At 42.2% G+C, this 72,089-nt stretch overlaps 1 protein-coding gene across 1 annotated transcript; it reads right to left on the bottom strand.

Annotated features, from left to right (window-relative positions):
* Positions 1-21,496: 21,496 nt before the first annotated feature.
* LOC124596498 (mucin-12-like) lies at positions 21,497-39,268 on the bottom strand. The gene has a single exon (XM_047135660.1). It carries the CDS (start codon positions 39,266-39,268, stop codon positions 21,497-21,499), a length of 17,772 nt encoding a protein of 5,923 aa, XP_046991616.1.
* Between the last annotated feature and the right edge of the window lie 32,821 nt (positions 39,269-72,089).

The following is a 72,089-nucleotide window of genomic DNA, read 5'->3' as shown; positions in this document are numbered from 1 at the left end:
TATTAAGCGAGGAAGCAGTGATCATCTTCCGCAAGCTTCAACAACTTTCGTGAACTGTATTCGCGCTGTATTTCGCAGTGCACACCACGGGGATAGGCCACGTGCCTGCAGGGCTCTAATACAGGATTTCTCAAACTGTGTTCCCCAGAACATTGGTAGCTTGCGGGAAGTGAATAAGTGCTCCACGGAACGCTGCAAATAATGTGGCAATTTTTTTAAATTTTTGAAGGCCTAATCACTTTTAAAAGATTTTATTATGATTTCTGTGTTATTAGTTACGATTTAAAATTGAAGTAATCACCGAATAAAACAAATTTCTCTCATTTTTAGAAAAAATTATTAAGCTTCAAATTACCAGAGGTGTTCCATCCGAGTACTAGGATTCACAAAGTGTTCTGTCACAAAAAAAAGCATGGGAATTCCTGCTCTAGTGTGTGATCACCATGGATGACAGGACACATTCTTCCATGTCCTCCAATGCTGGCCGCAAGGTTGGCAAGGAGTTCCATTCCTCCAGCAGTGCTGTTGGCAACTGATGGATGATCTTTGTTGCGTGTGGACGTGCTGCATATTTCTCCCCAAAGCTTACTACACATGCTCGATGGGATTTATGTTGGTTGACCGGTAGGTGTACAGTGATCAAAGATTTGGAGTTCAGACACCCACGCAACATTACGCCTCCTCTCACCATAAAAGCTGGACCACCAAAACGACCATTTTCGACAGTGTTCCTGGGTGAGTTACGCGTTCCCATCTTACACCATATGAGGGTATGTCGAGACTCGCTATTCAGATTGAATCTGCTGTCATCTGCGAAGAGCACGCGCACCATTCCTCGTCGGTCTTGGCATCATTGCAAATAGCATCGCCGATGTACGAGTGTCAACGGAAAACGACTGCTCGTCGGGCAAAAAGATCACATCCAAGTAGTCACCGGATACTGGGGGGCGGTCCTGTAAATGTGGTTGCAATTGCACGCGCTGTTTGACGTGGGTCCCTTCTTGCCCATTGCACAACGTGGCGGTAACCTGTTGCTGTACTTCACCGTGGTCCACTACCTCCTCTCATTCCGGCAGCAATGCCTGTGGTTCGTAATGCTTCCCATGCACTTGAAACAACGCCGTGAGCAATTCCAAACTCCTGGGCCACAATAGCCACACTTCGACCATTTTCATTTTCGCGAAGATTCTGGCACATGTGGAGTCATCCAAGTAATGTCTACAAACCATGTTGTAATGAAGATCACTAACACAGTGCACCGTAACTGCTTGCTGATTGACACACACTGTCTTTTCTCGTTCCTTCAGCCGCCTCGTGTTGCATGGACATTGCCATTTGTCGCTGTAATCACGTTGACTTTACGCCGAGGACGACGAGAGAGACAGGCTGTGGCGCAAACGTCGCGGAGGTAGGCCTGAACCCGCTCGCTGGCTCAGCTCAGCAGACAAAATACGTCTCTAAACCTGTTAACACGCGGCTGAGCGTGTACGTACTAACGAGAATTGCATTTTCTTCTGGAATCTGCTATTATGAAGTGTTACTGATTAACAGTGCTACAACAGAACTTAAGATCAATACTCGATGTAAGTAGTATAACGGCTTGTTTATAGCATTTACTCTCTTCTTGTTAACAGTCTTCATTTCATACAAGGAGTGATGCTTTACGCAACTGGTTATCATTTTGATATGATTTTACTTTATTGTACTACAGTACAGCCGTAACAAATTTTAATTAGGCTTATAGACTTCCGATCACTGTAGCACTAGTAACATCAATACTCCATAATAGTGGTTTCCAGTAGAAGATGCAATTCTCGTTTGTACTTACACACCCAGTTACGAATTAACAGTCGTAGAAACGTTTGTCTGCTGAGAGGAGCGAGCGGGCGAGCTCAGGCCTACCCTCGAGACGTATGCCCCGCGACCTGTCTTTCTTGCAGGCCTCGCTTTACGTCATATGACGTACAACGTTCTGTGTTAGACTGGGAGACCTCTGGCAATATGCTCCCGTACTTTCATACACATCCACCGAGTGGCTAGTAGGTAACGTCCGTAAGTTTTACAGAGTAGATTAATAATAGGTGTGGAAGGATGATCCTATAAGATTCGTATGTATCTAAGACCATCTGGAAATGGTCAGAAATTAAGAGTACTCAGCAGTTTAAAAATAAAAAAGGCAATATATGTATGAAAAATGAAGAAATTCACAGATGTACAACTAACACTACATTTCATCGTAGCCACCTGTGTTTTCATTGCGCTTTTCGAGCCGAGGAATAAGATTTATGATATCTTTGTCGAAAAATTCCCTCGCCATCTCTTTGGCCCCATTGTTTGACGGCACTCTAGCCCTTACCGTCAATATAAAATCTTTTTCCAGTCATAAAAACTCAGAAAGGTGATAACATGAAATTCTTATGATGGCAAATCAGGGCTGTGAATCCAACAGTGTCGTTGGCTGCGACGGTGCGTGCACTGTCATGCAACAAAAATACTCCCTTCGCTAACACTTCCTTTCTTTTGTTCTGTACCGCCCCCCCCCCCCCTCCACCTTCACCGTATTTTTCTTAGGGTTTCACAATACCGTGCACCATTAACTGTTTCCGCCTGGGGAAAAATTGAATGAGGAATCCGTTAAAGATCCCAAAGGGCTAAGGATATGATTTTACGGGCCGAAACAACAGTTCCGTATTTTTCCGCTGATGATGAGAGGGGATGCCGTCACTGTATTGTCGTCTTTTCATCCCAGGGATGTGGTGGCCACCAACCTTTCGTCCCTGTCACAACAGAGTCAAGGGATTGTCCACCTTCCATTTCGAAACTATGTGGCGTGAAGTAGTGACTCTATTGACTTCGTGTAGATGTGTAAGCGGTTTTGTTACCCACACCGCTCTCAGTTCTCAAGAACTAATCGTTTCAGCATTTATTTGATGCAGAAGAGGTCTGGAAGCATTGAGTTCATCTCATTAAAAGTCAGTCGATGGTCGCTACAAACAGTTCCTTCGATTTTGTTCATCATTACACCAACCGCGATAAAGGGACGCCAATTTCTTTGTTCATGACGGCTGCCAACTTTAAACTCCTGACACCATTTGTGCATTGCGCATTTCCGTCTACATGAAAAAAAACCAGAGTGCTCCCTTCACCTAACATCTGGCGGCATACGGAATAGAGGCACTCATTTCAAAATGGCACTACAACAAGTGTTTTCAGCCAGCTGAGACAAACCACCGGCCGTTCAATGGCCTTGTCCTTGAATGCAGCACTGCCTGTCTTGTCGACGGCAAATTCCTTTCAGCGTCAGAGACTCATTACTCTGATTTTATGGACATGCTTCGTATCTGACTATAAAGTACTGATAACAGAAATTCTACCCTCAACTACAACTACTCCAGACAGGGATTTCGGAAAGTGGGAAAGATGGATTTCAGTTTTAAGGGGAAAAGAAAAAATATGGTGAAGTCAGTTGCTTTTCTTGCAAGAAAATTATTTAGAAGTTGGCATTACGTAGAAGTGGATCAACACTAAAATATTTTTATATAACGTTTTTTACACGTATACTCCTTCTTTTTAATATGAGTTCAAGCGGTCGCAAGGTGCCGTGTACAGCGGGAAAGGGCGCGGGTAGTGGTCCTTGACGAGTCATCCTCACCCCCCCCCCCCCCCCCCACACCGCAGTCCTACACAAGCTCACTCGACTACGCAACATAACAAAGTGTACTGTCACTGTTAACAAGCAAAAACCGAGCTTTTTCAATAAAGATCTATAGTTTTCAGATAAATTTGGTTTTTAATTACTTTGTGTATTCAGTCAGTCTAAATAACTTTCAAATAAGTGTAAATAAATCGGTGAAAAGTTTAAGTGTCAAAAGTGTTCATTAGTTTTTCTTTTTCGTCTTTATAATGCTCCGAATTTTTCTTTTGTTTCTTTTACTGCTTGCTCAATATACAGATTGAATAACATCAGGGGGAGGCTACAACACTGTCTCACTCCCTTCCCTACCACTGCTTCCCTTTCACGCCCCTCGACTCGTATAACTGCCATCTGGTTTCTGTACAAATTGTAAACAGCCTTTCGCACGCTGTATTTTACCCCTGCAACCTTTAGAATTTGAACGAGAGTATTCCAGTCAACATTGTCAAAAGCTTTCTGTAAGTCTACAAATGCTAGAAACGTCGGTTTGCCTTTCCTTAATCTTTTTTCTAAGATAAGTGGTAAGGTCAGTATTGTCTCATAGGTTCCAACATTTCTACGGAATCCAAACTGACCTTCCCCGAGGTCGGCTTCTGCGAGTTTTTCCATTCGTGTGTAAAGAATTTGCGTTAGTATTTTGCAGTTGTGACTCATTAATCTGATAGTTCCGTAATTTTCAAATCTGTCGATACCTGCTGTCTTTGGGATTGGAATTATTATATTCTTCTTGAAGTCTGAGGGTATTTCGCCTGTCTTATACATCTTCCTCACCAGATGGTAGAGTTTTGCCAGGACTGGCTCTCTGAAGGCCGTCAGTAGTTCTAATGGAATGTTGTCTACTCCCGGGGCCTTGTTTCGATTCAGCTCTGTCAATGCTCTGTCAAACTCTTCACGCAGTATCGTTTCTTCCATTTCATCTTCATCTACATCGTCTTCCATTTCCACAATACTGTCCTCAAGTACGTCGCCCTTGTATACACCCTTTTATACTCCTTCCACCTTTCTGCTTTCCCTTCTTTGCTCAAAACTGGGTTTCCATCTGAGCTCTTGATATTAATACAAGTGGCTCTCTTTTCTCCAAAGGTCTCTTTAGTTTTCCTGTAGGCAGTATGTATCTTACCCCTCGAGAGATAAGCCTCTACATCCTTACATTTGTCCTCTAACCATCCCTGCTTAGCCATGTGGCACTTCCTGCCGAACTCACTTTTGAGACGTTTGTATTCCTTTTTGCCTGCTTCATTTACTGCATTTTTATATCTTCTGCTTTCAGCAATTAAATTCAATATGTCTTCTGTTATCCAAGGATTTCTACTAGCCCTCGTCTTTTTACCTACTTGATCCTCTGCTGCCTTCACTACTTCATCCCTCAGAGCTACCCATTTTTCTTCTACTGTATTTCTTTCCCCTATTCCTGTCAGTTGTTCCCTTATGCTCTCCCTGAAACCCTGTACAACCTCTGGTTTAGTCAGTTTATCGAAGTCCCATCTCCTTAAATTGCCGCCTTTTTGCAGTTTATTCAGTTTTAATCTACAGTTCATAATCAATAGATTGTGGTTAGAATCGACATCTGCCCCTGGAAATGTCTTAGAATTTAAAACCTCGTTCCTAAATCTCTGTCTTACCATTATATAATCTATCTGATACCTTCTAGTTATCGCCAGGATTCTTCCATGTATACAACCTTCTTTCATGATTCTTGAACCAAGTGTTAGCTATGATTAAGTTGTGCTCTGCGCAAAATTCTACCAGGCGGCTTCCTCTTTCATTTCTTAGCCCCAATCCATATTCACCTACTACGTTTCCTTCTCTCCCTTTTCCTATTACTGAATTCCAGTCACCCATGACTATTAAATTTTCGGCTCCCTTCACTATCTCAATATCGTTCCTAAATCTCTGTCTTACCATTATATAATCTATCTGATACCTTCTAGTTATCTCCAGGATTCTTCCATGTATACAACCTTCTTTCATGATTCTTGAACCAAGTGTTAGCTATGATTAAGTTGTGCTCTGCGCAAAATTCTACCAGGCGGCTTCCTCTTTCATTTCTTAGCCCCAATCCATATTCACCTACTACGTTTCCTTCTCTCCCTTTTCCTATTACTGAATTCCAGTCACCCATGACTATTAAATTTTCGGCTCCCTTCACTATCTCAATATCGTTCCTAAATCTCTGTCTTACCATTATATAATCTATCTGATACCTTCTAGTTATCGCCAGGATTCTTCCATGTATACAACCTTCTTTCATGATTCTTGAACAAAGTGTTCGCTATGATTAAGTTGTGCTCTGCGCAAAATTCTACCAGGCGGCTTCCTCTTTCATTTGTTAGCCCCAATCCATATTCACCTACTATGTTTCCTTCTCTCCCTTTTCCTACTACTGAATTCCAGTCACCCATGACTATTAAATTTTCGGCTTCCTTCACTATCTGAATAATTTCTTTTATTTCGTCATACATTTCTTCAATTTCTTCGTCATCTGCAGAGCTAGTTGGCATATAAACTTGTACTACTGTAGTAGGCGTGGGCTTCGTGTCTATCTTGGCCACAATAATGCGTTCACTGTGCTGTTGGTAGTAGATTACCCGCATTCCTATTTTTTTTATTCATTATTAAACCTACTCCTGCATTACCCCTATTTGACTTTGTATTTATAACGCTGTATTCGCCTGACCAAAAGCCTTGTTCCTCCTGCCACCGAACTTCACTAATTCCCACTATATCTAACTTCAACCTATCCGTTTCCCTTTTTAAATTTTCTAACCTACCTGCCCGATTAAGGGATCTGACATTCCACGCACCGATCCGTAGAACGCCAGTTTTCTTTCTCCTGATAACCACGTGCTCTTGAGTAGGCCCCGCCCGGAGATCCGACTGGGGGACTATTTTACCTCCAGAATATTTTACTCAAGAGTACGCCATCATTATTTAACCAACAGTAAAGCTGTTGCCCTCGGGAAAAATTACGGCTGTAGTTTCCCTTTGCTCTCAGCCGTTCGCAGGACCAGCACAGCAAGGCCGTTTTGGTTAGTGTTACAAGGCCAGATCAGTCAATCATCCAGACTGTTGCCCCTGCAACTACTGAAAAGGCTGCTGCCCCTCTTCAGGGACCACACGTTGGTAAGCCTCTCAACAGATACCCCTCCGTTGTGGTTGCACCTACGGTACGGCCATCTGTATCGTTGAGGCACCCAAGCCTCCCCACCAACGGCAAGGTCCATGGTTCATAGGGAAGGGGAGGTGGGCTTTTAGGCCTACTACAGGCAAAATGTTTTATTTTAGGAAACAGTATCACATTTCATTCATATGCTCCAGTTTCTCAAGCATGAGATCGAAATTTGTATATATATTTGGAATCGTCATATTCTTCCATACAATTTATGCGATGTCCCTGTTTCTTCTCCTTCCTCGTTCTAACAAACTATCTTGTCATCACTATTTCTGTAACTATTCCTGTCATTGTCAAAACTTATTCTCCTGTTAACTTCGCTAATCCTCGCAGAATCACCGGTTCAGTTATCCCGCGTTAATTCCCCTGTTAGGCATTATTACGTGTTCGTACAAAGCCTTTTCCGCGCTATTCCGAGACCAGAGCTTAAGCGGCTGCTAACCACGGACTGTACAACAGCCCTTAGTAGTGTAGAGTTCTGGTAAAAATTTTTTGTCATAATTTCGTTTTCTTGGATACACCGAGAAGATAATATGTAACCTGACTTACTTGTTATTCCTGTTAGTCGTTTGTTTCCATTCTGGTAGTTTGAATCTATGGATTTCGTCAATAATTACAACCCTTATCATTCACACACCCAATCAACCACATATGAGATCTGTTCAAAAAATTCAGGAACTCTGTCCACAAAATTTTTCTATCCTTACCTTTTACTTATTGTGGATGGTCTCCGCCGAAATACTCTCCTCCAAATTGATTTACTCCACTCCCAACGCCGTTTCGCATTCTTGGTACGCTTCTTGCTGGGTCGCGCTAAGCACCGTCTGCGAATATTCTTTTATCTCGTCTACCGTTGCAAGTCTTCGTCCTTTCAACAGGGTTTTCAATTTTGGAAATAAAAAAAAAGTCCGCAGGGGCCAGGTGTGGAGTGTAGTATAGTGATCCCGTTATTTGTACAATAGTCACGCACCAACGAGGATGAATGTGCGGGTGCGGCGGTATCGTGATGCAAGAGCCATGAATTGTCTCGGCACATTTCAGGCCGTTTCCTTCTCAAATCTTCTCTGAGGCGTCGCAACACGTCCCGATAGTACCGTCGATTAACAGCTTGTCTCTGTGGCACAATTTCGTTGACGTTTCTGACATGAGCGTCGTTGGTAGACGTCGAAGGACGTTCTGAACAAGGGTCATCCTTAACTTACGTCCGGCCATTTTTACACCGTGTGAACCATTCGTAATACCGAATACGGCTTAAGCATCCATCACCGTAGGCTTCCTATATCATTTGGTGTGGCTCTGTAAAGGTTTTCTCGAGTTTCATGCAAAATTTAATGCAGACGAGTTACTCCTCCAACTCTGTCATCTCGAAATTCGCAAACTGTGGGACACAACATTCTACTCAATACAGCACTAAACAATAACTAACAATCATGCAACTTAAGGCAGCTGCACATTAAACAAAAGCGTGTGCAGGGATGTCAAATGCATTTCGCTCCAATACACCACTGGCGCGAAGTTACAAATGTTCCGGCATTTTTTGAACAGACCTCGTAAATAACAGCGTTTGGCATCATCCGTTCGGGTTTATTCCGCTCAGCTCGTATAGCCCTGTCCCTTTTGTCTGCGGGCAAGTTTTTAGTTTTTTATTTCTAGATGCGAGGGGATTCTCCTGGCAGAACCATCACGTATGCTATGATCGCATTCAAAACTCAAAGCCCGCCGATGTGGTCGAGCGGTTCTAGGCGCTTCAGTCTGGAACCGCGCGATCGCTGCGGTCGCAGGTTCGAATCCTTCCTCGGGCATGGATGTGTGTGATGTCCTTAGGTTAGTTAGGTTTGAGTAGTTCTAAGTTCTAGGGGACTGATGACCTCAGATGTTAAGTCCCATAGTGCTCAGAGCCAGTTGAACCATTCAAAACTCAACTTATGATTCGTTCAGAAATCAACTTAAAATGTGTTAAAAATGTTCGAAAACCAAGAGGGATGCGTGTCAAAATCATACCTATATCCGAGCCTCAGAGATCCTATTAAGATGATTAGTTTTAAATATTGTCAAGTTCAGTTCCCTTGTATATATTTCAGAGATGGGTATCACAAAAGTCTTTCGACTAAAAGGTGTTCCTGCTACACAGAAAGAGAAACTCCCTGATTCAAGTTCTTTCAACACAAGCTTGTAACTTCGCTTTATCTATTTGGGCCGACTTTCTACCATTGCCAGTCATCAGAAGTCCGTTGCCACGTGTTCATTCATCAGTAGTAGTGAGTCTGTTGATATCATTACACCTGGCGCTACTTAATGGGATGAAAGCAATCCTTCAACTGTAGTTTCTACTGGCGGTAAGCTGGAGGAACTAAGTACATTCATTAGCAGTTAATCGAGGTTGTGATGTAGGCGAATCCATAAACTACCATGTCAGACGAAGTCAAGTATCAGTTCCTAACAAACCTAATTGTTCTAAATTCGTCTCGCGATTTCAAAAGGCCACTGATGACAAAAATATATAAAATTATCCGTGACTCATCCAAAAAACTTGGCCAGAAAACTACTAAAGGTTAGTATACTTTCCTAATTTGAAGGGAGAACTTTTTAAGTTTTAAAAAGAGGAATGTTTGGTGCTTTTGTGATAAGGCCGACAAAGATTACGAGCACATTCATGAGGATGCTTGAGCCCATGAGAAGAGCAGTTCGCATCTAGAATCTCACAAGTAAAGCCAAAAGTTTTTTTTGAGTCCTTAGAAATGAGAAAGAAACATTGGACGGTTAACCAGTGGAATCACAGAGTTTGTAAATACTAATAAAAGAACTGAAATCACTTCTTGCTACTTCGATATTTTGTGGCATTCTTAACATTTGAGGAAATAATTCAAATGAGGGAAATTTTCAAGATTTAAATTTGTTTAGAGTAGGTGGCGGCAGAATGTTGGGGGATCATTTAAAAAACCATAGCGGAAAAGTAAAATAAACATCACACAGAATTCAAAATTATTTAATAGGAACATGTGGTTCCGTGTTACAACACGAGATTGTTCATGAGATAGACAGATCGCCAACGTTTTCATTAATGACTGACGAAACGACTGGTATTAGAAGGAAAGAATCACTGTCGGTGCAAGTATGGTTTGTAGACGAGTAACAGAACTTTAGAGTAAACGAAGAATTTTTAGGGTTTGCAGAACTAACAACATTGGAGGAAACTGGTTCATTTCTTTTCAAATTTGTTGAAAATTTGAGTCTTTTTATGGTAAGTTGGTTGGTTGGTTGATTTGGGGGTGGGCACCAAACAGTGAGGTCATCGATCCCATCGGATAGTGGAAGGATGGGGAAGGAAGCCAGCAGTGCCCTTTCATAGGAACCATCCCGGTATTTGCCTAGAACGATTTAGTGAAATCACGCAAAACATAGATCAGGATGGCTGGTCGCCGGTCTTAACCGTCGCCTCCCGAATGTCCAGTGTGGTAACCACTGTGCCACCTCGCTCGGTATGAATAAGTTGATTGGCTTGAGTTTTGATGGTTGTTCGAAACTGACAGGTCATGAAATTGGAGTGCGGAATAGAATTAGAGAAAAGCATCCTTCAGCTGTTAATTTCCACTGTGCATAGCACAGACTTAGTTGTCAATGACCTTGTAGAGTCACCATGTTGTGCAACACCGTTGACAATGGCTCTTGCTCCACAACGGACTATCTTTGGTGTTGACTGTGTGTACAGTTAGTACGCTCTGTGTCTAGAATCATGCAGACTCTCTTTGCTGTTGTGAACCATTTCAGCAAATAAATAGTATTCTTCCACATCAAATCGTGTTGTGTCTTATCCGCACCATACCTTACCGTACGATCTACGAGAATAATGGTGATCCGCGACGACCGCGGATTACATCGAATACTCACCAAACCAGATACTACGCATCAGCAATGCACCTATTCTGTAAGCATTGTGCGTTACAGTTCGCGAATTACACAGACGAGCCCATGAGAAGAGCAGTTGACATCTCGAATCTCACAAGTAAAGCCAAAAGTTTTTTGTGAGTCCTTAGAAATGAGAAAGAAACAGTGGACGGTTAAACAGTGTAATCACAGAGTTTGTAAATACTAAACACCAAGTGCCCTCCGCCACACACCGTTGGGTGGCTTGCGGAGTATAAATGAAGATGTAGGTGTAGATGCAGTGCCGGAGTTAGTGACTCGACACAGAGTCTGCGACAGGGTGTACTGTTTAAAAGTAGCAGTAAAACAGTGACACTCGGCAGTGCAGTCAGTCGACAACTGTCGATAATGCCGAACAGTGGCATTCTGCAGTTGTTATGGTCTTCAGTCCGAAGACTGGTTTGATACAGCTCTCCATGCCATCCTATTATGTGCAAGCCTCTTCTTCTCTGAGTAACTGCGGCAACCTACATCTTTCTGAGTATCCTTACTGTATTCATCAGATGGTCTACCTCTACGATTGTTATTTCTCACACTTACCTCAAATACTAAACTGGTGATCCCTTAATGTCTCAGAATGTGTACTGTAAACCGATCCCTTCTTTTAGACAAGTTGTGCCACAAATTTCTTGTCTCCCCAATTCTATTCAGTATATCCTCATCAGTTACGCGATATGCCATCCTAATCTTCAGCATTCTTCTGCAGCATCACATTTCAGAAACCTCTGTTCTCTTCTTCTCTAAGCTGTTTGTCGTCCACGTTTTACTGCTATACATGTCTGCACTTCTGACACCTTGAGAAATGATTTCTTAACGCTTAAATCTATATTTGATATTAATAAATTTCTCTTCTTAGGAAACTCTTTTCTCTTCATTGCCAGTCTACATTATATATTCTCTCTACTTCTGCCATCGTCAGTTATGTTCCTGCCCAAATAGCAAAACTCATATGCTACTTTTAGTGATCCGTTTCCTAATCTAATTTCCTCAGCTTCACATGTTTTAATTCTGCTACTTCCATTCCGTTCAACTGCTCTTACTAACCTTTTGCTGTCTCTGACTGAATTACAAAGTCATCTGCAAATTTCAAAGTTCCTATTTCTTCTCCCTGAACTTTAATCCCTACTCCAAAGTTTTTATTGATTTCCTTTACTGCATTCTCAGTGTACAGATTTAATAAAGTTGGGGATAGCCCACAACCGTGTCTCACTCCCTTCTGAACCACTGCTTCCCTTTTATGCTCTTCGATTCTTGTAGCTGCCGCCCGGTTTCTGTACAAGTAATACATAGTCTTTCGCCCCCTGTATTTTACCACTGCTATCTTCAGAATTTCAAAGAGAGTATTCTAGTCAACACCGATAAAAGCTTTCTCTAAGTCTACAAATGCTATAAATGCGGGTTTGCATTTCCTTAACCTATCTTCTAAGAGAAGTTGTATGGTCAGTATTGTCTCTCAAGACATTTCTCCGGAATCCAAACTGATATTCCCTGAGGTCCGATTTTCCTGTCTTCTGTAAAGACCTCCTGTTAGGCTTTTGCAACCATGACTTGTTAAACTGATTGTTCGGTAATATTCACATCCGTTAGCATCTGCTTTCTCTGAAATTGGAATTATTATAGTCTTCTTCAAGTCTGAGGCTAGTTCGTCTATCTCATATACCTTGCACACCACATGGAATGGTTTTGTCATGGCTGGCTCTCCAAAGGCTGTCAGTAGTTCTGACGGAATGTCGTCTACTTCAGGGGCTTTCATTGCTCTTTCAAATTCTTCTCCCAGTGTCATTTGTTTTCTGTGTTATAGTATGAAGACTTTGCTCCTGCATTTGTGTTGCTAAATATTCAAAGGTCTTAATAAATTAATTAACATATCATTCTTTTTTATAGAGTATGAGAAGCGTGGCCTAGTAAAAAGACTAAGTTCTAACGGGGTCGAAACTGGGACGTTTTTACGGCTTCTTACAAGTCTCCATTCGTCTTCAGAAATACTAAAAATACATCGTACATCTAGCTCTAGCCCCTGCCCCCTCACCATAATCCATCGTATGGTACAGTCTAAAAGCAGGGGAATACAGGCTTGGTAGTAACGTAGAAAGAAGGCCCTTACGCTGGGACTGCTATAACGTTTTTGCGTACAAGTCAAATGATATCATTCAGCTATTATACACCGACAACAAAATTTCTACCCGGTCCAGCAATTTAGATTGATATAGATTGTGTAAAGGTGTGTGAAGTGATATATCAACTGACCATCAAAATGTAAGCAGACACATGGATACTAACGAAAAAAGCCCCCCCCCCCTACTGTCGCAGTAAGTAAAAAACCAAATTTACATCCATAGACAGATTGACAATAGTTATGGCGATACATTAAAGCGTGTACCACCTTCTTGTCACAGAGCCAGCACCCAGCATTATGCTAAAAATAATAATGTAACCTCCAGAAACCATCTGAAGAGGTTCGAAAACCGGTTCATGGAATAAAACATAATTATTCAAAAAGTAACTGGTTGCAGTTTATGTAACTTACTTACATTCAATTAACAGTCACAGGGTAATGGATAAGCTTAATCATTATGAATTACCTGAAAGATAATGATTTGATGACAACTAGCCATCATGGAGCCAGAAATTGTCTTTCTTGTCAAACACACCTAACTTTTTATTCGCGTTTGTAAAGAACGCTATCGACGGGGGATCTTAGATTGATCCCATATTTTCAGATTTCCAGAAGCCTTTTCATACCGTTTCTCACGAACTTGTAATCGAATGGTGTGCCTACGGAGTATAATCTGAGATGTGCGACTGGATTCGTGATTTTCTCTCAGAAACGTCACAGTTCGTAGTAAACGACGGAAAGTTATCGAGAAAAACAGAAACGATATCTGGCTATCTCCAGGGAAGTGCTACAGGCCCTCTGCTGTTCCTGATCTGTGTAAATAATCTGGTTGACAATACGAGCAGCCCTCTCAGACTGTTTGCATATGATGCTGTCATTTTCGGTCTCCTGAGGTCATAAGATGATCAAAACAAATTGCAGAATGATTTAGACAAGATATCTGTACGGTGCGAAAAGCGGCAGTTGTCTCTAAATAAGGAAAAGTGTGAGGTCATCCACATGAGCACTAAAAGAACCCTACTAAATTGTGGTTACATGATAAGTCACACAAGTCTAAAGGCTGTGAATTCAACTAAATACTTACAGACTACAATTACGAATAATTCAAACCGGAACGATCGCACAGATAATGTCGTGGGGAAGGAAAATCAGAGACTGCGATTTATTGGAGAAACACATGCTACATGCAAGAGGTCTATTAAAGAGACTGCATACATTCTGCTTGTATGTCCTCTTCTGGAATACTGCTTGTCGATGTGGGATCCGCATCAGATATGACTGACTGATAGCATCGAAAAAGTTCAAAGGGTAGCTCGTTTTGTATTATCACGCAACAGGAGAGAGGGTGCCACACATGATACGCGGAATGGGGTGGAAATCATTAAAATAAGGGCGTTTCTTGTTGCAGCTGGATCTTCACGTGAAATTTCAACCAGCAACTTTCTCCTTCCATTGCAAAACTATTCTGTTAACACCCACCTACATAAGGAGAAATGGTCATTGTAATAAAATAAGAGAAACTGTAGCTCGCACAGGAAGATTGAAGTGTTCGTTTTCTCGCGCGATCTTCTAAGAGTGGACGGCAGAGAAATAGTTTGAAGGTGGTTCTGAATGCGAAAATATTTTGTTGAGCCCAACCTACATAGGTAGGTGTTCGTTTTTCCCGCGAGCTTTTCGGGAGTGGAATGGTAGGGAGATAATATGATTGTGGTTCGATGAACCCTCTGCCAAGCACTTATATGTGAATTGTACAGTAATCATGTAGATGTAGATGGTTCGAAGAACCCTCTGCCAGGCACTTCATCGTGAATTGCAGAGTAGTCATGCATATGTAGTGGTCCACCAAAACTACAGAGGGTGGACAAAAATACGGAAACACTAAAGACCTAACACATTACCATGACTAATACGGTGCAGATAAACGTCGGCATTCAAAAGAGTTTCCAGTCGTCACGGAATGGGGAAGTAGAGGATCCATCTGATTTTCAAGTTCTAGGCGCTTCAGTCTGGAACCGTGAAACCGCTACGGTCGCAGGTTCGAATCTTGCCTCGGGGATGGATGTGTGTGATGTCCTTAGGTTAGTTAGGTATAAGTCGTTCTTAGTTCTAGGGGGCTGATGACGTCAGAAGTTAAGTACCATAGTGCTCAGAGCCATTTGCACCATTTTTTGATTTTCAAGTGAATCCCAAACCAGCCTTCTTTCAAAAGAGTGGCAAGTTCACGTCACGACGATGGAGGTGGTCTTCTCTGCAAACTAGACCACAAAAGTTCAATAAGGTTGGGATCGGGTGGCCATGGTGGCCAGGGGACATGCGACAGTTCACGCTTGTGCACACAAAACTTGTCCTAAACGATGCAGTTTGTGTCAGTAGTGGCCCTGTCGTCTTGGAACAGACCATCGCCATTGAGCAACAAACATTTAACCATGGGATGGACCTGATCAGCCGGAATGGTTACATAATTATTGATGCTAACACAACCTTGCAGAATAACCGTGGTGCCCATGGAATACCGCTATATGGCTGACCAAATCTTAAATCATCAAATCGTGTTTCACTCTTGGGACGTCAATTCTGCCGAAGTTGGAAACGGGATGAAACAAGACTCATCCGACCAAATGTCCTTCGTTTATTGCTCCGTAGTCCAGGTCTTATAGCTTCGGCACAGGTAAGGATATTTGTGCACTGATGAACGTTTTGGTATTCCTGCAATTCCCTGCTTATGCAGCTCCCTTCGTGTTGTTTTGTTGCTGAAAGGGCTTGCGAGTGCGACAGTCCGTTCTTCAGTGACTTACAGCTGTCGTCCTTTTATTTTTCACTGCAATGCTCTTCAATGACCATCTGTCACGATCTCTGAAAACATATTTTCGTCCACGGTGTGACTCAGCGGGTGATGTTAAAAAAATGTTCAAATGTGTGTGAAATCTTATGGGACTTAGCTGTTAAGGTCATCAATCCCTAAGCTTACACACTACTTAATCTAAATTATCCTAAGGACAAACACACACGCCCATGCCCGAGGGAGGACTCGAACCTCCGCCGGGGCAAGCCGTACAGTCCATGACTCCAGCGCCTGAGACCGCTCGGCTAATCCCGCGCGGCAGCGGGTGATGTTTTCTGCGCTTTTCCTGCATGCGACGTAAGTCTTCGATACGTTTCCTCTGGAAACATCAAACACTTCACCTTCCTACAATATCGAAGCACTCATCATTCGATCACAAGCAATTTGCCAACGTTAGAATTCACTTTCATCCGACATAAAGCACTCTCAACAGCAGGAAACACTGTTCTAACCACTGCTCACTCTTGCAACGTACTGAGAGCATTGCACAGGTACCGTTCTTGGTCAAATACAGTGGTGCAACCTGCAGTCTTGCCTAGCTTCTGTATTTGTGTTCCAGCATGCATTTCCCGCTGTGTTCCCGTATTTTTGTCCAAACCCTGCATTGTCTTATGGGTACTATGAGCTGCACGTATAACATTATTTGTTTTTGGTTCATTTAAATTTTTATAATTTTTTTCTTTAAAATTTTCGCATATTGGTTCTATATTTTCTGTAGATGTAAAGTAAAGTTATTTCTAATTGTTTATTACGTTAAACAACTTTCTGGTGACATTTTGTATTTTAAAATATTTTTGTGTATAAATTGTTCATGTTGATGTAAATATGACAATTTAAGAAATAGTCACGCTTAGGAATAATGTAAGAAATAGGTGTTATGTAAAAAGCCAGTGTACTTTTGTTTAAAACGGAATTGGCTCTGGGGAGTGGAAAAGGTGACAAATGCGAATTGGCGGGCTACCTAGAGCAATTGCGACAAGTAAGTCACACAGTCTGTAGACAGCAGTGATTGAGGCAACACCTTTGTGGAGCTGGAGGAGCTTTGCCTGCAAATTTGCACAAAAATGCGTCGCATGGAGACTGCAAACGGCTTACGACACAGCTGCAAGTTCTTGGTCTACTGTATGTAGAAATGAATGACGCAAAGAAGAGAAATTGAGCCCATACAGCAAGAGACTAGCAGCCCGTACTGTGGGTAGTGTATCCGCTATAATTGTTCGCCACACCCAAGCCTACAGCCACCAGATAAGATTTATTTGTACTTTACTTTTGTACAGCGTGAACCATTAATTTAAATTGTGTTTTAATAATCATTCTTGAATCTTAAAGAAACTGATTCACCCTTTTATTTCGTCTTAATCATACACTTATATAGGTTTCATTCCTGGTGTTTGATTAATCCGAGTATCCTGCTTTGCAGACTTATGAAGTGCAAAGATAATATAAAGAGGCACCATTTAAATTGTTTTTGTGTTTTCTTGACTATTGCAAAGTGTTTTAGTAAAAGTTTGCTTAAGTAAAATTCAGTCAGAGTGTGGACAAGTTACTAGAATCTGTTAAATGACTATACAGAGTTAGTTCAAAGAATAATAGCTTTTGAAAGTACATTCCAGTAAGAAAGAGGTTTTCTTGAAGTGAAATGTTCAGTATAGTTTAGTATCCAAGTATTTTAGTATTTAAGTTTGTTTGTTACAAAAATTGCTTTTCTAAAGGTCCCCCATGGCCAAAGTTTTTAGCTTCCTTAAAGTTATCTGCTGGGCTTTTCCTCTTTTAAAAACTAAATGTTTAATGGTGTGGTCCAATATGGTTCACGTGGAGTAATATTTATTTGAGGAAGCAACGTAAACAGTAGCAAGAAAGTAGGCAAAATTCGTACTTCTGCTTTTCAAATCCTTCACTGTTTCATTGCCTGGATACGCTGGCTACCATTAGTACATGTTTTAACCCACTAAATGAACTTGGAACTGAGTTGTTCTAGCTTCAGTATAACATTATTCGTATTGCGTTTCTATTTAACCGCTGGGTAAGATCTTAGGAAAAAAATGTAATAGTCTGATTTACCTTTACGTTAGACACAACACACGGTCAAATACTGTAAAAAGGATAACTCTATTGATTAGCTTTTCCTAGTAACTGGACTCCTATAGTGCACTTTACTTGGAAACTAAACTAAACTTCAGTAAGAGGGTTATACGTGGCTTTTCTCGTGACAGGACTGTTGGGGTATATTATACGTAGCAACATTGAGACGGGGTTTTCTGTTATTTAGGTAAAATCATACTAAATTGCAATAGTAGTGGTAGGGTTATACACTGTGTGATCGTCTGGATTCGACATTGTAATACACTCTGGCTTCACCTACTGTAGCTTTTTCCTACAGTTCTTGTGATTTCTTGTGTTTACTAAAATATGTGATACTAACAAACAAGTAGCAGATAGGGAAGTAACACCAGCAGCGGACTTCAGTTGTACATAGAACCTGTAAGCTTCAAAACTCCCTCTTTTGTGTAATTCCTTAGTAACGCTCCGCTGCTGACAGCCACTAGCGACCATTCTTGTACAATTATGTAACTGAAGAGGAGGAAGATGAGAAGAAACTGCGCTGTCCAGCACAAGGAAGCTTTATAGAAGAGCTAATTGTTTTAGACAATAATTCATACAATCACCGAAACGCGCTTCTGTTAACTGTGTATGAACGATGGTTGTCCAGATACGTATTCAGTACACTGCAAGAATACCAGCGTAAATATTTCCGAGGACTAGGATTTCGTTCTTTATCCTGCCTCCTGACAATAAGATTCAGTATGATCCAGAAGGAAGACTCGTCAATGTCGAGCTAGTTGAAGACGGAACACCAGTTTAGCAGGAGAAGCGTGAGTGAAGTGAACGCCAGTGGTCGTTCGTAAAGCAGCATATCAACATTCATTTTATTTCTTGATTTCATTTTGACCAGTGTTTATTAACATTTCGTTATATGTCAAAGATCAAAATCGCAACTGTGTCCAACATTTAACTATCTTTTATCTCAGTCAGATACGATGACTGAAACAAAATATGTGACGTTATTGCTGCTTACGATTAAATCTTAGCATGCAGACATTTTTGATAGGCATTTCTTACATTTGTTATAATGTACCTCGCAGCTATGAATAACACTCACAAATACCTACCTAAAAACCTGAAGCTTCCAGTTCCCCCGAAAGCATCGTGTCATGCCATAAACTCAATGAGACCCTGAAATCAGTGAGAACCATTCTGATCCATGATTATTCAAGGCACGTCCGTAAGTCAAAGTCGTAGAGGCTGATCTAAGATGTATGCAAAGTGCGCAAATCTTGCTCCACGGTTTCCTGCATTTAGTGAGTTGGTCTGAGGTCCGTAGACTCAGTTATTAGTAAATTAATACTGTGGTGGCCAACTTTATTTTGAACGCACTTACGAAACTTGCATTACTGCAACACACTGAAGTGCTTCGTCGTCTTACGCGAATACACTTTATTTATCAAATATTTACCCTTTCGCTATCTTTAAAATTATTAAACTTTACAGTTTAAATAAGACTTTAGGTTAGTTTGCAAGGTATTTTTGGTAAGGAAATGTTTTTAACACTACACATGTAAATAATTCACAGTCACAATTATCAAACTTTTCATTTAATGAAGATTGTTACACTTTAAAGCAGGTACTGCTGCCACAAAATTGATAATTTACAAGATCTGAATCGTTGCACATCAAGTCTTCCTTTATCTCTGATATTAAACGTCGAAGTACGACTTCAGCGTTACTCTCCCACACGACGACGACGACACGAGTTACCAGGATCTTCTTGCAAGTATACCATGGTGATCCATGCAGGACGCACTCTCGACGCCGTGGAAAATCTTGTGTTTCCAAGAAGCAGAACTGAAAGCTCATAGGACACTCCACCAGTAATAATGTATTCGCTACTGCATACCGTATGGCTACGAACATGACGGTTGATCAAGCGCATGTCTTGATGGCAGTTCAACAAACAAATTTCCCCAAGTTCGTATTCAGTTTCTGGCAGCTGGCACTCAATAAGTAAGAAAATATAACAGAATTATCACAGCATTTCGTAACAAATCTAACTATGGTTTTACCATTACATGTCTGTATGAAATCTCAAGGATAAGTAAGTTTCTACATTGTATCATACATATTCTATAGCGTTCATAATAGTAGTTCAAAGTACAAGATCCATACTAAGAAATCGATGGCATCGAGGACCAGACGAGCTTTTCGAGGAATGGTGACTTCTACGGGGAAGCAGGATTTTGAAAATTCTCTATAGTGGAAAAGACACATGTTGGCTGGGTAACCTAACGTTATCGAAGGTCCGTAATCATACTAAGAATTACATTTATGATAGATTCTGAGGTCGCATATTACAGCGTTTTTTCTTTGGTTCATAGTGTCAACAGTGAATACACACAAAGTTTTCAGAACGTCGTCGGATTTAGACTCATGATTGGGATTGTTGACGGACATTATTCGATGTCATTCGGCACGCCACCATGCCTACGACACTCAAAAAATGTCCTTGAACCGGCTTTAGCTGAAGTTTGTGAAAGGACGATGGGACAAAATATTCCTCTTTTCCGAACGCCTTGACATCATACCAGAATAGTCTTACACATTAATCATAGACTCTTTTTAAAAAGCTAAACCGCATAAATATATAACAGCTCATAGACTGAGATTCAGACAAAATCATTAACATTACGTCTTTGCGTAACACTCTTTTCCATAGACGCGTAACATTAACAAAAAAACACAGTACATTTCTTCAACAGTAAACAATGTTTGTTTCGTATGCATTTAACATAGCAACTGTCAAAGAAAGTAATCAGAAATAACAATAAACGACGCATTACCTAGCCAAAAAGCAAAAGAAATTAAAAATTTATACATAAGATAACATCAATACCACTGTTAATTTTATCACCAGATTTACGCAAGCTTAAGAAAAAAATTAAGACCAAATTACTCCATAAATTTCTGATTACTGTTACACGCCTAAAATCAAAATATTATGCATGATTTCAAACGTTTTGTACTGTCGTGTATTCTTCCTGCCTACTATGCAAGTCTTGCATGATTCCAAAGTACTTTATAAGCAAAAAATTACAAAAACAATATTTCAGGTACAAAATTCCTTTGCCGCTCTCCATCGTGTGACTTGGAGTGGACAATTAAACGACAATACTAAAAGACCAGAATCATATTGTAAACGATAAGCTTGTTACTAAAATAGCAAAGTATAAGTTAAGTCATATAAGATCTGGCACATTAAATGTAACGTTAACTTGAAGTTTATAAAACTGTGTATCTTTTTATCTTTGTATCTTTCTCTTTTTTTTATCTTTGTATCCTTTTATATACATGGTATAGTTGCTTCATAGATGAAACTTTAAGTTCCAAACTACTTGACTTTGTAGAGGTTCGAGACCATCATTCACAAATCTGGCATTTAACTTACTTTTCCAGACTTCATCTGTGGGCAACAATCTCCAGTTACCATTTCGATGTGGTACTAATATCTGTCACAATGCACTCCTCAGTCTACAGAGACCAGTAAGATAGTTACTTAAATAAAAGCGCCCCGATGTTCATAGAGAAGCCGGCGGGATTGTGTCCACTCTTAATGCTATGATCTCTTACCGCAGTTATCACAATTATTCTTCTTGATGATATTTCATCACTACACAGATAATAACTTTATTGACTCTATAGGCTAACTTCCTTCAAAGAATTTAAAGCTATGGGACACTGTTGAGAAAATAACCTTAGTAATTTGTTTATAATACCAAAATTATGTCGCACGAAGGACACTTCCTTTTGTGATAAAGCGCCACCAACCGTAACTCCACCAGAACCACCGTAACTGAAGCTACTTGTAGTATCTGTTTCAGCATGTGCATTTGCTAAACTGTGTATGTATTGACTTGGTACACTACCTGTACTCAAGGGAAACGGTTGTAATGCAGAGGAAACTTCAGCATCTGTATTCACTGCACTAAGTGCATTCTGACTTGGTACACTGCCTGTAGTCAAGGGAGATGATGATATTGCAGAGGACGTGTCAGAATGACCCTTTCCCAAACTGTGGGCGTTTTGAATCGATACACTTAATGTAGTCCAGGGAGATGGTGGTAAAGCAGAGGAAGCTACAGCATGTGCATTTGCCAAACTGTGTGTGTTCTGACTTGGTGCACTTCCTGTAGTCAAGGGGTATGGTATTACTGCAAAAGACGTTTCGGCATGTGTATTTGCTAAAGAGTTTATATTCTGACTTGATTCAGTTCTAGAGGTCCACGGTGGTGGTGCCACTGCAGAGTATGTTTCAGCATGTGCATATGCCGAAGTGTGAGTCTTATGACTTGGTGCGTTTTCAGTAGTCCAGAGAAATGGTGGTAGTGCAGAGGAGGTTTCAGCATGTGCATTTGATAAGATGTGTCCAAATTGACTTGGTACATTAATTTTACTCAAGGAAGATGGCGGTGCTGCTGAGGAACTATCAGCAGGTGCATTTGCCGAACTGAGTGCATTGATACTTGGTACACTTCCTGTTGCCCAGGGAGATGGTGGTATTGGAGAAGGAGCTACAGCATGTGCATTTGCCAAACTGTGTGTGTTCTGACTTGGTGCACTTCCTGTAGTCAAGGGGTATGGTATTACTGCAAAAGACGTTTCGGCATGTGTATTTGCTAAAGAGTTTATATTCTGACTTGATTCAGTTCTAGAGGTCCACGGTGGTGGTGCCACTGCAGAGTATGTTTCAGCATGTGCATATGCCGAAGTGTGAGTCTTATGACTTGGTGCGTTTTCAGTAGTCCAGAGAAATGGTGGTAGTGCAGAGGAGGTTTCAGCATGTGCATTTGATAAGATGTGTCCAAATTGACTTGGTACATTAATTTTACTCAAGGAAGATGGCGGTGCTGCTGAGGAACTATCAGCAGGTGCATTTGCCGAACTGAGTGCATTGATACTTGGTACACTTCCTGTTGCCCAGGGAGATGGTGGTATTGGAGAAGGAGCTACAGCATGTGCATTTGCCAAACTGTGTGTGTTCTGACTTGGTGCACTTCCTGTAGTCAAGGGGTATGGTATTACTGCAAAAGACGTTTCGGCATGTGTATTTGCTAAAGAGTTTATATTCTGACTTGATTCAGTTCTAGAGGTCCACGGTGGTGGTGCCACTGCAGAGTATGTTTCAGCATGTGCATATGCCGAAGTGTGAGTCTTATGACTTGGTGCGTTTTCAGTAGTCCAGAGAAATGGTGGTAGTGCAGAGGAGGTTTCAGCATGTGCATTTGATAAGATGTGTCCAAATTGACTTGGTACATTAATTTTACTCAAGGAAGATGGCGGTGCTGCTGAGGAACTATCAGCAGGTGCATTTGCCGAACTGAGTGCATTGATACTTGGTACACTTCCTGTTGCCCAGGGAGATGGTGGTATTGGAGAAGGAGCTACAGCATGTGCGTTTGCCACACTGTGTGTGCTCTGAATTGGTACAATTGCTGCAGCCCAAGGAGAAACTCCTATTGCAGAGAAAGTTTCATCATGGGTGCCTTTGTTCCGACCTGGTACACTTCCTGTACACAACGAAGATGGTGCAATTCCAGAGGAAGTTTCCACATGTGCTTTTGCTGAAGTGTGTGTGTTCTGACTTGGTACACTACCTCTAGTCCAGTGTGATGGTTGTATGCCAGAGAAAGATTCAGCATTTGATATTCCCGAAATCTTTTCATTCTGACTACGTATAGTCCCTGTAGTCCAGGGAAATGTTGGTATTGCAAGGGAAGTTTCAGCATTTGCATTTGCCATACTGTGTGCATTCTGACTTGGCACAGTTCCTGTCGCCCATGGAGAAGACGGTAGTGCAAGGGAAATTGCAGCATGTGCATTTACTGAACTCTGTGTATCCCTAATTGGTACACTTTCTGCCATCGACGAAGATTGTCGTGTTGCAGGAGAAGTTGCAGCATGTGCAACAGCGGAACTTTGTGTTCTTTGATGTGGAACACTTCCTGTAATCCAAGTAGATGGTGGTACTGCAGAGGAAGCTTCTGCATGTACATTTGCCGTATTTTCAACGATCTGATTTGATATATTTCCTGTTGTCCAGAGAGATGATGGTATTGCAGAGAAAGTTTCAGCATGCGCATACGCCAAACTCTCTGTATTCTGATTTGGTACACTTCCTATAGTCAAAGGAGATGGTTGTAAAGCAGGCGAAATTTCTGCATGTGCTTTAGCTGAACTGTAGGTATTTGGAGTGGATACACTCCCTGTAGTCAAGGAAGGTGGTGCTACTATAGAAACACTTTCCTCATGTGCATTTGCTGAGCTCTCTGTGTTCTGACTGGGTACTCCTCCTGAAGTCATGATTGATGGTGGTATTACTGAGGCTGTTGCAGCATGTGCGGTTGCCATAGTGGGTCCAGTCTCAATTGGTACACTGCTTGCAGTCCACGAAGATGGCGCCAAAGCAGCAGATGTTTCAGAATGAGCACTTGCTGAGCTGTGTGCCTTCTGACTTGGTATATTTCCAGTAGTCCAAGGTGATGGTGGTACTGCAGAGGAAGTTGCAGCATGTGCATTTGCCGAGCTGTATGCATTCTGAGCTGGTACTTCTTCCAAGGTCAAGGGTGATGGTGATACTGAAGAGGTAGTTCCAGCTTGTGCATTTGCTGGGGAGTATGCATTATTTATTGGTACTTCCACCATAGTCATGGATGATGGTAGTACTGCAGGGTAAGTTTCAGCCCGCGTATTTCCTGAGCTTTGAGCATTGTTACTTGGTATTCTTCCTGTAGTCCAGGGTGATGATATTGCAGAGAAAGTTTCAGCATGCGCATTTGCCAAACTCTCTGTATTCTGATTTGGTACACTTCCTATAGTCAAAGCAGATGGTTGTAAAGCAGGGGAAATTTCAACATGTGCTTCAGCTGAATTGTGGGTATTTGGAGTGGGTGCACTTCCTGTAGTCAAGGAAGGCGGTGCTACTGTAGAAGCACTTTCAGAATGTGGATTTGCTGAGCTCTTTGTATTCTGACTGGGTGCACCTCCTGAAGTCATGATTGATAGTGGTATTACTGAGACTGCTGCAGCATGTGCGTTTGCCGTAGTATGTCCCGTCTCAATTGGTACAATGCTTGTAGTCCACGAAGATGGTGCCAAAGCAGTTGATGTTTCAGAATGAGAACTTGCTGAGCTGTGTGCCTTCTGACTTGGTACATTTCCAGTGGTCCAAGGTGATGGTGGTACTGCAGAGGAAGTTGCAGCATGTGCATTTGCCGAGCTGTATGCATTCTGAGCTGGTACTTCTTCCAAGGTCAAGGGTGATGGTGATACTGAAGAGGAAGTTCCAGCTTGTGCATTTGCTGGGGTGTATGCATTATTTCTTGGTACTTCCACCATAGTCATGGATGATGGTAGTACTGCAGGGTAAGTTTCAGCCCTCGTATTTCCTGAGCTTTGAGCATTGTTACTTGGTATTCCTCCTGTAGTCCAGGGTGATGATATTGCAGAGAAAGTTTCAGCATGCGCATTTGCCAAACTCTCTGTATTCTGATTTGGTACACTTCCTATAGTCAAAGCAGATGGCTGCAAAGCAGGGGAAATTTCAACATGTGCTTCGGCTGAACTGTGGGTATTTGGAGTGGGTACACTCCCTGTAGTCAAGGAAGGCGGTGCTACTGTAGAAGCACTTTCAGAATGTGGATTTGCTGTGCTCTTTGTATTCTGACTGGGTACACCTCCTGAAGTCATGATTGATAGTGGTATTACTGAGACTGCTGCAGCATGTGCGTTTGCCGTAGTGTGTCCAGTCTCAATTGGTACAATGCTTGCAGTCCACGAAGATGGCGCCAAAGCAGCAGATGTTTCAGAATGAGAACTTGCTGAGCTGTGTGCCTTCTGACTTGGTACATTTCCAGTGGTCCAAGGTGATGGTGGTACTGCAGAGGAAGTTGCAGCATGTGCATTTGCCGAGCTGTATGCATTCTGAGCTGGTACTTCTTCCAAGGTCAAGGGTGATGGTGATACTGAAGAGGAAGTTCCAGCCTGTGCATTTGCTGGGGTGTATGCATTATTTCTTGGTACTTCCACCATAGTCATGGATGATGGTAGTACTGCAGGGTAAGTTTCAGCCCGCGTATTTCCTGAGCTTTGAGCATTGTTACTTGGTATTCCTCCTGTAGTCCAGGGAGACGATACTGCAGAGAAAGTTTCAGCATGCGCTTTTGCCAAACTCTCTGTGTTCAGATTTGATACACTTCCTATAGTCAAAGGAGATGGTTGTAAAGCAAGGGAATTTTCAGCATGTGCTTTAGTTAAACTGTGTGTATTTGGAAAGGGTACACTTCCTATGTTCAAGAAAGGCAGTGCTACTGTAGAAGCAGTTTCAGCAGGTGCATTTGGTGAGCTGTGTATGTTCTGATTGGGTACACCTCCTGAAGTCAAGACTGATGGTGGTATTGTGGAGACTGTTTCAACATGTGCAAGTGCAAAACTGTGCGTTTTCTCGTTAGGTACACTACCTGTACTCCAGAAAAACGGTGGAATTACTGCTAAAGATTCAGCATGTGCATCTGCTGAACTGTGTGCTTTCGGACTTGGTATACCACCTGTAGCCATTGGTGATCGTGCTATTGCAGAGTATGCTTCAGCATGTGCATTTGCCGAGCTGTAGGCACTTTGGCTTGGTATTACTCCAATAGTCATGGATGATGATGGTATTGCATAGGACGTTTCAGCCTGTGCATTTACCAAACGCTCTGTATTCTGACTTGGTACACTTCCAGCAGTCAAAGGAGATGGTTTAAAAGAAGGGGATATTTCAGCATGTGCTTTAGCCGAATTGTGTATATTTGGATTTGGTAAACTCCCTGTAGTTAAATAAGGTGGTCCAATTGCAGAAGTGCTCTCAGTGTCCGCAGTTGATGAGCTGTGTACATCATGACTAGGTACATCTCTTGAAAGTATGGCTGATGGTGGGATTGCTGACGCAGTTGCAGCATGTGCATTTTCCATGATGTGTATATTCAGACTAGGTTCACTACCGGTAGTCCATGGAGATGTGGCTGTTACAGCAGATGTTTCAGAATGTGAATTTGGTGTACTGTGCGCCATCCCACTTAGTACACTTCCTGTAGTCCAGGGTAATGTTGGTACTGCAGAGGAAATTTCAGCATGTGCAGTTGACATACTGTGCGTTTTCTCACTAGGTGCACTACCTGTAGTCCAGGAAAATGGTGGAATTACTGCTAACGATTCAGCATGTGCTTCTGCTGAGCTGAGTGCTTGCGGACTAGGTATACATCCTGTAGTCACTGGTGATGGTCCTATTGCAGAATATGCTTCAGCCTGTGAATTATCTGAACTAGAGGCACTTTGACTTGGTACTTTTCCGATAGTCATGGATGATAATGGTATTGCAGAGGGTGTTTCAGCCTGTGAATTTGCTACGCCCTCTGTTTTCTGACTTGGTACATTTCCAGTAGTCAAGGATGATGGTTTTAAAGCAGGGGAAATTTCAGCATGTGCTTTATCTGAACTGTGTATGTTTGGAATTGGTAAATTCCCTGCAGTTAAGGAAGGTGGTCCTATTGCAGAAGCACTTCCAGCATGTGCAGTTGATAAGCTGTGTGCATTATGACTAGGTACATCACCTGAAAGAAAGGCTAATGGAGGGATTGCTGAGGCAGTTCCAGCATGTGCATTTGCCATGCTGTGTGCATTCGGACTGTGTACACTACCAGTAGTCCAGAGAGATGCAGTTGCAGCGGATGTTTCAGAATGTGAATTTGCTGTACTGTGTGCCTTCTCATTTAGTACACTTCCTGTAGTCCAGGGTAATGTTGATACTGCTGAGGAAATTTGAGTTTGTGCATTTGCCATACTGTGCGTTTTCTCAATAGGTGCACCACCTGTAGTCAAGAAAAATGGTGGAATTACTGCTAATGATTCAGCATGTGCTTCAGCTGAACTGTGTGCTTTCGGAATTGGTATACCTTCTGTAGTCATTGGTGATAGAGCTATTGCAGGGTATGCTTCAGCTTCTACATTGGCTGAACTGTAGGCACCTTGACCTGGTACCCTCCCGATAGTCATGGATGATGATGGTAATGCAGATGAAGTTTCAGCCTGTGCATTTGCTAAGCTTTCTGTATTCTGACTTGCTACACCGACAGTAGTCAAAGGAGATGGTTTTAAAGCAGTGGAAATTTCAGCATGTGCTTTAGCTGAACTGTGTATGTTTGGAGTTGGCAAATTCCATTTAGTTAAGTAAGGTGGTCCCACTGCAGAAGCACCTTCAGCATGTGCAGTTGATGAGCTGTGTGAATTATGACTTGGTACATCTCCTGAAAGAATGGCTGATGAGGGGATTGCTGAGGCAGTTCCAGCATGTGCATTTGCCATGCTGTGTGCATTCGGACTGTGTACACTACCAGTAGTCCAGGGAGATGGTGCAGTTGCAGCAGATGTTTCAGAATGTGAATTTGCTGCACTGTGTGCCTTATCATTTAGTACACTTCCTGTAGTCCAGGGTAATGTTGGTACTGCTGAGGAAATTTCAGCTTGTGTATTTGCCATACTGTGCGTTTTCTCACTAGGTGCACTACCTGTAGTCCAGAAATATTGTGGAATTACTGCTAACGATTCAGCATGTGCTTCTGCTGAAGTGTGTGCTTTTGGACTTGGTATACCTCCTGTAGTCATTGGTGATGGTGCTATTGCAGAGTATGCTTCAGCCTGTGCATTGGCTGAACTGTAGGCACTTTGACTTGGTACTTTTCTGATCGTCATGGATGATGATGGTATTGCAGAGGATGTTTCAGCCTGTGCATTTGCTAAGCTCTCTGTTTTCTGACTTGGTACATTTCCAGTAGTCAAAGGTGATGGTTTAAAAGCAGGGGAAGTTGCAACATGTGCTTTAGCTGAACTGTGTATGTTTGGAGTTGGTAAATCCCCTGCAGTTAAGGAAGGTGGTCCCATTGCAGAGGCACCTTCAGCATGTGCAGTTAATGAGCCGTGTGAATTATGACTTGGTACATCGCCTGAAAGAATGGCTGATGATGGGATTGCTGAGGCAGTTCCAGCATGCGCATTTGCCATGCTGTGTGCATTCAGACTGTGTACACTACCAGTAGTCCATGGAGATGGTGCAGTTGCAGCAGATGTTTCAGAATGTGAATTTGCTGTACTGTGTACCTTCTCATTTAGTACACTTCCTGTAGTCCAGGGTAATGTTGATACTGCTGAGGAAATTTGAGTTTGTGCATTTGCCATACTGTGCGTTTTCTCAATAGGTGTACCACCTGTCGTCCAGAAATATGGTGGAATTACTGCTAACGATTCAGCATGTGCTTCTGCTGAAGTGTGTGCTTTCGGACTTGGTATACCTCCTGTAGTCATTGGTGATGGTGCTATTGCAGAGTATGCTTCAGCCTGTGCATTGGCTGAACTGTAGGCACTTTGACTTGGTACTTTTCTGATCGTCATGGATGATAATGGTATTGCAGAGGATGTTTCAGCCTGTGCATTTGCTAAGCTCTCTGTTTTCTGACTTGGTACATTTCCAGTAGTCAAAGGTGATGGTTTTAAAGCAGGGGAAATTGAAGCATGTGCTTTAGCTGAACTGTGTGTGTTTGGAGTTGGTAAATTCCCTGCAGATAAGGAAGGTGGTCCCATTGCAGAAGCACCTTCAGCATGTGCAGTTGATGTGCTGTGTGAATTATGACTTGGTACATCTCCTGAAAGAATGGCTGATGATGGGATTGCTGAGGCAGTTCCAGCATGCGCATTTGCCATGCTGTGTGCATTCAGACTGTGTACACTACCAGTAGTCCATGGAGATGGTGCAGTTGCAGCAGATGTTTCAGAATGTGAATTTGCTGTACTGTGTGTCTTCTCATTTAGTACACTTCCTGTAGTCCAGGGTAATGTTGGTACTGCTGAGGAAGTTACAGTTTGTACATTTGCCATAATGTGCGTTTTCTCACTAGGTGCACTACCTGTAGTCCAGAAATATGGTGGAATTACTGCTAACGATTCAGCATGTGCTTCAGCTGAACTGTGTGCTTTCGGACTTGGTATACCACCTGTAGTCATTGGTGATGGTGCTATTGCAGAGTATGCTTCAGCCTGTGCATTGGCTGAACTGAAGGCACTTTGACTTGGTACTTTTCCGATAGTCATGGATGATGATGGTATTGCAGAGGATGTTTCAGCCTGTGCATTTGCTAGGTTCTCTGTTTTCTGACTTGGTACATTTCCAGTAGTCAAAGGTGATGGTTTTAAAGCAGGGGAAATATCAGCATGTCCTTTAGCTGAACTCTGTACGTTTGGAGTTGGTAAATTCCCTGCAGTTAAGGAAGGTGGTCCTATTGCAGAAGCACTTTCAGCATGTGCAGTTGATGAGCTGTGTGAATTATGACTAGGTACATCACCTGAATGAATGGCTAATGGGGGGTTTGCTGAGGCAATTCCAGCATGTGCATTTGCCATGCTGTGTTCATTCGGACTGTGTACGCTACCAGTAGTCCAGGGAGATGGTGCAGTTGCAGCAGATGTTTCAGAATGTGAATTTGCTGTACTGTGTGTCTTCTCATTTAGTACACTTCCTGTAGTCCAGGGTAATGTTGGTACTGCTGAGGAAGTTACAGTTTGTACATTTGCCATAATGTGCGTTTTCTCACTAGGTGCACTACCTGTAGTCCAGAAATATGGTGGAATTACTGCTAACGATTCAGCATGTGCTTCAGCTGAACTGTGTGCTTTCGGACTTGGTATACCACCTGTAGTCATTGGTGATGGTGCTATTGCAGAGTATGCTTCAGCCTGTGCATTGGCTGAACTGTAGGCACTTTTACTTGGTACTTTTCCGATCGTCATGGATGATGATGGTATTGCAGAGGATGTTTCAGCCTGTGCATTTGATAAGTTCTCTGTTTTTTGACTTGGTACATTTCCAGTAGTCAAAGGTGATGGTTTTAAAGCAGGGGAAATTGAAGCATGTGCTTTAGCTGAACTCTGTATATTTTGATCTGGTAAATTCGCTTTAGTTAAGGAAGGCGGTCCAATTGCAGAAGCAGATTCAGCTCGTGCAGTTGATGAGCTGTGTGCATTATGACTAGGTACATCTCCTGAAACAATGGCTGATGGTGGGATTGCTGAGGCAGTTCCAGCATGCGCATTTGCCATGCTGTGTGCATTCAGACTGTGTACACTACCAGTAGTCCATGTAGATGGTGCTGTTGCAGCAGATGTTTCAGAATGTGAATTTGCTGTACTGTGTGCCTTCTCATTTTGTACACTTCCTGTAGTCCAGGGTAATGTTGGTACTGCTGAGGAAATTTCAGTTTGTGCATTTGCCATACTGTGCGATTTCTCACTAGGTGCACTACTTGTAGTCCAGAAATGTGGTGGAATTACTGCTAACGATTCAGCATGTGCTTCTGCTGAACTGTGTGCTTTCGGACTTGGTATACCTCCTGTAGTCATTTCTGATGGTGCTATTGCAGAATATGCTTCAGCCTGAGCATTTGCTGAAGTGTAGGCACTTTGACTTGGTACTTTTCCGATCGTCATGGATGATGATGGTATTGCAGAGGATGTTTCAGCCTGTGAATTTGCTATGCCCTCTGTTTTCTGACTTGGTACATTTCCAGTAGTCAAGGATGATGGTTTTAAAACAGGGGAAATTTCGGCATGTGCTTTAGCTGAACTGTGTATGTTTGGAGGTGGTAAATTCCCTTTGGTTAAGTAAGATGGTACTATTGCAGAAGCACTTTCAGCATGTGCAATTGATGAGCTGTGTGCATTAGGACTTGGTACATCTCCTGAAAGAATGGCTGTTGGGGGTATTGCTGAGGCAGTTCCAGCATGTGCATTTGCCATGCTGTGTGAATTCAGACTTTGTACACTACCAGTAGTCCATGGAGATGGTGCAGTTGCAGCAGATGTTTCAGAATGTGAATTTGCTGTACTGTGTGTCTTCTCATTTAGTACACTTCCTGTAGTCCAGGGTAATGTTGGTACTGCTGAGGAAGTTACAGTTTGTACATTTGCCATAATGTCTGTTTTCTCACTAGGTGCACTACCTGTAGTCCAGAAATATGGTGGAATTACTGCTAACGATTCAGCATGTGCTTCAGCTGAACTGTGTGCTTTCGGAATTGGTATACCTTCTGTAGTCATTGGTGACAGAGCTATTGCAGGGTATGCTTCAGCATGTACATTGGCTGAACTGTAGGCACCTTGACCTGGTACCCTCCCGATAGTCGTGGATGATAATGGTAATGCAGATGAAGTTTCAGCCTGTGCATTTGCTAAGCTTCCTGTATTCTGACTTGCTACACCTACAATAGTCAAAGGAGATGGTTTTAAAGCAGGGGAAATTTCAGCATGTGCTTTAGCTGAACTGTGTACGTTTGGAGTTTGTAAATTCCCTTTAGTTAAGGAAGGTGGTCCCACTGCAGAAGCACTTTCAGCATGTGCAGTTGACGAGATGTGTTCATTATGACTAGGTACATCTCCCGAAGCAATGGATGCTGGAGGGATTGCTGAGGCATTTCCAGCATGTGCATGTGCCATGCTGTGTGCATTCGGGCTTTGTAGACTACTGGTAGTCCATGTTGATGGTGCAGTTGCAGCAGATGTTTGAGTATGTGAATTTGCTGTACTGTGTGTCTTCTCATTTAGTACACTTCCTGTAGTCCAGGGTGATGTTGGTACTGCTGAGGAAATTTCAGTTTGTGCATTTGCCATAATGTGCGTTTTCTCACTAGGTGCACTGCCTGTAGTCCAGAAATATGGTGTAATTACTGCCAACGATTCAGCATGTGCTCTTGTTGAGCTGTGTGCTTTCGGACTAGGTATACCTCCTGTAGTCATTGGTGATGGTGCTATTGCAGAGTATGCTTCAGCCTGTGCATCTGCTGAACTGTAGGCACTTTGACTTGGTACTTTTCCGATAGTCATAGATGATGATGGTATTGCAGAGGATGTTTCAGCCTGTGCATTTGCTAAGCTCTCTGTTTTCAGACTAGGTACATTTCCAGTAGTCAAAGGTGATGGTTTTAAAGCAGGGGAAATTGCAGCATGTGCTTTAGCTGAACTGTGTATGTTTGGAGTTGGTAAATTCCCTGCAGTTAAGGAAGGTGGTCCTATTGCAGAAGCACTTTCAGCATGTGCAGTTGATGAGCTGTGTCCATTATGACTAGGTACATCACCTGAAAGAATGGCTAATGGGGGGATTGCTGAGGCAATTCCAGCATGTGCATTTGCCATGCTGTGTGCATTCGGACTGTGAACACTACTGGTAGTCCATGTAGATAGTGCTGTTGCAGCAGATGTTTCAGAATGTGAACTTGCTGTACTGTGTGCCTTCTCATTTAGTACACTTCCTGTAGTCCAGGGTAATGTTGGTACTGCTGAGGAAATTTCAGTTTGTACATTTGCCATACTGTGCGTTTTCTCACTAGGTGAACTACCTGTAGTCCAGAAATGTGGTGGAATTACTGCAAACGATTCAGCATGTGCTTCTGCTGAACTGTGTGCTTTTGGACTTGGTATACCTTCTGTAGTCATTGGTGATGAGGCTATTGTAGAGTATGCTTCAGCCTGTGCATTGGCTGAACTGTAGGCACTTTGACTTGGTACTTGTCCGATAGTAATGGATGGTGGTGGTATTGTAGAGGAAATTTCAGCCTGCGCATTTGCCAGACTCTCTGTATTCTGACTTGGTACACTTCCAATAGACAAAGGAGATGGTTTTAATGCAGGGGAAATTTCAGCATGTGCTTCAGCTGAACTGTGTATGTTTGGAGTTGGTAAATTCCCTGCAGTTAAGGAAGGTGGTCCTATTGCAGAAGCACTTTCAGCATGTGCAGTTGATGAGATGTGTGCATTATGACTAGGTACATCTCCTGAGAGAATGGCTGATGGGGGGATTGCTGAGGCAGTTCCAGAATGTACATTTCCAATGCTGTGTGTATTCAGACTTGGTGCTGTACCGGTAGTCCATGTAGATGGTGCTGTTGCAGCAGATGTTTCAGAATGTGAATTTGCTGTACTGTGTGCCTTCTTATTTAGTACATTTCCTGCAGTCCTTTGTAATGTTGGTACTGCTGAGGAAATTTCAGTTTGTGCATTTGCCATACTTTTCGTTTTCTCACTAAGTGCACTGCCTGTACTCCAGGAAAATGGTGGAATTACTGCTGACGATTCAGCATGTGCTTCTACTGAACTGTGTGCTATTGCAGAGTATGCTTCAGAATGTGCATTGGCTGAACTGTAGGCACTTTGACTTGGTACTTCTCCGATAGTCATGGATGGTTCAGCCTGTGCATTTGCCGTACTGTGTGTTTTCGTATTAGTTGAACTACCTGAATTCTGGGAAAATGAAGGTTTAACAGATGATGTTTCATCATGTGCTTTTGCTGAATTGGGTTCTTTTTGACTTGGTACATTTCCTTTAGTCATAGGTGATGGTGGTATTGCCGCGGATACTTCAACATGTGCATTTGGGGACCTGTAAGAATTTTGACTTCGTACTTCTCCCATAGTTAAGAGTGTTAATGGTTTTACGGGATACAGTTCTGCCTGTGCATTTGCTGAACTTTGAGCGTGTTGACTTGGTACGATTCCTGTCGTCCAGGGGGATGTTAGTACATCATAGGAACTTTCAGCATGTGCATTTGCCTCACTCTCTGCATTCTTCCTTGTCACACTTCCTATAGTCAATGGAGATGATTGTATAGATGAGGAAGTTTCAGCCTGTGCATTTGCTGAAGTGTGTAAAATCGAATTTGGTACAGTTCCTGCAGTCGTGGAAGATGGTGTTACTGCAGACGAACGTTCAGCATTTGTGTTTGTCAAGCTGTCTGCATTCTTACTTAGTACAATAGCTGAAGCCATGGTTGATGATGGTATTGCTGATGCTGTTCCGGCATGTGCATTTGCCATACTTTGTGCATTCTGAATTGGTACACTAACTGTAGTCCAGGTAGATGCTGCTATTGCAGCAGTCGTTTCGGAATTTGTATTTGCTAAACTGTGTGCCTTCTGACTTAGTACACTTCCTGTAGTCCAGTGTGATGGTGGTACTGCAGAGGAAGTTTCAGCACGTACATTGGCTGAACTGTATACTTTCTTACTTGGTATTTCTCCAGCATTTATCGATGATGGTGATATTGCAGAGGAAGTTTCAGCCTGCACATTTGCCAAACTTGCTGTGTTCTCAATTGGTACACTTCCAATAGTCAAAGGCAATGATTGTAAAGCAGGGGAAATTTCAGCTTGTGCTTTAGCTGAACTGTGTGTGTTTGTAGTTGGTTCACTCCCTGTAGTCAAGGAAGGTGGTGCTACTGTAGAAGTTCTTCCAGCTTGTGCATTTTCTGTTATGTGTGCGTTGTGACTTGGTACATCTCCTGTAGTCCAGGGCGATGTTGGTTCTGCAGAGGAAGTTTCAGAATGTGCATTAGTGGAACTCTTTGCATTGTGATTTGTTGGATTTTTTATATTCATGGTAGTTTGCTGTAAGGCAGAGGAAGTTTCAGCATTTGTATTTGCTGAGCTGTGTGTATTCTCACTTGGTTTATTTCCTGTAGTCGACGAATATTGTGGTTTTGCTGAGGGAGTTGCTGCATGTGCATCTGCAGAACCGTGAGCCATCTTGTGTGGTACATTTCCTATAGTCCAGGGAGATGGAGGTACTGCAGAGGAATATGTGCCATGTGCATCTGCTGAACTGTGTGCAGTCACACCTGATAACCTTCCAGCTTTCCAGGTAGATGATGATATTGGAGACGAAGTCTCAGCATTTGCATTTACCGAACTCTGTCCATTCTGATGTGGTACACTTTCCAAAGTCATGGGAGATGCTGGTAAGGTAGAGGAAGTTGCAGCCTTTGCATTTGTTAAATTGTGGTTATTCTGACTTGATACACTTTTCGTAGTCATTTGAGATGATGGCGAAGCTACAGCATGCGCATTTGCCGAATTGTGTGCATTCTGATTTGGCACACCTCCTGTCGTCATAGGTGATGGTGGTATTGCAGATAAAGTTCCACCATGTGCTCCTGCTGAAGTCTGTGCTTCCTGGCTTGGTACGCTACTTGTAGTCAATGGAGATGGTGGTATTGCAGAGGAAGTTTCAGTATATGCATTTGCCAAATTTTGGGTGATTTGTTTCGGTGTACTTCCTGTAGTCAAGGGGGATAGTGGAATTGTAGAGTAAGTTCCAGCTTGTGCATTTGCCAAATTGTGTGCTGTCTGACTTGGTGAAAGTCCTGTAGTCCAGATGGATGGTGGTATTGCAGAGGCAGTTTGAGCATGTGAGTTCTCTGAACTCTGTTCATCTGGAATGGTTATGCTACCGATAGTCATAGGGGATGGTTGTAAGGTAGAGGATGTTTCTGCATGTGCATTTGCAGAACTGTGTGCGTTCTTACTTGGTACACCTACTTTAATCATCGTTAATGGTCGTAATGCAGAGGGCATTACAGCATGTGCACTTGCTGAACTGTGAGTATTCTGACTTAGTACATCCATTGTAGTCCAAGGAGATTGTGCTATTTTGGAGGATGTTTCAGCTTGTGCATTTGCCGTACTGTGCACATTCTGACTTGGTAAACTTCCTGTACTCCAGAGAGATGGAGCTGCTGCACCAGAAGTTTCAGAATATGCGTTTGCTGAAATGTGTGCATTCTGCCTTAGTACACCTCCTGCTGTCCAGGGAGATATTGGAATTGCTGAGGGTGATTCAGCATTTGCATTTGCCAAACTGTGTGCTTTCTGACTGGGTACACCTCCTGTGGTTTTGGGTGATAGTGGTAATGTGGAGGAAGCTGCAGCTAATGCATTTGCTGAACTATGTGCCATCTGACTTGATACTTTTCCGGTAGACCACAGGGATGATGGTACTACAGAGAAAGTTTTAGCATATGAATTTGCCGAACTCTGTGCATTGGTATTTGGCACACTTCCTACTTTGACAGGGGGTGGTTGTAAGGCAGGAAACGTTTCTGCATGTACATTTGCTGGGCTGTGTGTATTCTGACTTAGTACACCTCCTGTAGCCGAGGAAGATGTTGGTATTGCAGATATTGTTTCTGCATGTGCACTTGCTAGACTGTGTGCAATCTGACCTGGTACCCTTGCAGCAGTCCAGAGAGATGTTGGTACTGCAGAGGAAATCTCAGCATGTGCATTTGCCGAATTGTATGGGTTCTGACTTGTTACCCCTCTTGCTGTCATGGGTGATGGTATTGCAGACGAAGTTCCAGGATGTGATTTTGCTGAAGTGTGTGGTTTCTGACTTGGTGCACTACTTGAGGTCAAGGGATATGGTGGCACTGCAGAGAAAATTTCAGCTTGTGAATCTGCCACACTTTGCGCAATGGGGTTTGGTATACTTCCAGTAGTCCAAGGCGATATAGTAATTGCAGGGAAAGTTATAGTTTGTGCATTTGCCGAACTGTGTGCAGTCTGACTCACTACACCTCCTGTTGTCATGGGTGATGGTGGTATTGCAGACAAAGATTCAGCATGTGTATACGTTGAAGTGTGTGCTTTCTTACTCGTTACACTACTTGTAGTCAAGGAAGATTGTGGTGTTGCAGAGTAAGTATCAGACTGTGCATTTGCTGCACTGTGTGTTTTATGACCTGCTACACTTCCTGTATTCGAAGGTGGTTGTAATGTAAAGGAAGTTTCAGCATGTGCCTTTGCTGAACTCTGTGTTTTCTGATTACGTACACTTCCTGCAGTCCAGGGAGATGGTGACAATGGCGAGGAAATTTCAGAATGTGCATTTGTTGAAGTGTGTGTGTTCTGACTTGTTACACTGCTTGCAGTTAAGGGAGATGATGGTAGTGCAGAAGAAGTACCAGCTTGTGCATTTGCCAGAGTGTAGGCATTCTGAGTTGGTACACTTCCTGTTGTCCAGGAAAATGGTTGTAACACTGAGAATGTTTCAACATGTGCATTTGCTGAATTGTGTGTATTCTGACTTAGTACACTTCCTGTTGTTGTGGAAGATGCTGGTATTGCAAGTGAGGTTTCTGCATTTGCATTGGCTACAATGTTTGCATTCTGACCTGTTACTCCTCCTGTTGTCATGGATGGTGGTAGTACTGCAAAGAAAGTTTCAGCATGTGCATTTGCTGAACTGTATGCCTTCTCACTTTGTAGACCTCCTGTAGTACGTGGGGATTGTGTTATTGCAGAGGATGTTTCAGGTTGTGCATTTGCCATTGTCTGTGCGTTCTGACTTTGTACACTTCCTGTAGGCCAGGGAGATGGTGGTATTGTCACAGATGTTTCAGCTTGTGCACTTGCTGATGTGTGTGCATTCTGACTTGGTACACTTCCGGTAGTCCATGGGGACTGTAGTGGAGCATAAGTAGCTTCAGCTTGTGCATTTGTGGAACTACGTTCTTTCTGATCAGATACACCTCCTGTAATCCAGGAAAATTGTGGTATTGCAGAAGAAGTTTCAGCATGTGCATTTGCCAAACTGTAGGCATTCTGACTTGTTACACCTCCTGTAGTCCAGGGTGATGGTGGTGTTGCAGAGAATGTTGGAACATGTGCATTTACCAAACTTTGTGCAATCTGGCTTGGTACATTACCATAAGTCGAGGCAGATGAGGGTACTGCAGAGGAAGTTTCAGCATGTGCATTCGTCGAACTCTGTGCATTCTGACTTGGTGCCCTTCCTGTAGTTAAGGAAGATGCTTGTAAGGCAGAGGAAGTACCGTCATGTCCAGTTGCTGGAGTTTGTTTGTTCTGATGAGGAACACTTCCTGTACCTTCTACATGAATTGGATATTCGTGACTGTTTCCTGATGGACCTGGAGCTACCTGTACTTCTCCCTTAGGTGGACGCCTTGATAGTTTTTGGATGAGCCACGATGTTCCCTGTGTGGGAATTTCCTGGCTGTGTTTAGCCGTAGAACTTTGTGTGAGACTTACTGATGTTAGTTTAATGTCACCTGTCTCCTCTGAGTTGAAATCAGATGAATGAACAGAGGCTGTAACTGACTGTGTGTGTGGTTTTCCAGCACTGGTCCTTACAGAACTGTGGTCTCCAGAAGTGGATGAAAATGGAGAAAATTCTGATTTCTCCTTTTCTGGCTTCTTACTACCGTTGGTTGTATTTACTTTAGCTTGTTCTTCTAATTTTGCAGCTTGAACATTTTCAGTTTTTATACTGCCAGTGATACTTCCATCTTTCGCTTCTAGAGAGACTGAAGCTAGTTTAGGTTCTTTGAATTTACAGTAACAAATTTTGTCGCCCATGTCAACGACGTGCTCTTCGGTGAAAGCTTTGTGTTGGAGAATATGGTCCTGAACTTCCAACCATTGAGCTTGCCGCCTCTGATGCTTTTCTGTAAGGTGTGAAACCTGCTGGTGCAGACGTTTCGCCTTTTCGTACATACCTGCACTCTGTGTCTTTTTTATGTCTTTTTTCGAAGTGGTCATTTCGTCTGGTGTGTCTTGTCTACTATGCTTTGATTGCTTTAGCTGTTTGTCCAGTAGGTCTGATGAGCTTTTTTCTGAAACAAATCAACAATGAATTACCAGTTAAAAAGAATTAAGATGGCTTATAACTGTGCCTCACAAATCCCATACCAGTATATTCAGAAAACAGAAATAAATTTTCTGTGGACCATAGACAGACTTTAGTCTCTTACCCACAGAAGACATCTTCATCTATGAAGAGTAATTTCCCAGAGAATTTCTACAGAAAACTAGAGGCGATAGAGTGAATTTGCGTCTGAACACAAAGGTTGTTTAGGAAGTTTTAAGTCACTCCGCACTCATTGTCCACCACACCGTTGTTGTCTCCAGTTATTAAATCTCTGGTAGAGGAGCGCTTATACCCTCATCTCCTCCAACAGCACTGCACGCAGACACGGGTTCTTAAAGCAGTGGCACGATTGTGCTTTGTCTAAAGCACACTACAACTGTGGGTCATGATAAGATTGATGAAGAGACACACTGAAACCTTAAAGGGCAAGGGAAAAAGAAGGATACATGCATTGCTTTCAGCGAGATATAAACGAATACTTATTATCCATTCCATTTTCCTCATATAACTCGGGAAGGAGCTGATCTCTCTCAATTCTTCGCGTTTTCCTGCGTTGGGGGGGGGGGGGGGGGGGCGCGGCGGGACACTATATCAGGTGATCGACAACTGCCATAATGAATATATTGTAGAAGAACACAACATTGTTTCAGATGATGCAGTTTCCTTCTTAATAACCAGATGTTATTAAAATCATTCAGACATATCCGTCAGATCCATATCCAAAGTATTTTTGCTATTGTACGTCTGTCTTGTTTAACAATGCCAACTCGATATGTGTTTCTGATTGTGACACACCTCTCGGAAGGACATGAGTCATTTTATTCTCGGTATTTCTCTGATATTTACGCATTGCTCTATCCTTTTCCTATTTTTCCATCCAGTATGTGAAACTGAGATGAACGTATGAGTGTTTCCTAAGTGTATCTGTTGTCTGCTAGTGCAGTTTTGCTGGTAGTGGCAGCTTACGCAGAAAAGCAGAGAGGTTTGACATGACCATGAGCGGGTAGTCACGGTTAGGTTGGCAAGCGGACACTCTGGTGATCTCTGGTGGCGACCCCCACTACAGGGGTTGGTGAGGGAGGTCACCACTCGTCAGGCCTAGAAGCACACCTTGACGCAGAGACAGGGTAATGGTGGAATTGTCTTCAGGCAGTCTGTGAATGGAGATATTTCAATTTACTTAGTGTCTCATGTTCATATTTAACTATCTTAATTTCAGCATATTAGATATTAGGGGGAAACCAGACTGTTTATAGCAGAGGTAATTTCGGATGAAAAGTTTTATGGTCTCTAGAGGGAATACTTTGTCTATGAGAGTGCTGGCTACCACATGGTGTTTAGTAAAAAGAACATAATACATTCCGATGCATGTAGTAAAGTGCAGTTGCTTCCAATGTGTAAAGTGAAATCGCAGACCATCACAATGTGAAGTGTGGAACAGAACTGTATGCTTTTCATAGTATTTACGGACTCGAAATTTGTTCGGCTTATTTGTTCAGTCTGGATGCCACAAGCTCGCTGGAAGAAATTTTTATCTTTCTTCCAATACTCATCAGCAAATGGTTGCACCTTGAGTGATTATAAAATTTATGTGCAAGTTTCCGATTGAAAGGTAATTTTTCTCATAAAAGGGATAGGATTTCTTTGCATGCACGCTAATGTGTTCAACCACGTTCCGCTCAGATTGCATCGAAATTTATTTCTCTGTCAATCACAGGATAGAATTAAAATTACAGAGCAGAGAGAACACTTATACAGGTGGATTATTTGCCGTCATTTTGGAGTAATGCAATCCAATAGATTTGGTTCTGGTTTGTCATTTGTCCTGGATTGAGCTAAGACTGAGTGAACGAGTGTTTGATTATGGAATTCCTATACTAAACTTCTTGCTTCATATGCAGATCACGGCCTTCCCTGCCACTATTTAGTGTATATAGCCAGGTGAATATAATTTTTATGTTAAGTATGGACCATGCCCTTGCATTATGTTGGTAAGTGTAGTTTTTTTGAGTATTCGAATCAAATCAAATGTGCTTAATGTATAAATCATTTGCATGGAATATTTAAAAGAAGCCGAAGACTTTCATATGACAACGCCATTTGAATCCTTCACGCATTTATGAGAGAGTAAGATAAATTTCGCATGAGTAAAATTATGTTCGATACTATGACCCTATTGTTGAACTATTAAAAAGAAATAAAGTTATCTATTGCAATTTTATAGAGAGGTGATTATTAGGTGGAGATCGTGATAAGTGAGTGTTACATTAGCTAAGAAATTAACAAAAGTAAGTGTGTTAAAGTAACAGTGTATTTGATGTCAGACTGCAAATTAGGTACACATCGCACCGCGACTCATTGCCAAAATTGGGACTGCTGCCTAAATTATTGGTTAACAGCAACCATTTGCTTGATGTACCCTGCCAAAGGATTAAAGAACGGTAGTTCGGAATTTCTGATAGACTGAGGTGAAGGATAGAGGTAATATGAATAGTATGTGTACTGAATGAATTTATTTCAGCTATCAAATGGATTTTCCTTGTATATTGTCACTGTTGTTTTGTTGTTAGAAATGTTCTGTTTGTATTACGTTTGATGTGTTGTGATTTTGTTTTTTTTTCTGTTTGTCTTGTGTTTGTGTACAATTTAGGGAAACTGACAGAAGTTTATGGTTTATTTTTTTTGTGTATGCAAGAGCGATTTCGGGAAGCCTTAATAGGTTTAGAAGTGTGAGGTGCATCTGATTAAAAATCAGGGTCTTTATAAAATGTGGATATACAGTGCAAGGGTGGAAACAGCGAACAGGATGCACTTCGTTTGTTCAGTGAGCAAGTTATTGCGACCTCTGGCAGGAAATTTGAAACTCCTAGCACTTCTATGATGGTGTTCCTTTGCAGTGCACGTTTTTGAAAGGTGTAGTAATGTTTTAAGTAATGTTACAGCACCTGCAACCACATTTAGGCTCTGGTCACACGCAACTACGCGAAAACGAAAAGCAAGTTGGGGAATTTATGAGACAAGAATCACTCAAGGAGTGGTTTCAGCTTATATATTTTTACATTGAAGAAATGGAAAAAGAAGCTGAAAAACAATAGAAGAATTCAAGCGGGGAAAATAGTGGAACAAAGCAAAAATCTGAACGGGAGAATAACGGAACGAGGTGAAAGTTTTCGATAGAAGAGACAAAAATCAAGCGAACTTAGTGAATAGCAAGAAAGGAGGGCAAGGGAGTGGCGAGTAACAACTGAAAAACTTACTCAGAAAACTGAGGAAGTGCAGCTCAGAAGAGAGGTTCCAAGCCCTTAGCATTCAGTTGTAGAAGAAATTTCAAATGGAACTGGAGGAGAGAATTTCGAAGATGTAGAACACAACTGAAACAAACTGAGTGAAACAAGTGAGGTTATGGGATGGGATTAGAGAGCTTGAGGAGGCCATGCAATGTGATTTAAAGCTTTTACTGGACCAACAAACTACAGATCATGGACAAATAGTGAAATACAGTGTATCATTCCAAGGACTGGAGGATCGGTTAGACGTGTTAAGGTTGAGTACCGTGGAGGAAAATTTATACTCTAAGGATAGACTGCTTAAATTAGGTGAGAGTGGCAATGAACTAGAAAGTATGTAGGAAAGTTCTAGTCGTGCTATGTCTATTATGGTTGTGAGCTGCGAAGGGACCAGGTCCCTGTTATAGTTCAAAGAAGGCCAGTGTGAAGTTAATCAGCGTCATCGATATCTTTTGAGGACACTTCATGAGCAAGTATACCAAGTAGGGGCTTGGTTATGTTGCAGTCATGAAAATGAGGGAAACATCAACAACAACAAATGTCGAAGGGTGGGACAGTATGGCTCCACATATGAAGATGAATTAGATGCTGAAACAGAAGTTTACAGCCTCTTACATCGTAGGAATAATGATGTAAATGTCCAAGGACTTCCGCTACAATAAGAGATGGAAGGTTTTGACTATGAGCATTTTTTGCAGTGTTAATATTTGAGTTCTTTCATCATTCTCTCAATGACGTCTATGCTAGGGCATGGCTAGAACAGTTTTACTATATATTATTTCCCACATGGTCTAACGACTATCACATAGAAATTATATGCAGATACTTGGAGGGACAAATATCACTTAGAATGCGACTCATTGACTATGAGTGTACTATACATAAGCAGTTCTGTCTAGAGTTGCTGTCAGCAAACTGATCAGAGGCATCACAAGATAAACACAGTATAATCATGATTCAGAACTATAACCCATCATATTTATGAGCCCCACCATGTTGTTTGAGCAGACAGTTCAAAAGACTCAGTTCCTATGCAGCTCACATAGTCCAGCGGAATTAATACATCAGTTTAGGTGGGAGGTGCAAGGATGAGGTAGAGCCCTTCAAATGACTACTACAAACATGAAGAAATGTGCAGACTTGCTGCTTTCGATAGGTGACACCAATCTTATCAATGGAATGGTTGGAATCACAACAGAAACAATTATTATTAATAGGTAGGAGTTTTCAGTGGAACAGATCAAACAAAGAAAACTGGTGTAGGCTGAATTTTCGCAAAGAACATCAATATGGACCTGAAATAAAAAACAACAAGAGGACTGTGGTTCCATCAGTTGTGGAGATATGTTCTGGAGATTCCAGAGAAACCCCCCAGAAAATAGAGAATCTCAGCAACAGAGACACGTGCTAGTGGCAAAAGACATAATAACTGTGGAAGTGGAAGCAGAGGTGGTGTGCAATGTTAATTTTGTTACTACATTAGACATAAGAGAAATTATTTTGGAAGAAGTAACCCATAAATTCCAGCTGTGAATCTGATACTGATATCTTTGTACGTTTTGTTGCCTAAGTTCTGCCTTTGACACAGGCAGTCCATTATTAGTTACAAGTAAAAGTACATTTCAGAAATGAGAGGAAGTTAAAAACTGGGCCAGTTGTTCCATTAAGAGATAGATTTCGTTAGCATTTGATTGTCAAGGTAGTGAGGTAGAGCCACATTTCTTAACTGTACCAGAGGCATGATATTAGATGTAGATGTTTTTAGTTCCCACCAAAAAAATGTTAGGAGATGAATGGATGATAAATGTGAAGGTTGTCATGGGATAGATCAGTTCTGTTTTGTGACGGGTGCATTGTGAATGACTTGCCTTAAGGCGATCCTTCAATCTGAGCCTAATTGACTTGATGATTGCATGAGACGCCAGAATATTCTGATGACTGAGCAATGAAGAGATGAGTCTTTCTTGAATATGGTAAGGTATAGTGTTTCAAGTGATGGAGGTGCTTCAGAGGCAGCTCGAGCACCATTATATAATGCTTTGCAGAAATATAGGAATTTTTTTTTCTGACTCATCTGCCACTATTAGAAATGCTCAGTATATGATTAGTGCGCAAGAACATCAAAAGTTTGTTGTGAAACAATGTCATCTTCCACTAGCATACAAGGATATGGTAGAGAAAGTAATACAGGAAATGCTAGAAGAAGGAATTGCTCAGCGAGCTGTGAGTCCTGCAGTAATCCTTTAATGTTAGCTCCAAATAAAGACGACACTGTCAGGCTAGTTTTGGACTGTTGACAAATTAGAATTATTATTTCATCAGTGGCCAGCTAACTGGAATGTTTAGAAGAAGTCTCAAACTGCACAGTTGCTATTTTCCATAGATCTGTGTTCTAGTTACTGGCAAATTGTATTGCATGCATTGTGCTTTGGTAAGTGTTACCAATTCATAAGCCTTAGATTAGGTCTAAATGTGTCTGCTGCTGCATTCATACAAGAGCTGAATATGATCCTCTTGGATGAATTAAGGATCAGAACGTCTTTTCATGTGAAAGCTATTAGAATTGCATGAAAATCCTGGGCAGACCATAAGTGTTGAGTCAGTTGCTAGATGTATTTCAGTACTATCATGCTACAGTGAATTAAGAGAAATTCCTGTTTTGGAGGCATAGAATACAATTTCTTGGCCTTATTTTGTCAGCAAAAGGAATTCAGCAAGATCCAGAAGAGATACAAGTATCAAGTTCTCAATACTAAGAAACAATTTAGGCTTTTCTAGGTCTCGTAAATTTTTGTAAACATTTTATTTACTACAGTATTTTGTCCACATCCTGACTGTGTGGTTGAACAGGGAAGAATGAACACTGGAAACGGGACACTGAAAGTTGGCAAACATTACCGATGCCTTTGCAAATGCAACAATTTTAGCGCATCCAGGTCTGAGTAACCCATTTTATGTAATGACAGATAGCTTAGGAACGAGACTTGGTGCAGTTTTGCATCAAGAGGTAGAAAACAATGACCTGTCATCGTCACAGACCATATCATTCACAAGTTGTCTTCTCTCCCAGTTGGAATGAAATCATTCTGTAGTGGAAGTGGATGCATTTGTCATTATGTGGCCACTTACAAAATTTGAATTCTTTTTGTTTCTCAAGATTGCTTAACTGTACACAGATCATCCTGCTTTACAATTTTTAATGTCTGCAAAGTTGATCTGTAGTAGATTACCTCGTTGGGCACATTATTTTCAATAGTATCAGTTGAGAACATTCCAGGAAGTAAACATGCAGTGCCAGATATATTTTGTCTTGTACCAAGCACTTTTCCCCACTGTGTGGAAGGACACCAATAGCAACATGATGTGAAGTTACTGTATTTAAAAAATATAACACTTGAAAATTACGAGACTTCCTCACTGGAGCAGGTGGAAAATTCTATACTGAAGGACATAAAGAAAAGTGGTGTGATGGGGACAATGTGTTCTTATACCTGCATTACTTAGTAATGAATGATGTGGTAGGTAATCATTGAGAACCAGGAGCTTCGTGATTGCTACTAGTAATTCCTGATGATTTGATAAACAAGCTCATTTGGTATGTTCACCGTAGCTATGCAAATTTCAGTTCACTTGAGAGTATTAAAAAATTGAAGGAAGCACCTGTCTTCAACAATATGCTGAAAAGGATTAATTGTGTGTTAAGAGTATGCAAGACCTATCAGAAGGCGACATGCTTGTAGTCTCATACGCTGTACCAATTTACCACATCGTTTCAACAGTATTAAACGAGTTGGCTGAGGTTGACTTGTTTGGACCTATGCTGAGGACTCACTCAGGTTTATCGTACGTTTTAGATGCATTACAACACACGACTAAATCTGTTAGTTGGGTGCTCTCACCAAAAGCTCTGGGAGAAATGGTTGTTGCTGCTTCCCTGAAATATTTCTTGTGTGGAGTTGGAACAGTGAAGCGAATGACTTCTGATTGTGAACCCCATGTTAGGTCACACCATTGGCTGAATATGACTAAAAACACCAATTTTTATTTCATGATATCATCCTTGATGCTGTCAGATGAGTAATGAGACAATTAGGCAAATATTGCAGGCTCTACTGTTTCAGAAAGTATGGGACATGGGATATGCATATTCGGTTATCCCAAAGGATGTGGAACGAGCTTCCAAGGGAATCAACATTGCTACTTCCAGTTGTAGTGTTTAAGAACCAAGAGCCTCCCGACGGAATTAAGGAGATTGTGCAGTGGCCAAAAAAATGCCAACTCGGTCAGGCTTTTATTGTAGACACATGGTTAAAGAATTTAAAATGAGTGATAGAGTGCAGGATACAGTGCAGTGGCAAATGGGTAAGAAAAATTACTTTCCACATGAAGCAGAATATTCTTTAAGTTCCCATTGACTAATCAGTAAGTGTAATGACATGCGTAAGAATTTCTTTATAATCTTACAGAATATGGAGGATTCCACATCCCAGTGCTAACAGACAGAAACGATCTGGATGCGAAAATCATGAGGACTGTTACATCATCTCCCACATGAAGCCCTGGAGAAAGGACATGGAGAATTGATCATACTTTGATTATGCCAACAAAAATTTGAATAAGGGTGAGTGTAAATAATTTTTAAGTTAGATTAATTTATGATGTATCTTGTGTATATTTTTTGTGTGCAGGCTGGTACAATTAGGGGAGAGTACAGTACCTCAGAAGACTTCTCAGACTTTCACGAGAAGACAGCCTTGTAATATAAGTTTATTGTACATTTTTATTCCCTTTTTAAATTATGTCATTCACTTTTTATGTGTTGTAGTATTCTTCTCAAAATTAGAAAAGTTATAGCAGAACATTAAGGTTTTTCCAAGTGTGAAAACATGTTCCAAGGATCAATATAGTTATGTGTGGTGTCACCGCCAGACACCACACTTGCTAGGTGGTAGCTTTAAATCGGCCATGGTCCATTAGTACATGTCGGACCCGCGTGTCGCCACTTTCAGTGATAGCAGACCGCCACCACACGGCAGGTGTAGAGACGTACTAGCACTCGCCCAGTTGTATCGACGACGTAGCTAGCGATGCACACTGACGAAGCCTCGCTCATTTGCAGAGCAGATAGTTAGAATAGCCTTCAGCTAAGTCAATGGCTACGACCTAGCAAGGCGCCATAGTAACATTGCATGTATCTATGGAGTCTCACTTATATCGTCAATAGCGATGTACCAAGGATGGATTAAAGTTAAGTATTCCAGGAGCTACGTACTTTTCTTTATAGCATTCATTACGTATCCTGTTACAGACCTATCTCTTGCCAGCGTGAGCTAAACGCGTGCCTTCCGGCTACTTCCGTGGCGTGGCTGTCTTGCTACGCCACAACATTATGTACAAACGTAATCAAAGCCTTGCAGTCAAGAAAAACTGCTTGTCAGTACTATGTTTCGCTGTCTATCAGTTACATTGTTACTCTGCTACATTCCATTAATCAATAACTGAGATTGTATTACGCATAAGTATTGTAAAAGACCAGTTACTAGCTAAATATATTTTTAACCTGAAGCTATTGGCAACTAATATTTATTTCCATTTTTAAGAGAGGTAAAATTGTAAGGCATTAAAGATACTCAATTAATTTTAAAATATCACATGTTCCATGGTAAATTGGCTTCTTCTGTTTCAAGGTACAAAATGTTGCACAATGGACAAAATGTGGCTTAACTGTACACACATTTTATAACTAGTTTTAAAGATATATGGAATTTTGCTTCCCATAAAATTCTGTAACTGATGGATTAATAATGTCCCAAGTAGTTGTGGTATATTACACAGCTCTTAAATGTGTAAAATGTGAAATATTTACAAATGCTGCACAAGCCACAACCTTATGTCTAGCAACAACGGAAACTGTACGAAATGGCAGAAACAGTTTCTGATGGTCCTAGTGTTCTTTCCTTCATGAGACTCTAAACTTGTCACTAGTTTGAAGGAACAACCAAAAACAAACCAGTGATCCTAGGTACACTATCCTGTGGACACAAAATCCTCCCCAATTACGAACAGTCCATTATGTCACTGATGGACAGAAGTCAACGTGATGATGATCTTCCAAACACCTAGTCTCGACATCCTTAAGTAGAAAACATGTTGTGTCAGCTGCGCGTATTAGGGTCAAGCCTATTTCGAAACTCTATGATTTTCGTACATAGAGAATATTATTTCCTGACTGGTGAATGATGTGAGCCGAGTTGTGGATCCATCTCGATGAGTAGCATGAGAAGTAGAGGTTGTAATTGTCACTGGAGATCATCTGTCCATTTCCACCAAGAAGCTGTGGCAATTCCCTCCTAATCTGTCCTTCAAATCGCTTCTTTAAGAAAATACCCTCCTCTAAGGTGGTCCAACAATATGCATCATCATCTAGAGTGTGCAAACAGTGAGCTGTAATGTGTAAATATAGGTTTCATTTGAATGTGTTTATGTGTTTGTATCTGAATTTACCAAAATTCGATGTTCTTTGCATCAAGAAAATCTGTGACTGTTTCTTATTAATGATATGCCATGTGACAAGTGTACTAACTTTGAGTAGTAATTAACGTCACTTCTGTAATGACTAAGCTGATTAACAGGCAGATATTGCATAGCAATCTCCTTCAGTCATTGATTGTATGTAAGTATTTCCACTCTTATTAATTATTTATTGATATGCATCATTAGTTAGGATTGTTTGTGTTCAGATTGTATCTAAGACAAAGTCATTTCCTTATCCAAAAATTTTATATGTGCTGTTAATTATATTTATGTAATTTAATAATTCTTACACTTTTACATGATGGTGCATTTTCTTTGATTAGTATTCGAATTCAGAATTGGTCCATCTATTGTTACTGATTTTGTGCAGTTTTATTATAAGTTGAGTAAATGTTTTAGTGTTTTATTAACTGAATGTTTTTTATGCACCACTAGTGACAATCAATTGTCTTCAAGGCACATACATGACAGGGTCATTTTTAATTTTCTATGTCACATTGATTACCCTGTATAGCTGAATACATCCTTCGATTTCACACTTCAAATTATGCTTCTGCCTACTTTTCCTGTACAAAACTGAGTTTGATTGTTTGTTCCTTGTAGTTTGAAGCTTCACATGTCTTTCATTTTTAGAGCATTGAGTGTAAGCATACATTCTGAATCATAATTTGTTGTAGTAGTATCTTATAAATCATACTTTTTTATTATGCTGATTGATTTTGTCTACAAATAATAATCTTCAGTGACAGCAAACCATAGTTGTATGAATAATCAGTTCATGTTTTTGTCTTTGGTAAATGTGGCACCTTTCTGTAAGTTGTCTATTTGAAAATTGATTGAAATAATATATATTTTGAATTCTTGCTAGATTTTTGATTATTTTCAGTTTATGAAATTTTTTCTCTCTGTGTTTTACTTTTCTGTATTTTATGTGTTAACCTTGTAAAATGGTTAACGCCTGCTATCTACATTCAAATCCCCAACTGATGTATTATGGGAATCTACAATCATTGTGAATAGATAGAGAAATAATAAATAAATTATTCTGAAAATGCTTAGAACTAAATTTTCTTTGCAAATCTAGTTCCGAGACGTTTACTTTTCGCGAGATGAGATGGATCTACCAAATCGATCTCACAAATGTTTCTGCTACTGCAAGCGTGTCCTATTCTGCATTAGCACTCGCTATCTTTCTGTGGTGGTAGGATGCCTCTCAGAAGGAAATGAATCTCTTCGTTCTCAGTGTTTACTTTGATATTTATGCATGTGTGACCTTCTCATATATTTTTCCTATTATTTCATCGAGTGTGTGTGATTGAAATATATATATGTGAGTTTCCTAAGACTGTCCAATATCTGCTGCCTGCTAGTGCAGATCTGCCAGTAGTGGTACTTTGGACAGAAAGGCAGAGAGGTTTAATTGGATCATCATGACAGGCACCTGAGCACGTAGTCTTAATTACATTGGCGATGTGGATAAGTGGTGGCTGCCGCGCGGCTTGTGATTGGCTGTGTAGCCTGTGGCGCGCAATACGAATCGTGGCGCGCATTCAAATCCGGGCAACACGGGCCCTAGTTTTACTAGGCCCGTGTTGCAGAAAAACTCAGCTTCCGGTGATTGCGCAAGACTCTGATAAGTCGCGCAGGCTGCGGCCAGACGTTGACGTCACGATAAGGGCCGCGTGCTCACGCTGCGCCGCAGCACGGAGCGTCATTCACTCTGCGAACGTCGAGGAATGCGGATGCATAGCTCTGGGTGTCTCGCTGGGCGTTGGCTTGCTACGTTCACTTGTGTTAACGTGCCACAGCAATGCCTCGGCGACGTGCATGGCGTCGTCGCTGGCGGCGCAGCGTTCCTGTGTATCGCAGTTTGAAGGCTATTGACATTGATTTGGCTGGACAGTTTAATAAACAACAGTTGATTGGAGGTCCAAATGTGGACTGCATTTGAACTTTACATGTGATGTACAAGCAGTTTTTGGAGGTAGTACATGGCTTACGCTTGCTGTTGTATGGGGCAACCATGCAGATTATGGTGGCCTTGAAGCCTTTCCAGATGGAAATATTTTGACATGGAAGACATGGAGTATAGCAGAGACAACAGGACTTTTGGCTAAACAGCCTTATGGTACAGTTGCTCCGAGTATGCCATTTATTTTGACTACCCGAAGGAAGAAGAAATTGAAAGCCAATGAGTCTCTGTTTGTGTGGTACATGCATACTTTGCTGGTGAGACTAGGTAAGGTCGAAAGTATCTTAGAGTAGTCTGTGATTTGAGGTATAGGAATTTACGTAGTGTGTGAAACTTATTTTTAACAATCTTAGTTTCAGCATTATTAATCTTAGAGGAATCACGCTGATTACAGTAGTAGTAATTCTGGATGCAGATATAACATTATTTTTAAATGTTTGTGATGGAATACTTTGTCTATGAGTGTTTTGGCTACCACATGGTGTTCAGTATAAAAAAAAAAATATTGTCCAATACAGCTAGTAAGGTGTAGTCGTTTCTAACGCGTGAAGTGAATTCACAGAGCATACCTGTGTGGAGAGCGAAACAGAATTTGATATTCTTCTTGTTATTTATGGACTCAAAATTTATTGATTTTATTCACACGGGACGCCACGATCACTCTTCTATTACTCATCACTAAATGATAGCACTTTCAGTGGTTATACATTACAATATACGTTCATTATTCGGAATTTAAGGTAATTTTCCATATAAAAAATGGGGTTGCTTTGTATGTGCAATGGTATATTCAATCACATGTCACTGAGAGCACATCAAAACTCATTTCTCTGTTAATCATTGGATGGAACTAAAATTGTGGAATAGAATGATGTTCGCCATCTTTGGATTTTTTCTTTATTTTGTGGTTATATGATTTTGTAAATTTTCCCAGGTTGGCATTTGCTCTGGTTTCAACTACTCTGACAAGTAATCAGATGGCGTCGTAGGAGTCATCAGGAGTGAGGAATTACTTTCATTTCTATTCCTTTGATGAGTGCACGAGTTTGTGAATATGAAGGTCCTACCCCAAACCACGTGATTTTTGAACATATTTCAAGTGATTGTTCAGTATAGATATGACATAAATTTGGATTTTATGTAAAGAAGGGACCACGATTATGCATTGTGTTGGCAACTGCAGTTTCTTTATGGATTCAAGTCAAATTAAATATGCTTGATGAATAAACCATCGGTATGGAATGCTTATAAACAACCCAAGACTTCAGTGACAACCCCATCCAAGTCCTTAATGCAATTACGAGAACAAGAATAGATATGTTGTTGAATTACGAAAATTAAATAAAGTAATCTGTTCACTTTTATAAAGGGTCAGATCATCATGATATGTAAGGCGTTTATTTAAATAAAGGACTTAACGAAAGTAAGAATAGATGCAAAATTAGATGCACTTCATCTTACGACTCATTACCAAAATTATAGAGAAGATAGAAGCAGAAACCATTTACTCGTCGAGCTATAGCATGATATATAATTGCCAAAACGTAGTCTTTGGTTACCCTTCTTCACAACATTTTCTGTGTGTTTCTTCCAATTTAAATTGTTCGTAATTGTAATACCTGGGTATTTAGTTCAATTGCGGCTTTTAGATTAGACTGATATATCATGTAACTGAAGTTTAACGAATTACTTTTAGCACTCATGTGTATGACCTCACACTTTTCGTTATTTGGGGTCAACTGCCAATTTTCACCCCATTCAGTTATCTTTTCTAAATCATTTTGCAATTTTTTTTGATCTTCTGATGACTTTATTAGTCGATAAACGACAGCGTCATCTGCAAACAACCTAAGACGGCTGCTCAGATTGTCTCCCAAATCGTTTATATAGATAAGGAACAGCAAAGGGCCTATAACACTACCTTGGGGAACGGCATAAATCACATCTGTTTTACTCGATGACTTTCTGTCAGTTACTATGAACTGTGACCTCTCTGACAGGAAATCACTAATGCAGTCACATAACTGAGACGATATTCCATAAACATGCAATTTCACTACAAGCCGCTTGTGTGGTACAGTGCCAAAACCCTTCCAGAAATCCAGAATCGATCTGAAATCCCTTGTCAATAGCACTCAACACTTCATGTGAATAAAGAGCTAGTTGTGTTTCACAGTATACAGTTTCACAGTATTATTAACTAAGCGGATCAATCAGATGGATGCCACCAACTGTGGGTGTAGTGAAATGGCTACAGAACGCCTGGCGACGAGATGGCTCAGGACAACAGTGTGCAAGAACAATAGGCACGAATATGTCCAGAAAGACTGTGCGACTGGCTTTGACCGTTAGACAGAAGACAACATCTCAAATCTGGGAAAGAGATTACAGGCAGAGTGTCACCATGTATCATCGCGAAGAGATAACAGGAAGGTGGACTTACGAGGGAATGCACTGAAAGAAACACAATGTCGTAATTTTAGCTGAAAATATTTAAAGAAACGTTGAAAATTTGCAAATTCGTAGCTCGCCAGCCAAGTGGAGGACTGTACAACCGTACTGTGGTTGTAGCGCATGCGTAAAACGGCGGCGCATAGCCTTGGTTGTTGGCACATCAGTACATAGATACCAGATGCAATCGTAATTTGTAAAGTGAACTTAAGTCTTCGTTGATAGTTTGTCACAATTGTTCACAGGTACTATTCAGTAGAATTCACAACTCATTTAATATACACAGTAATTAGCAGTTCACTTTGCCGTATCGCTAAGTGTTAATAAAGGAGGTGAAACTGAATTAATTTTATTTGTGTTTTCTTCATAGTTGCCTGCTAAAAGCGTCTGTTCGTTGTGCAGGTGCCAGAGTTCACAGTAATGTGGAATCCAATTACGTTTCAAACCATACAAAGATGAATCAAGAAAACGTGATATACAGTCGAAATGACTTAGTTCTCCTGAAGGTCTACATAAGCATGGTTGCCACTTTTCGGAATACAAAAATCTGGACAATCGCTCGAAGTCCCGGTTGGGCGGTGGGGGGAGTTATGGACGATCGAGTGTAGGAAAAACCCATTTACACTTATCTGTTTATTTTTTATCACTATTATTATACAAATTTATTTATTTATTATTTTTCCATGAATAATTTTGTCACTGCGAGTCACTTTAAAATATGTGGCGTCATTTTTATGAATACTAAAAAGTTCCGAACATTTTATGTCCATATTAGCCGATATTTGAAGCTCTGCTTTTATTAAGTCCACAGAGCAACGGTTATGGATATTTGTCCATTTCATGGTCATTGAAGAAAAAACGTGTCCCACATATACATTTGAGAGCGGAGAGCGGTATGCTCAAAGCGCGAGATGCAATGCCAAATAACATATTTAACTTTTGCGGTTTTAAATATTTGTACGCATCGATTTTAAACATTTGTACCCATTTTTATCTACACTTTCAATTTGATTGATTTGAGGCAACATTTTCTTTAAAACACTGTAGTCTTCAAATAGTTTATCGGTTGAAAATACTTCATATGAATCGGTGCACAAATCGGTAACCGAACAAGGTCGCTATGTTTTTGACGTCAGCTGATAGTGTATACACAAAACTGTAACCGAACAAGGTCGCTATGGTCTTGACAACAGCTGATAATGTATGTAATGTTAAATTATGAAATAATCTAGCTTGATGTGTGTAGTGTCTGGTTGTGAGAAATGAATTAATAGAGTAACACAAGCATTTCAGATTATTAAGTGACTTTTTCAAAACGGTATTGTACTCCATGAATAAACCAAATAAGGCTCGGGAGGACGACGGTTCAATCCCGCTCCCGGCCATCCTGATTTAGGTTTTCCGTGATTTCCCTAAATCGCTCCAGGCAAATGCCGGGATGGTTCCTTTGAAAGGGCACGGCCGACTTCCCTCCCTGTCCGTCCCTAATCCGAGGAGACCGATGACCTCGCTGTTTGGTCTCTTCCCCCAAACAATCCAATCCAAATATGGCAGAACTGTATTTGGGTGGGCGAAGGTTCCATTTGTCAGCGAACCATCCTGGTTTACTTTTTGTATGGTTTACTTTTTCTAAGGTTTCTATGGTTTCCCTGAGTTACTTACAAATGCTGGAATGATTCCTATCATAAGGCCATGGCCACCAACCTGCCCCATCACTGTCACTTTAGATCTGTAAGTATGTAAAGGCCTGCATACATGGATTATACTTCTTTTTCATAAGTTTTAATACCGTGACATCGCCTATACCCTTGTAAAAGTGATTAGCGATCGAATGAAAAAGGTGACGCAGCGCGAGTCCCTTCACAGGCAACCATAACTCCTGAGCAGGCAGCTGGCTGCCTCACCAGCCGACGATCCATGAGCCTCTGCTACTGCCGCAGTTTTGGGGGCCACGAAGTCAGCCAGCTGTCATATAGGCAGTAGCGGGCTGAAAGATTACTGCGTGTAGTTTTCACCAGGCGAGTGACCATCGGTGGCCGCGCGTGGCGTGACGGGGCCGCCACTGCAGCAGTCTCTAAATTAAACCACTGGCCATTAAAATTGCTACACCACGAAGATGACGTGCTACAGACGCGAAATTTAAGACAGGAAGAAGATGCTGCGATATGCAAATGATTAGCTTTTCAGAGCATTCACAATGTTGGCGACGGTGGCGACACCTACAAAGTGCTGACATGAGGAAAGTTTCCAACCGATTTCTCATAAACAAACAGCAGTTGACCGGCGTTGCCTGGTAAAACGTTGTTGTGATGTCTCGTGTAAAGAGGAGAAATGCGTACCATTGCGTTTTCGACTTTGATAAAGGTCTGATGGTAGCCTATCGCGATTGTGGTTTATCGTATCGCGACTTTGCTGCTCGCGTTGGTCAAGATACAATGACTGTTAGCAGAATATGGAATCGGTGGGTTCAGGAGGGTAATACGGAACGCCGTGCTGGATCCCAACGGCCTCGTATCACTAGCAGTCGAGATGACAGGCATCTTATCTGCATGGCTGTAACGGATCGTGCAGTCACGTCTCGATCCCTGAGTCAACAGATGGGGACGTTTGCAAGACAACAACCATCTGCACGAACAGTTCGACGGCGTTTGCAGCAGCACGGACTATCAGCTCGGAGACCATGGCTGCGGTTACCCTTGACGCTGCACCACAGACAGGAGCACCTGCGATGGTGTACTCGACGACGAACCTGGTTGCACGAATAGCAAAACATCATTTTTTCTGATGAATGGAGGTTCTGTTTACAGCTTCGTGAGGGCGACATCGCGGTGAACGCACATTGGAAGCGTGTATTCGTCATCGCCATACTGGTGTATCACCCGGCGTGATGGTATGGGGTGCCATTGGTTACACGTCTCGGTCACCTCTTGTTCGCACTGACGGCACTTTGAACAGTGGACGTTACATTTCAGATGTGTTACAACCCGTGGCTCTACCCTTCATTCGATCCCTGCGAAACCCTACATTTCAGCTGGACAATGCACGACCGCCTGTTGCAGGTCCTGTACGGGCCTTTATGGATACAGAAAATGTTTGACTGCTGCCCTGGCCAGCACATTCTCAAGATCTCTCGTCAAATGAAAACGTCTGGTCAATGGTGGCCGAGCAACTGGCTCGTCACTGTACGCCAGTCACTACTCTTGATGAACTGAGGTATCGCGTTGAAGCTGCATGGGCTGCTATACCTGTATACGCCATCCAAGCTCTGTTTGACTCAATGCCCAGGCGTACGAAGGCCGTTATTACGGCCGGAGGTCGCTGTTCTGGGTACTGATTTCTCAGGATCTATGCACCCAAATTGCGTGAAAATGTAATCACATGTCAGTTCTAGTATAATATATTTGTCCAATGAATACCCGTTTATCATCTGCATTTCTTCTTGGTGTAGCAATTTTAATGGCCAATAGTGTATTTCACGGCCGCCGCGTAAGTAAAATCTATACTGACAGAAAAAAATCGCAACACCGAGAGGGACTTGTGCGACATAACCAAATTTAGTAGCCATGATTCTACATCTGAAAGGTTGTGTCTATTCAAATTTCGCGTTAGTCGCATAAGAGTTACTCTAGTAGCGCCACCAAGATGATACAAATCGGGTTTGCTTTAAATACACGCTGTGACGGTCGTGATCCTTTGGTCAACACTGCCTTTAAGGCAACAAAGACGTTATTATCAATATGTCGCCGGATTTGAACGAGGTTGTGTTTATAAGGCTACGAGAAGTTGGATGTTCCTCCTGCGATATTGCGGAAAGACTGGGCAGGAATGTACCCAATGTCATAATTACTGGCAGCGGTTGTCACGAGATAGTACGGTCACGTGACACTACCGGAAGGGAAGGGCAGCGTGTTCTGCGTATGGCTCTGGCGCATCGTACTGCATCTGCATCAGCAAACTGAACAGCAGCTGACACCACAGTGACTCAACGAACTGTTACAAATCGGTTACTTAAAGGACAGCTCCGAGCTCCTGAAGCATGCATTTCACTGACGCCAAACCTCCGCCATTTGGGAGTTCAGTGGCATCAAGCGAGAGCTCATTGGAGGGCAGGGTGGAGATCGGTTATGTTTTTGAAGAAAACTGGTTTCTGTCTCGGTGCAGGTGACGGCCATGTGTTGGTTAGAGGGAAGCCAGTTAGGGCCCGCAACCAACATGCATGAGTGCAAGACACACTGGACCTACACTTGGGGTTATGGTGAGGGGTGCAGTTTCATGTGGCAGCACGAGCACTCTCGTGGTTTTCCCACGCACCCTGAGTACAAAATTTTATGCCAGTCTGGTGAGTCGAGCTGTTGTCCTGCCATTCATGAACAGCTTTCTGGAGGGGGGAGGTGTTTTTCAACAGGATAACACTCGCCCACATGTCGCTGTTGTAACCAAATACACTCCTGGAAATTGAAATAAGAACACCGTGAATTCATTGTCCCAGGAAGGGGAAACTTTATTGACACATTCCTGGGGTCAGATACATCACATGATCACACTGATATAACCACAGGCACATAGACACAGGCAACAGAGCATGCACAATGTCGGCACTAGTACAGTGTATATCCACCTTTCGCAGCAATGCAAGCTGCTATTCTCCCATGGAGACGATCGTAGAGATGCTGGATGTAGTCCTGTGGAACGGCTTGCCATGCCATTTCCACCTGGCGCCTCAGTTGGACCAGCGTTCGTGCTGGACGTGCAGACCGCGTGAGACGACGCTTCATCCAGTCCCAAACATGCTCAATGGGGGACAGATCCGGAGATCTTGCTGGCCAGGGTAGTTGACTTACACCTTCTAGAGCACGTTGGGTGGCACGGGATACATGCAGACGTGCATTGTCCTGTTGGAGGAGCATGTTCCCTTGCCGGTCTAGGAATGGTAGAACGATGGCTTCGATGACGGTTTGGATGTACCGTGCACTATTCAGTGTCCCCTCGACGATCACCAGTGGTGTACGGCCAGTGTAGGAGATCGCTCCCCACACCATGACGCCGGGTGTTGGCCCTGTGTGCCTCGGTCGTATGCAGTCCTGATTGTGGCGCTCACCTGCACGGCGCCAAACACGCATACGACCATCATTGGCACCAAGGCAGAAGCGACTCTCATCGCTGAAGACGACACGTCTCCGTTCGTCCCTCCATTCACGCCTGTCGCGACACCACTGGAGGCGGGCTGCACGATGTTGGGGCGTGAGCGGAAGACGGCCTAATGGTGTGCGGGACTGTAGCCCAGCTTCATGGAGACGGTTGCGAATGGTCCTCGCCGATACCCCAGGAGCAACAGTGTCCCTAATTTGCTGGGAAGTGGCGGTGCGGTCCCCTACGGCACTGCGTAGGATCCTACGGTCTTGGCGTGCATCCGTGCGTCGCTGCGGTCCGATCCCAGGTCGACGGGCACGTGCACCTTCCGCCGACCACTGGCGACAACATCGATGTACTGTGGAGACCTCACGCCCCACGTGTTGAGCAATTCGGCGGTACGTCCACCCGGCCTCCCGCATGCCCACTATACGCCCTCGCTCAAAGTCCGTCAACTGCACATACGGTTCACGTCCACGCTGTCGCGGCATGCTACCAGTGTTAAAGACTGCGATGGAGCTCCGTATGCCACGGCAAACTGGCTGACACTGACGGCGGCGGTGCACAAATGCTGCGCAGCTAGCGCCATTCGACGGTCAACACCGCGGTTCCTGGTGTGTCCGCTGTGCCGTGCGTGTGATCATTGCTTGTACAGCCCTCTCGCAGTGTCCAGAGCAAGTATGGTGGGTCTGACACACCGGTATCAATGTGTTCGTTTTTCCATTTCCAGGAGTGTATGATCTACGGAGTGACAACTTGTTGCCTTGGCCTGCTCGATCACCAGATACGTCTCCAATCGAGCACATATGGAACGTCATTGGACAACTACAGAGTCATCCACAACTAACATTAACCGTCCCTGTATTGACCAACGAAGTACTACAGGCATGGAACTCCTGACAAACTGACATCCGGCACCTGTACAACACAGTGCATGCACTGCTGCAATCTTGCATTCAGCATCCTGTTGGTTACACCAGTTATTAACGTATCAGCATTTCACATTTCCAGTGGCTTATCTAGTGCTTACATTAACTTAAATACGTTACCTAGACTGATGTATTCCCGAAATTACATTACTGTACATTAAATATTTTAGGTTTTGCGAAGTGTTAACCGTCAGTGTATAGTAGTAAAGATACAGAATAGGCAATGGCATCATGTGAAAGAGAGAAACGACGCGAGAAAACTCGTCTAAACACGAAAACTGTAGATATTATAGTATTTTAAACAATGACTATGAAAGTGTGGGCGTACTGTCATCTCATATTACGAAGTATTTGAACGTTTGAGCAGCGTTCGATTTGATGCATTGTCGCCGGAGCTGGTCATTGTTGCCAGCACCAACACGAGGCAGCCAGTGGGGTGACGGGACCCGTGTAGGCAAGTACCATCTCGTAATGTAAAATCGCGTTACGCGTTAAGTGACTAATTGTTTACTGCTATATAGCTTGAATATTGTGAACAATTAGAGGTAAATATTTTTATAGAACTGTACTGTGTTTACTAGCAAATGAAAGATGGTGCCGGCCGGGGTGGCCGAACGGTTCTAGGCGCTACAGTCTGGATCCGCGTGACCGCTACGGTCGCAGATTCGAATCCTGGCTCGGGCATGGGTGTGTGTGATGTCCTTAGGTTGGTTAGGTTTAAGTAGTTCTAAGTTCTAGGGGACTGATGACCTCAGAAGTTAGGTCCCATAGTGCTGAGAGCCATTTTTTTTTAAGATGTTGTTGCCCGCAGTGTTTTATGTGTACGTTAACAATTATTTTCAAGATAATTGTGACTATATCACTGAGAAACTTCAGTTACATTATGTGTATAAACGTGTTTAGCGACAATATGGCGCCAGTACTTAACGAACTTCATTGCAGTAATAGGTCGCAAAACATTCTGAACTCCGTCATTCAATAGCGAACAATGAAGAATTAGTTCTGAGCGCGCACGTGTGGCTGACGGTTGACAAATATACAGTGCAACTCGTTATTTCATTGAAGGGTTTGCTGAATATACACGAGTGTATTTTTGAGTTCCTGCCAAGGGCGACCATGCCTGGTGCTAAGGAGGAGCCGCCCCAGCCCCCTAGCTCTCAGGGAAAGAAAAAAAAATACTGTAGTCACTTGTTTTTCTTTGAAGAACATGACTGAAAAGTCGGTATTACATAGGTTTTAACGGGGTTGGAGATGGAATTTTTTTATAGCCACTTTCAAGTCAACATTCACCTTCCAGAATATGAAAAATGCCAGTTTATCACTAGGTCAGGGTGTGGTACAAACTTCTCGTCCTCTGGTTCGAGATTAGTAGACACAGAAAGGCAACGCGCAGAGGCAACATGGACGGTTTATTTCGTAACATGCCACTCAAAGGTAGGTGGAGCTTTGGCGTCAGTGAAATGCGTGCTTCAGGAGCTCGGAGCTGTCCTTTAAGTAACCGATTTGTAACAGTTCGTTGACTCACTGTGGTGTCAGCTGCTGTTCAGATTGCTGATGCAGATGCAGTACGATGCGCGAGAGCCATACGCAGAACGCGCTGCCCTTCCCTTCCGGTAGTGTCACGTGACCGTACTATCTCGTGACAACCGCTGCCAGTAATTATGACATTGGGTACATTCCTGCCAAGTCTTTCCGCAATATCGCAGGAGGAACATCCAACTTCTCGTAGCCTTATAAACACAACCTATTGATAATGACGTCTTTGTTGCCTTAAAGGCAGTGTTGACCAAAGGATCACGACCGTCACAGCGTGTATTTAAAGCAAACCCGATCTGTATCCTCTTGGTGGCACTACTAGAGTAGTGGTGGTGGTTAGTGTTTAACGTCCCGTCGACAACGAGGTCATTAGAGACGGAGCGCAAGCTCGGGTTAGGGAAGGACTGGGAAGGAAATCGGCCGTGCCCTTTCAAAGGAACCATCCCGGCATTTGCCTGAAACGATTTAGGGAAATCACTGAAAACCTAAATCAGGATGGCTGGAGACGGGATTGAACCGTCGTCCTCCCGAATGCGAGTCCAGTGTGCTAACCACTGCGCCACTTCGCTCGGTGCTACTAGAGTAGCTCTTATGCGACTAACGCGAAATTTGACGGCTCAACACAAAAGTTTTGTCCCAAGTACAGATAGTGTTGAGGATCAGTGGGCAAAGTTCAAAACCATCGTACAATATGCGTTAGATGAGTATGTGCCAAGCAAGATCGTAAGAGATGGAAAAGAGCCACCGTGGTACAACAACCGAGTTAGAAAACTGCTGCGGAAGCAAAGGGAACTTCACAGCAAACATAAACATAGCCAAAGCCTTGCAGACAAACAAAAATTACGCTAAGCGAAATGTAGTGTGAGGAGGGCTATGCGAGAGGCGTACAATGAATTCGAAAGTAAAGTTCTATGTACTGACTTGGCAGAAAATCCTAAGAAATTTTGGTCTTACGTCAAAGCGGTAGGTGGATCAAAACAAAATGTGCAGACACTCTGTCACCAAAATGGTACTGAAACAGAGGATGACAGACTAAAGGCCGAAATACTAAACGTCTTTTTCCAAAGCTGTTTCACAGAGGAAGACTGCACTGTAGTTCCTTCTCTGGATTGTCTCACAGATGACAAAATGGTAGATATCGAAATAGATGACAGAGGGGTAGAGAAACAATTAAAATCACTCAAAAGAGGAAAGGCCGCTGGACCTGATGGGATACCAGTTCGATTTTACGCAGAATACGCGAAGCAACTTGCCCCCCTTCTTGCAGCGGTCTACCGTAGGTCTCTAGAAGAGCGTAGCGTCCCAAAGGATTGGAAAAGGGCACAGGTCATCCCCGTTTTCAAGAAGGGACGTCGAACAGATGTGCAGAACTATAGACCTATATCTCTAACGTCGATCAGTTGTAGAATTTTGGAACACGAATTATGTTCGAGTATAATGACTTTTCTGGAGACTAGAAATCTACTCTGTAGGAATCAGCATGGGTTGCGAAAAGACGGTCGTTTGAAACCCAGCTCGCGCTATTCGTCCACGAGACTCAGAGGGCCATAGACACGGGTTCCCAGGTAGATGCCGTGTTTCTTGACTTCCGCAAGGCGTTCGATATAGTTTCCCACAGTCGTTTAATGAACAAAGTAAGACCATATGGATTATCAGACCAATTGTGTGATTGGATTGAAGAGTTCCTAGATAACAGAACGCAGCATGTCATTCTTAATGGAGAGAAGTCTTCGGAAGTAAGAGTGATTTCAGGTGTGCCGCAGGGGAGTGTCATAGGACCGTTGCTATTCACAATATACATAAATGACCTTGTGGATGACATCGGAAGTTCACTAAGGCTTTTTGCAGATGATGCTGTGTTGTATCGAGAGGTTGTAAAAATGGAAAATTGTACTGAAATGCAGGAGGATCTGCAGTGAATTGACGCATGGTGCAGGGAATGGCAATTCAGTCTCAATGTAGAAAAGTGTGATGTGCTGCGAATACATAGAAAGATAGATCCCTTATCATTTAGCTACAAAATAGCAGGTCAGCAACTGGAAGCAGTTAATTCCGTAAATTATCTGGGAGTACGCATTAGGAGTGATTTAAAATGGAATGATTATATAAAGTTGATCGTCGGTAAAGCAGATGCCAGACTGAGATTCATTGGAAGAATCCTAAGGAAATGCAATCCGAAAACAAAGGAAGTAGGTTACAGTACGCTTGTTCGCCCACTGCTTGAATACTGCTCAGCAGTGTGGGATCCGTACCAGAGATACAGAAAGGCAACGCGCAGAGGCAACATGGACGGTTTATTTCGTAACATGCCACTCAAAGGTAGGTGGAGCTTTGGCGTCAGTGAAATGCATGCTTCAGGAGCTCGGAGCTGTCCTTTAAGTAACCGATTTGTACCAGTTCGTTGAGTCACTGTGGTGTCAGCTGCTGTTCAGATTGCTGATGCAGATGCAGTACGATGCGCGAGAGCCATACGCAGAACGCGCTGCCCTTCCCTTCCGGTAGTGTCACGTGACCGTACTATCTCGTGACAACCGCTGCCAGTAATTATGACATTGGGTACATTCCTGCCAAGTCTTTCCGCAATATCGCAGGAGGAACATCCAACTTCTCGTAGCCTTATAAACACAACCTATTGATAATGACGTCTTTGTTGCCTTAAAGGCAGTGTTGACCAAAGGATCACGACCGTCACAGCGTGTATTTAAAGCAAACCCGATCTGTATCCTCCCTGATAGAAGAGATAGAGAGAATCCAACGGAGAGCAGCGCGCTTTGTTACAGGATCATTTAGTAATCGCGAAAGCGTTACGGAGATGATAGATAAACTCCATTGGAAGACTCTGCAGGAGATACGCTCAGTAGCTCAGTACGGGCTTTTGTTAAAGTTTCGAGAACATACCTTCACCGAAGAGTCAAGCAGTATATTGCTCCCTCCTACGTATATCTCGCGAAGAGACCATGAGGATAAAATCAGAGATTAGAGCCCACACAGAAGCATACCGACAATCCTTCTTTCCACGAACAATACGAGACTGGAATAGAAGGGAGAACCGATAGAGGTACTCAGGATACCCTCCGCCACACACCGTCAGGTGGCTTGCGGAGTATGGATGTAGGTGTAGATGTAGATGTAGAAAAGTATAGGCAACGCGGTGAAATATTGCAATAAAACCAGTAACATTGCAGCATTAACGGTATTCAAAAGCTAGGGCCGTACCTACTATCTGTGAAAAATAATAACCGCTAAAAGCCTTAAACGACCTTGAAAACCAAAAGTGTCATAGATACCGCTTGAATACCAGTACCGAAAAACTGGTTTCTATTAATTCTATGAAAATATGTATTACGAACCGAAATGTTGATTCTGAGGGTTAAAAACAGATTTTAGTGATTTTAGCGTCAAATAATTACAAAATAATAAGAGTAGTGACAGTATTAGGCAGCTGACTACAATAAGTATACGCAGATGTTTGATAGTGATGCAAATAACGTAAAAACGAAAGACTACGGCATAACCCTAATGTCACCACGAAAACACTGGTGCAATTCTAGGTCTAATTCATTTACAATACTTACGGTAACGATAACTTTAGTGTAATTTTTATTCATTCTACAGTTCGTATACAACTAACGAAAGATATATATTATAGATTCTCTGTTAAGCAGACAATGTAACTGGTATTCTGAAAGAAATAAGCGCACAAGCACTCTTCATGTAAAGTGTTTAGACATATAGTTGATATATTGTTACTATCGGAAAAACCCGGCGTTACCCAGCCATTTATTTATAGCTGTGCGTCCACGTTCGTACCACGCAGTGCCTGGCCTTGTGCTTAATGTTTATGACGTCGTAACTCCTGAACTATTCGTGTCGTACAATGATATAATCTGTAGGTACATTCAGCGTGTGCAAAACGTGTTGCGAATTGTGTTAGTATCAAATAAGTAATAAATTTAAACGATATACACGATGCGGCAGTTTTCTACGCATCTCCGTTTATGACGTCATGTCTCCTGTGTTGTGTGTCGTACAATGATATAATATTTTAGTTACATTCAACGGCATACGTGGATAATGTCTTAGAAATTTATTGACAATAGAGGTAAATTTAGACGTCATGCTGTTTCATTAGCTGGCTCTTTTGGGTAGTTTATGTTAATACCGAAAGGAAGTCTGAGAATTTTCTGTGTATGAAAGGCATACAGAATTTTCTGTTTGTGAAGGGCATACAATGAATGATCACACTCCCACCGTAACCTGTCACATTTTCCTCTTTCCGCTAGTGACATTCCAATGAGAATCTCAGTGTACGGCGGAGTACGCACTAACTTAAAAAAAAAAGATTGGCAGATTAAAACTGTGCCGAATCGGACCTCCTACCTAAGAGAGAAGGTACTGACGGAAACGAAACTGAGGGCTGTTACAGAGACTTTCCTGGATAGCTCAGTCGGTACAGCACTTGCCCGTAAAAGGTAAAGGTCCCAGGTTCGAGTCACAAATTTTGAATATACCAGGAAGTTTCACGTTATTATACAGTTTCGACGCGCGTCGTTTAGAAAGGGAAGTTGTTAAATTCAATCTTTGTCAGCAATTTCGTGTACCGTCAGGTCAAACCTGTTTATCAATTTCAAGACTTCGCCAGAGATGCAGCTAACGGACCTAAAAATAGGAATGTGACGTTAATGTTCTTCACAGTTTAGCTGATATCAACGTAAATAGAGATCTCCGAATGAACGTAAATTAAAAGAGTGTCTGCAGCATCCTTTTCAGAGAGTCACTTCTGGTATTCATTTTAAGACATAGGAAACCTAAATCTGGATGGCGAGATGTGAATCCGTGTTCACTAACCTTATATCTGTGTCACCTCGCTGTGAAACCGATTATACGGAAAAAGGTATACTTTACCTAAGAAAAACACGCTGCCCCCCAAAAGTGGATTTCGGCTCAAAACTAGTTACGGAGAATATAAATTGTGTATTAAACGAAAAATATAGGTGGTTGCCGCGTTTTCAACTCATCAGAATATTCTGAAACAACCAACAACCTCTCAAGGCATCATGTGCGAAATAATAATGATGTAACTGAAGAAACATTAAGACTCTCGCCTCCAAGCACAAATCCTGAATTTTACACATGGCTTATAGCATCAAAAAAATGGGAAAATCCTGATGAATGGCAGATTTTTTTCTGTATCTGCTTTATTTCTTTAGCTGTACATTATAAATGCCCATACGGAGTTATTTACGTAGATGTAGATCGGCATGCTAGTTTGCATGGATTACTCAGGGGTGTGGTTTTCATCAACATGATATTTGCTCCCACTTTGTTACTAAGCGAAATGAGTTTTGCCACTTTGGAACAATTATCTATATTGGTAATACTCGCTGGATTTGTCTAAGGAAAGCGAACTTAGCATTACGAACAGGTGCAAAATATTCTCCCCCTATCTAGAATTGCCTTTCCAACCGTGCAGTTCATCATTGATAACTGTTTACCCATTTGGAAGTCAAATTACTTAGGCATAACTCGAGGATATAACTGGAACATATCTACTCAAGCAAAATCGAAATACTATACGAATACATATATATTTAAAGATAGACAGTAATGTATGAGTCGTTCATCTATTCATGTTGCTCACAGTCGTTCCACTTGTCAGCAAAAAACGGTACGGAAAGGAAGCGGCTAAATGTTGTTGTTGTTGTTGTGGTCTTCAGTCCTGAGACTGGTTTGATGCAGCTCTCCATGCTAATCCATCCTGTGCAAGCTCCTTCATCTCCCAGTACCTACTGCAACCTACATCCTTCTGAATATGCTTAGTGTATTCATCTCCTTAGTGTATTCATCTCTTGGTCTCCCTCTACGATTTTTCCCCTCCACGCTGCCCTCCAATGCTAAATTGATGATCCCTTGATGCCTCAGGACATGTCCTACCAACCGATCCTTTCTTCTAGTCAAGTGTTGGCACAAACTTCTCTTCTCCCCAATCCTATTCAATACCTCCTCATTAGTTACGTGATCTACCCACCTAATCTTCAACATACTTCTGTCCATGTTTCACTTCCATACATGGCTACACTCCATTCAAATACTTTCAAAAACGACTTCCTGACACTTAAATCTATACTCGATGTTAACAAATATCTCTTCTTCAGAAACGCTTTCCTTGCCATTGCCAGTCTACATTTTATATCCTCTCTACTTCGGCCATCATCAGTTATTTTGCTCCCCAAATAGCAAAACTCCTTTACTACTTTAAGTGTCTCATTTCCTAATCTAATTCCCTCAGCATCACCCGACTTAATTCTACTACATTTCATTATCCTCGTTTTGCTTTTGTTGATGTTCATCTTATATCCTCCTTTCAAGACACTGTCCATTCTGTTCAACTGCTCTTCCAAGTCCGTTGCTCTGTCTGACAGAATTACAATTTCATCGGCGAACCTCAAAGTTTTTATTTCTTGTCGCTGGATTTTAATACCTACTCCAAACTTTTCTTTTGTTTCCTTTACTGCTTGCTCAATATACAAAGTGAATCACATCGGGGAGAGGCTACAACCCTGTCTCACTTCCTTCCCAACCACTGCTTGCCTTTCATGCCCATCGACTCTTATAACTGCTCAAAAAATGGTTCAAATGGCGCTGAGCACTATGAGACTCAACTGCTGAGGTCATTAGTTCCCTAGAACTTAGAACTAGTTAAACCTGACTAACCTAAGGACATCACAAACATCCATGCCCGAGGCAGGATTCGAACCTGCGACCGTAGCGGTCTGGCGGTTCCAGACTGCAGCGCCTTTAACCGCACGGCCACTTCGGCCGGCCTCTTATAACTGCCATCTGGTTTCTGTACAAATTGTAAATAACCTTTCGCTCCCTGTATTTTACCCCTGCCACCTTTAGAATTTGAAAGACAGTATTCCAGTCAACATTGTCAAAAGCTTTCTCTAAGTCTACAAATGCTAGAAACGTAGGTTTGCCTTTCCTTAATCTTTCTTCTAAGATAACCCGTAAGGTCAGTATTGCCTCGCGTGTTCCAATAATTCTACGGAATCCAAAATGATCTTCCCCGAGGTCGGCTTCTACCAGTTTTTCGCGTTAGTATTTTGCAGCTGTGACTTATTAAACTGATAGTTACGTAATTTTCACATCTGTCAACACCTGCTTTCTTTGGGATTGGAATTATTATATTCTTCTTGAAGTCTGTTGGTATTTCGCCTGTCTCATACATCTTGCTCACCAGATGGTAGAGTTTTCTCAGGACTGGCTCTCCCAAGGCCGTCAGAAGTTCTAATGGAATGATGCCTACTCCCGGGGCCTTGTTTCGACTCAGATCTTTCAATGCTCTGTCAAACTCTTCACGCAGTATCGTATCTCCCATTTCATCTTCATCTACATCCTCTTCCATTTCCATAATATTGTCCTCAAGTACATCGCCCTTGTGTAGACCCTCTATATACTCCTTCCACCTTTCTGCTTTCCCCTCTTTGCTTAGAACTGGGTTTCCATCTGAGCTCTTGATATTCATACAAATGGCTCTCTTTTCTCCAAAGGTCTCTTTAATTTTCCTGTAGGCTGTATCTATCTTACCCCTAGTGACATAAACCGCTACATCCTTACATTTGTCCTCTAGCCATGCCTGCTTAGCCATTTTACACTTCTTGTCGATCTCATTTTTGAGACGTTTGTATTCCTTTTTGCCTGTTTCATTTACTGCATTTTTATATTTTCTGCTTTCATCAATTAAATTCAATATTTCTTCTGTTATCCAAGGATTTCTACTAGCCCTCGTCTTTTTACCTGCTTGATCCTCTGCTGCCTTCACTACTTCATCCCTCAGAGCTACCCATTCGTCTTCTACTGTATTTCTTTCCCCCATTCCTGTCAATTGTTCCCTTATGCTCTCCCATAAACTCTGTACAACCTCTGGTTTAGTCAGTTTATCCAGGTCCCATCTCCTTAAATCTCCACCTTTTTGCAGTTTCTTCAGTTTTAATCTACAGTTCATAACCAATAGATTGTGGTCAGAGTCCACATCTGCCCCTGGAAATGTCCTACAATTTAAAACCTCGTTCCTAAATCTCTGTCTTACCATTATATAGTCTGACTGATACCTTTTAGTATCTCCAGGATTCTTTCATGTATACAACCTTCTTTTATGATTGTGAAGTTATCCTCTGTGCAAAATTCTAACAGACGGCTTCCTCTTTCATTTCTTAGCCCCAATTCATATTCACCTACTATGTTTCCTTCTCTCCCCTTTCCTACTGTCGAATTCCAGTCACCCATGACTATTAAATTTTCGTCTCCCTTCACTACCTGAATAATTTCTTTTATCTCATCATACATTTCTTCAATTTCTTTGTCATCTGCAGAGCTAGTAGGCATATAAACTTGTACTACTGTAGTAGGCATGGTCTACGTGACTATCTTGGCCACTATAATAGGTTCACTATGCTGTTTGTAGTAGCTTACCCACACTCCTATTTTTTATTCATTATTAAACCTACCCATGCATTATTCCTATTTGATTTTGTATTTATAACACCGTATTCACCTGACCATAAGTCTTGTTCCTCCTGCCACCGAACTTCACTAATTCCCACTATATCTAACATTAACCTATCCATTTCCCTTTTTAAATTTTCTAACCTACCTGCCCGATTAAGGGATCTGACATTCCACGCTCCGATCCGTAGAATGCCACTTTTCTTTCTCCTGATAACGACGTGCTCTTGAGTAGTCCCCGCCCGGAGATCCGAATGGGGAACTATTTTACCTCCGGAATATTTTCCCCTAGAGGACGCCATCATCATTTAACCACACAGTAAAGCTGCATGTCCTCGGGAAAAATTACGGCTGTAGTTTCCCCTTGCTTTCAGCCGTTCGCAGTACCACAACAGCAAGGCCGTTTTGGTTAATGTTACAAGGCCAGATCAGTCAATCATCCAGACTGTTGCCTCTGCAACTACTGAAAAGGCTGCTGCCCCTCTCCAGGAATCACACGTTTGTTTGGCCTCTCAACAGATACCCCTTTGTTGTGGTTGCACCTACGGTACGGCTATCTGTATCGCTGAGGCACGCAAGCCTCCCCACCAACGTCATGGTCCATGGTTCATGGGGGGAGGCTAAATAACAGATAAAATGTAGTATGCATTTAGTCCCATGAGAAGCAGCTTCCTCATCAACAGCGTCTTTATGTAGAGTATAGGACCAGAGAAATTCTTTCGTGGCGAACTGTACCTGGAATCTTTAAGTTTAATGGGCCCAATAGGACACATTAAAGTCTGCCCTTCAACTGTCTTTTTGTGTTAAACGGCTTAACTAAACTCGTGATCAATTTTTAAAGTTTGTTCGCTTCGTATGTGTTTGTGGGACGGCCAAACTCGTGTCACTTTATCCTATTATTTGCTTGTCATCTTTTTATTATCTGGGCAACGGCCTTGTCGCAGTGGATACGCCGGCTCCCGTGAAATCACCGAAGTTAAGAGCTGTCGGGCGTGGTCGGCACTTGGATCGGTGACCATCCAGGCCGCCATGCGCCGTTGCCATATTTCGGGGTGCACTCAGCCTCGTGATGCCAATTGAGGAGCTACCCGACCGAATAGTAGCGGCTTCGATCAACAATACCATCATAACGGCCGGGAGATCGATGTGCTGACCCCAAGCCTCTCCTATCTGCATCCTTTACTGCGGCTGACACGGCGGTCGGATGGTCCCGGTAGGCCACTCGTGGCTTGAAGACGGAGTAAGTGCTTCTTATAATCTGATGAAATCACAGTCCGTGTTACAGTGCAGAAGTGAATAAACGTCCATAACATAAACTATGTATGATCAATAATGCAAATGTTTACTGAATCCTTGTTTAATACTGTGAGTGCGAGAACAGACTGATTTGCGCTCTCGATTAGAAATGCGCAGAAGTTCGGCTCACAACCTTGCTGTTGAAAAATTTGTTGTGGATAACTTTTCAGTGTTCACGAAGCTGTTCAGAAATTTTGCAAGGCTTAAAAGTCCACGAAGCCGTGCGAAAATTTCATAAATTTTCAACCACGATGCTGTTCAGGGTTGAAGTCCATGAGCGCAACTGTCCAAAACTCCTCAAGTTCCCGAACTCCTGCAGGTATTGCACAGATTTTAGAGCGACAGCGTCCATGGAGACGAGGCGCTCGCCGGAGCTTAAGTCTTGGTGGTAACTTAATACCTATGTACCGCATTTTTAAAATTTGGCTACGCCTATTCAGGCTGTTTTAGTTTTGTTTCTAGACCATGCCCTCGTAGATATATTATAGAATCAGGTATATCTTCTGAAGAAGGCTCAATTACTTGGATGAAACCTAGTTAAAGGTTGGTTTCGTTACCGCAATCGAGGCTGATAGTTTCTTATATATTAAGACTATCACGATTGCTGACTGGGCTGCAATGTTGGCGCTGTTAGAGGGACGAGGGTGAAAAGGAAGCATAGTCCTTACACGTTAATTTCCAGACTTTACTAATCTAATATTTGAGAATGAGAACACTTAGCGTCTTGAAACAAACTTTACACGTCATTTCAAACCTTTACGAAATTGATGATGAATTTTTATTTGCTTTTCAGTCGAATCAAGGAGCCGTTCTGCAGCAACGTTTCGACATGTTTCCTACTCGTTATCTTTAAGGCGAAGCGTCGGATTCATGTCCATTGCAAGTCTTTAAGCCGCTGGACCACATAGTCATCTGCCTCGCCTGGAACGGCTGTGCCAGTCTCACGCCTCCGGAAGGGGTGTCACGGACGGTGGTGCGGGGAGGCCCGGATGGCGGTGGAGGTGGTGGTGGGGGGAGTCGGAAGGGGGGCGCACTGGAGGGTACGGGCGTCGCGTCCTGGAGCTGCCTG

This window comes from Schistocerca americana, chromosome 1 (genome assembly GCF_021461395.2).
Source record: "Schistocerca americana isolate TAMUIC-IGC-003095 chromosome 1, iqSchAmer2.1, whole genome shotgun sequence".
Classification (NCBI taxonomy): Eukaryota; Metazoa; Arthropoda; class Insecta; order Orthoptera; family Acrididae; genus Schistocerca; species Schistocerca americana.
Note: the sequence above shows the minus strand (reverse complement) of the source record. Positions and strands in the feature narration are given on the sequence as shown.

Bases quoted from the DNA above. Each gene is read 5' to 3' on its own strand.
- LOC124596498 (XM_047135660.1), bottom strand. From the start codon at position 39,268: ATGACCACTTCGAAAAAAGACATAAAAAAGACACAGAGTGCAGGTATG.